The sequence below is a fragment of the Lactuca serriola genome, chromosome 7 (genome assembly GCF_051521515.1).
Source record: "Lactuca serriola cultivar US96UC23 chromosome 7, Lser_US96UC23_V15, whole genome shotgun sequence".
Classification (NCBI taxonomy): domain Eukaryota; kingdom Viridiplantae; phylum Streptophyta; class Magnoliopsida; order Asterales; family Asteraceae; genus Lactuca; species Lactuca serriola.
In genome coordinates, this window is record NC_136414.1 from 23,925,115 (window position 1) to 23,997,203 (window position 72,089).

Below are 72,089 nucleotides of genomic sequence, written 5' to 3' on the forward strand. Positions count from 1 at the left end.
TATACCTCAACTCTACGTTACGGGGTTCACTCGAGAAGTCGGGGTATTTTTTATCAAAATCTTGCCAATGTTCCCCATCAACAGGATGAATCATCACACCATCTTCTGAACGTCTGGTACTATGCCAAATCATATTTTTGGCAGTGTGCCTCGAACAATATAAACGTCGTAGTCTAGGGGTCACAGGAAAGTACCGTAACACCTTATGAGGTACTTTCTTACCCTTGGTGTTTTTATCGATCCATCGACTCTCTTTACAAACGGGACAAACTTGCAATGAATCATGTTCTTTCCAAAAGAGACAACAATCGTTTTTACACACATGTATCGACTCATACCCCAGGCCAATAGACTTTAGTTTCTTTTTGGCTAGATAATGTGAAAGGGGAACCTTGTTGCCTTTGGGAAATGCTAATTGCAAGAGCTCAAGGAGTTGATCAAATGAACTATCAGTCCATTTGTTGTTCACCTTGATATGCATTAACTTTGCTAGAAACTCAAGGGAAGAAAAGATGCAACCAGTATACAATTGAGTTTCCATTTCTTCCAACAACTGTGCAAAATCATCATCCACACCGCTACCCCTTATATTCGAGGTTCCTTCATCGAGGTTGGTATCATTTTCTCTCGACTCCCACATCACATCGTCGATTAAATCGGCCATTTCGTTACTTGGCAAGACGACGGGAGGAATAAAAGATTCACCATGATAGATCCAAATTTTGTACGCCTTACTGAAACCATTTATAAATATATGGCGTTCAACTACAGTCGGGTACTTGAAGTAACGGTTATCACATTTTCCACACGCACATCTGATTTTACCATTACTATCAAGGTGCAACTTCGACTTCTCAATAAAAGCTTTGAGTCCTGCTTGGAACTCAGGATGGTTTCGATATGGATTAGTAGTCCAGCTTTTATCAATAGACATGATGTTGCTGAAACATAATTTTGGGTTTAGAGTTTAGTATACAGAATTAGCATTGTTTTTTTTCAATCCACATTTGTTTTACATCTAAAATAATACAAAAATTAAGTAATATAAAAAATGAAAAAAATAAATTAAAAATTTTTATTTATGCATTTTTTTAATTAATTTTAATTAAAATTACTTGTAAGTTAGCTTGGGTAAAAACTAGAAGCTTTCTAGTTTTTGTATATAAGTTTTTAAACAATTTTATAGTTTTTTTTTTGTGTTTTTTTTTTCAATTTATAAAAATAATGTATTTTTATTTTTTATTTTTCAATTATAGCATCCTACTTATAAGAAAACCACATACTTTTACATACGTATTATGTTGTTGTGTTGTTTTTTTTACCGTCGAGATTAAAATGTATATAAGTTTTTAAAGAATTTTATAAATTTTTTTGTGTTTTTTTTTTTCAATTATAAGTTAACTATATAACTTATTGGTTAATTAATTTGGAGTTAGCTTGGGTAAAAACTAGAAGCTTTCTAGTTTTTGTATATAAGTTTTTAAACAATTTTATAGTTTTTTTTTTGTGTTTTTTTTTCAATTTATAAAAATAATGTATTTTTATTTTTTTTTCAATTATAGCATCCTACTTATAAGAAAACCACATACTTTTACATACGTATTATGTTGTTGTGTTGTTTTTTTACCGTCGAGATTAAAATGTATATAAGTTTTTAAAGAATTTTATAATTTTTTTTTGTGTTTTTTTTTCCAATTATAAGCTAACTATATAACTTATTGGTTAATTAATTTGGTGTTACCTTGGGTAAAAACTAGAAGCTTTCTAGTTTTTGTATATAAGTTTTTAAACAATTTTATAGTTTTTTTTTTGTGTTTTTTTTTTCAATTTATAAAAATAATGTATTTTTTTTTTCAATTATAGCATCCTACTTATAAGAAAACCACATACTTTTACATACGTATTATGTTGTTGTGTTGTTTTTTTTACCGTCGAGATTAAAATGTATATAAGTTTTTAAAGAATTTTATAATTTTTTTTTGTGTTTTTTTTCCAATTATAAGTTAACTATATAACTTATTGGTTAATTAATTTGGAGTTAGCTTGGGTAAAAACTAGAAGCTTTCTAGTTTTTGTATATAAGTTTTTAAACAATTTTATAGTTTTTTTTGTGTTCTTTTTTCAAATTATAAAAATAATGTATTTTTTTTTATTTCAATTATAGCATCCTACTTATACCAAAACCACATAGTTTTACATAATACATAAGAAGGTGAAATTCACATACTTTTACATACATATACCACATATACACCAAATACAAATACACACAAAATAACATCCTATTTAAACAAAATACACACAAAATAACATCCTACCAAATACAAAAGTTTCACAATCATATATCACATTTACAACAAACATACATACATTCACATACACACAATAACATTCTACTTATAACAAATACATATAATTTCTACTAATATACCACATATACATCAAACACACATACATTGGAATATATATACCAAATTCACATATATTCAAACAAATACAAAATATACAAACCAATTTTCACATATGACAATTATCACATAATTTCACATATAAATACAACTTGAAGCTATACAACTAATTGCAATTAAATAACCACAAACAAAAAATTGAATAACTTGCTTCTAATCCAAAACAATACCACTAAAAACAAGAATATGAACAATTTATTATCATTCAATCATTACATAAAGCTACAAATCGAAATTCATACAAAATAAAAATGAAATTATCAAAAAAAACTTACCTTTCTTCAAGAAATGGAGGTACCTAGAAATTGATCCCAAAGCTTTAACCACTTGCTTGGAACAATGCTTCTAATCCAAAACAACACCACCAAAAATAAAGAATATGAGCAATTTATTATCATTCAATCACTACATAAAGCTACAAATCGAAATTCATACAACATAAAAATGAAATCATCAAAATAAAACTTACCTTTCTTCAAGAAATGGAGGTAGAAATTGATCCCAAAGCTTTAACCACACCTAGAGACACTTGCTTGGAACAATGAGGGGAGAAATTTGCTTGAAAGAAGTAGATTGAAGAAGAAATCGGCGATATGGTGAAAGAAATTGGAAGCAAACAGAAAGGAATATGAAGAAGGGAGGTTATCTGCGTGTGTTTTTTTTTTATCTGTGATGACCAATAGCGGCGACACCTTTAGTAGCGACGCTTGGGGCAATACCGGCGACAATCAGTAATAGCGGCGACAAACGGGAGGGAAGGGTACCGCGTCATTTTTAGCAGACTATTAGCGGCGACTTTTTTTAACCTTTAGCGGCGACATCTGTGTCGCCGGTATTAGGTTAGACCAGATAAGGCACCCCACCCGTTGGATTGGATATATCATCGAACGGTTGAGATGCAATAGAGGGGGAAAGTGCGGATTCGGGTGACAACCCTTTAGCGGCGACACTATTAGCGGCGACAAGGGGCTTTACCGGCGACTCTAGCTAGAGTCGCCGGTAAAGCCCCTTGTCGCCGCTAATAGTGTCGCCGCTAAAGGGTATATTTCTTGTAGTGTAAAAACAGCAACATGTTTATAAAGTTAACATTATATTTGAATGAACATCAAACATAATGAACATTACATGTCATTAGCAATCATGATTTAGATCTAAACAAAGTAGCAAAAACAGTTACAATTAATGAGAAAAAATATAATAAAACAATTAAAAATCATATATTTCTAACTTTTAATCTTCCAAATTTACATATTCAAGTTATATATATATATATATATATATATATATATATATATATATATATATAGAGAGAGAGAGAGAGAGAGGGAGAGAGAGAGAGAGAGAGAGAGTCAAGATCAAATAAGAAAAAAATTTTTGGTAGGAAGGTAAGAAATTTTTTATATACATATTTTCTTAGGAAAAAAATGAAATGAATCATTAGATGATTCAAAAGTAAGATGATTCATAAGAAAAAAAATCCAGAAAAAACATTTTTATGATTCATTTTTATGTAAATCAAGAAAAAAAAATTCACTTTTATGACAATTTTAGTGAATATCAACAAAATCATCGTAAAAGTGAATCATCGAAATGTTTTTTCGGGAATTTTTTTTATGAATCATGTTATTATTGATTTATCTAATGATTCATTTATTTTGTTCGCCAAAAAAAATAAGCCGAAAAAAAATTTCTTACCTTCCTACCAAAAAATATTTCTTACCGGATATATATATATATATATATATATATATATATATATATATATATATATATATATATATATATATATATATAATCATAATTTTGGATACCGGATATCCGAAATATCCGAAAAATATATAAAATGAATATCCGTATCCGAAACCGAAAATTCGGATAATTTTGGATTCAGATATCGGATTTTTCGTATCAGGTTTTCGGATACGGGTTTTTTTGAGCACCCCTACCCCAAATATATTGTCTTCCCCCTCCTCGAACGACAATGTCTATTTCTCTTTAATACATAGTCGTAAAAAAAATAAAGTAAAAAACTCACCATCAACACCATATCAAAACACGAAAATGATTTAATTAAAATATTAAGCTAATGATGTTGTGTTTTGTTTTAGTAATATAAAAACACTATAAAACAATAAACACAAAAAAAAAATAAACATTTATTTATTTAATATAATTAATCATACAAAGACGACAAACAAATGTTAATATGATGTTAATTTCATTTCGAATTTTGAAAACGAAACAACAAATCATGACAGCGTGTTTTCTACACTTGATACAAACATGAATTTGAAATTTAATTTCGTTTCAAACTTATTTCGTCGTATATATATATATATATATATATATATATATATATATATATGTATATATATATATATATATATATATATATATATATATATATATATATATATATATATATTTTAGGTTGTGCCATAAATTACCACTTTCATAGTTTCATTTTATGTAACAAAAAACCAATCCCAGATCTCGTACCTTGAAGGCTTGAAATGTAAAGTTGTCGTCAAGTTAGAATTTTTAAAAATCAAAGTTTGTCTTAAATTAATTTGATATTAACTAAAATAACATGACGTTTACGACCCATCGACCATCATACCACCATAAATGTTTGACGCGTATAGTGCCTTTCTCGAATGTTAAAAAAATAAAAGAAGGATAAGAATTAAGAAGATTTCAAAAGAAGAAACAAATACTAAATGTTAAATAATACTTTGTACAAAGAATGAGAAAGGAGGTCAAGAGCGTAAACATCTCTTTTCTATCCTAATAATTTTATAAAGAATGATTTCATAATTTAATTATTTACCAGTTTAAACGACAATGGCTTTGGCCTTAAACCAAGTAAATAAAATATACAAAGAAAATTCAAAACTACATTTGTGTTAAATTTATTTTAAAAACAAAGAATATAATAACATACAACAAGAATATAAATATATAAAAGAATCCATAATAAACAAGTTAATAATATAGCTAAATGAAATTGAATATTTAAAATAAATTAAAGAGCAAATTACACTAATCCCTATGGTTTGAGATAATTTGCATATTTGGTCCATTGTAATTTACACTAAATTAAATTCAATCACAGATTTAGCTAGTAAGTTATTACCCTTGTTTTGTCCTTATCTACCTACTTCTAATTAACAATGGATATTCTCACTGAGACTTGAACCTATGATTTCTCATATAAGAGGGTCACTATTTCCCGCTAGACTATTGGTCTAGCTTTGAAACAGACGAACTATAGTATTTATTTCAATAAATAATTTTTTTATATATATTGTAATTGTAATCAATAAATAAACGTAATTTTTTCTTTTGCAAAACATGTATTGAACTCTATACATTACTTTTAACAAGGATGTGGCGGCAAGGAAGAGCATAAGGGGGGTGTTGTGGACTTGTGGTGACAAGAAAAAAGTTGAGCTAGAAGAAATATGCACGACACCCATGTTTCTCACCAATTAAGATCCAAACCAGGCACAAATTTTGACTAAATAATTCAAACAAAAATATATTTATAATATCTTAAAATTCAAAAGTTGACCAAGTACACGGTTGACATAAACAACTCATTTCTCAATCAAGATTTGATTGAAAATCACTATTATACATCAATGTTTGAAATTGTGAATGTGTCATCCACCATTTTCTTATATTAATTCAGTCCAACTACAAGAATCCAAGCTCATCAATTCGTTTCTCATTTTCGCAACACCATGCCAATGGCAACTGAAGAATCAATTTTGTTTCTCATCATTATAATCGTGAATTTATTCACCCTTTCAGTATCTCAAGATTTCTTGTTCTCTAGATGTGATAACCTAAATTTCACTACAAACAGTAGGTACCAAAGAAATCTTAACGAAGCATTATCGTCCCTAACCTCTGATACCAGCATCAGGTATGGGTTCTACAATGGATCAGTTGGTCAAATCCCGGATCAAGTCAACGCGATTGCACTGTGTAGAGGCGACGTTCAGCCAGAAGATTGTCGAACTTGCATAAACGACGCCATTACAAGATTAAGAGAAACTTGCCAAAATCAAAAGGGTGGAATTGGGTGGTATGATAATTGTATGTTAAGGTATTCTAATTCGACCATTTTGGGAAATAGAGACACCAGCTTTGCAGGTTACATGTGGAACAATAACAACGCTTCGAATGTCGACGAGTTTAATCAAGCTCTCCGCCAGTTGTTGGATCAACTAAGAACCGAAGCTTCAAATGGTGGGTCTCTTCGTAAATATGCTTCCAACAACATTACTGGCCCTAGATTTTCAACGATCTATGGGCTTATGCAGTGTACACCGGATTTATCTGAAGATCAGTGTTATGATTGTTTGGATACTGCAATTCGACAAATTCCTAATTGTTGTGATAGCAAACGTGGAGGAAGAGTTCTATATCCTAGTTGCAATATTAGGTATGAAGATTCTAGATTCCTTAATGATACGGTGGTTTTTGCACCACCACCTTCGCCGCCATCAACACCGCCAGCTTCTCCGCCACCACCACCACCAACTTCAGGTATATATATCTAAACCTCCGACCACCATCCTATATAATACTATGCTATAAGAATTAATCTGATTAGTTCTTTTACAATAAAATTCAGGTAAGAGTAGTAACACGATTATTATAGTCATTGTTGTTGTTGCAACCCTTGGTGGAGTGATATCATTGGTGGTTTTCGTTTGCATCTTCATGAGAAGAAAAAGGAAGCTGCAAGGACGCCCTCCACAAAATTCAGGTGGGTGTTGATTGTTTCTTTTCTTTCTTGTTTATTCATATTAGAGTATTTCCATTCACAATTAATCCAACCCAATTATTAATTAAAAAAATTAATTTCTTTTTCTACTATATAACCCAATAAAATCCAAATTTTTACTCATATTAACAACTAAATCATTTTTTATTAAGTAAATATAATTTATAGTTCTTTTTTATTCAAATAAAATTTATTAAATCAAGATTGATATGGTTTTATTGGTTTTTAAAATTAAATTTTATAAAAAAATCATATATTTACTTATTTATTAAATATTGGGAAAAACAATTAATAAAAAAATAGGCGGAATGGTGTTTGATATAAAGACATGTTCGGTGCATGGTTGGATTGCTTTTATTTTTATTTTATTTTTTTAATTTTATTAATATACATTCCTAATACCAAAAAAAACCTTTATTAGTGTGAATAGTCTTAGCTAGAGCATTAATTAGGGTTTTAAACTACATAATAATTTTGACGATAATTATAGTTTATGAGGAAGGAGATATCGATGAAATTAGTACAGCCGAATCATTGCAATATAGCTTTGGTATCATTAGAGTAGCAACAAATGACTTCTCGGAGAATAATAAGCTTGGACAAGGTGGATTTGGTTCGGTTTATAAGGTTAGTAACAAACTACAACAAAATCATCACTTTGTAATGTAATATTTAACACAAAATCCATTTTAAGGACTATATCTTAAATTGTTTTCTTCTAAATTTTTCAGGGTAAGTTACAAAATGGACAAGAAATAGCAGTGAAGAGGTTATCAAAGGACTCTGGGCAAGGCGAACAAGAATTCAAGAATGAAGTCTTGTTGCTTGCAAGGCTACAACATCGAAATCTGGTTCGGCTCCTAGGATTTAGCCTAGAAGGGCCCGAACGACTTTTGATGTATGAGTTTGTGCAGAATGCAAGCCTAGACCAATTTATATTTGGTAAGTTAGAGTTCTATTCTTGAAATTCTATTATCCATATGATAAGGATTAGAAAATGTGTCCTTTCAATATTAATTAATAAGCTTATGTTTGACTAATAAATTAGATCCAACAAAGCGAGCGACTCTGAACTGGGAAAGACGATACAAAATAATAGGGGGTATTGCGAAGGGACTTCTGTATTTACATGAAGATTCACGACTAAAGATAATTCACAGAGATATGAAAGCTAGTAATGTTTTGTTGGATGCACAAATGATCCCCAAAATTGCAGATTTTGGTATGGCAAGGTTGTTCACACAAGAAGAAACGCAAGGCAACACTAGTCGAATTGTTGGAACCTAGTAAGTCGTCACCCGAAAAATTAATTTTTACACTAATAATTGATATATGACAAGCAAACACTTAAATGGGTCTGGTGAAATGTATACTAATTAATGTTAAACTTCCTTTAATGTGTGAATTAACAATTATTCTTATTGTATTAGTGGATACATGGCACCAGAGTATGCAATGCATGGACAATTTTCAGTTAAGTCAGATGTATTCAGTTTTGGTGTGTTGTTACTTGAAATTGTAACTGGTCACAAGAACCATAACTTCCAAAACGGAATGGTGACAGTGGATCTTCTTAGTCATGTATGTGTTAAATATAGTTTGCTGATAACTCTTTCTTTATTCAAACATATAATTTCTAGTTTAACTATACTAATTTTCTTGTTGCAATTTGTTTAATATTTCTAGGCATGGAAAAGTTGGAGAGATGGAACAGCTTCAAGTTTGATTGATCCGACATTAAGAGATGGTTCTGATTCTATACGTGACATGATTAGATGCATCCACATTGGCTTATTATGTGTCCAAGAAGACATTGCTGAGAGACCAACAATGGCTTCTGTCGTTCTCATGCTTAGTAGCTTCTCTTTAACGCTTGCAGTTCCTTTAGAGCCCGCGTTTTTCATGCGTACAAGTACGAATCCAGAAAAACCTCTATTCAAAGGGCATACTTCAAGTACTACAACTAATTCTAGACATTTGGAAAGCAAATCCAGGTCTTCACAACGATCTATAGCAACTGATATTTCTATAGAGGACTTATATTCCCGATAGATAAATATTTATTTCATGTGTTGTGAAATTATTGTGGTGGATTTTACTTCGGTTCCACAATAATTTTTTGTTATTCAATATTGATTTATTCTTGTGTTTTGTTTTCAAATATCAAGTACTAATTGTGAACACGTCTAAAGTTTTTGCTTGGTATATACGATACTCATAGTTAATTTATGTTTTTAATTGTAGTCGCATCTATTTACACTACAAGAAACTATGTATTTACGAAAGTATGTTGTTGCTAAAGTCTATGCGATCACAATTTCCAGTATGGTACCTATTGTGATGCAAATTTGTGAAATTTTAGACAAGATAATTAAACAATCGATAATTAATATCATAATACTGTCAAAATATCAAACAAACGATTATACAAAAGATAGAAGGAGAGTATTCTGTTATCATACAAATTATAAAACAAAGCATAAACATAAAATGAAGGTCGCCGATTCTTGATCGGTAATAAGTGTACAGAAGAATTTTTGTCCCCAAAGGAATGCATTGAGAATACTATAAAAATCAATGTAGTCCCCTAATATTTAATGCAGATTCTCGTTCGTTCCAACAACAATGGAAGAATCGATAAAAACAAAACGAATAATCAGAAACATGAAGAATGAAGAGGCGTAGAAGGAGAGATGATATCATAGATAATTCTCAGTTTTTTGGTGTGTGAAATACGGCTCCAAGAAAGCGATATTCATAATCACATAAACTCTCAGATACATCTGAAAAATGTTGAAAGCGACTATAGCAACCCTATCACTACATGCCGAATGCCACACGCTTAGACTAGGTAAAAAAAGCCCTAATTGTGGTACCTTGTTCCCTAAACAACATATGTTTTTGTAAACTTCTAGAAGCATTTGAGTTAATCCACGAAGTCAACGCTGGGTCTAGATCAGTCCAACCCAAACTTTGCTAAAAGTAAAAGTTTTCAGCTCCCAACGACTGATGCAAAATGCTTGAAGGCTAGGCATATCCATCACCCCCACTAATAATATAATACAATAAAAATCATGAGGTTTACTAATATACAAGGTTGTAAAAGACGTTAGGCGATGGTCGGACGGTTGATTGAGGTTAGCGGACTAATCGGTGTTGGCGATGATTAATTGGCAAAGAACGACTCTCTTAGTTGAGATGTCATGGATTCAAGTCTCATTTGTGCATAGTTAGTAAATTAGAGTAGATTAATTTATCGTTTCAAAAACAAAAAAATAAAAAAAATATATATATATGAGTTATCCATTGAAAAGACAAATACATAATAAAGCATGAAAATAAAATGATAATATATATTTTACAACGTAATTAAAATAAAAAAAGTTATGTTGCCAGCCCTAATTTCCCGGAATCTTTATACAAAACAAAAGTACGTTTGGGACTTGACTCTTTCAATGCTTCGATCTTTAATCTTTTATAGTATGAAGTATGAACAAGTAAACATGTCAACTTGCATACATGATACATGCCATCGAGCCATTCCATGATTTCTTTTGTCTTCAAATAACTTGTCTCAATCAAGAAGAAGTCAACATTCAATCTTGAAATATAATATAATACCTAAATACACAGTATGTGTTATTAAAAAGTAAAAACATAGAGCAACCAGCCAACCACAACCGTCATAATTTGACCTTTCAATATCCTTTAATATGTTTGTGAGGACCAATTTGAAAAAGTATTAACCTGGTATTGGTGTAGGGTTTAATTGAAAGTTAACATAATTTATAGTATAAAATATTATCTATCTTCTAGAAATTATTACAAAAGCCACAAGTTCAAAAGACCAATATAAAAATCATCTAAGCGATCGATATCTTTACATGTTTTACAAATTCAAAACTACCTAAATAATAAACAAAAATATAAAACGGACAACATTATTATAGAAGTTTTATTGGCTTTTATAATTAAGAAGTGATTTTTACTTATATATAATAATTTATCCATAAATTGTTATCATCCTTTTATAATTACAAAAATAATACATAAATGTCATCATCAATGAATCCACGCCCACCACGAATGATATGCAGATTTTTCTTATTATTGGCCTGAGTTTTGAATTGAAGTAAAGTTGACACTTGAAAGCATGCAAAGAATCATCCCCAAATCGATTTTCTTTCTGTGTTTCAATTTGTTAACACTAATTTCCCCATCTCAATCTCGATTCCTGTTTCATCGCTGTGATGACAACAATGGCAATTACACATCAAACAGTTCATACCAAACAAATCTCAATTCCGTCCTCTCATCACTCGTCCCCGCCGCCGCTACCACCACCTACGGTTTCTTCAACCGAACCGCCGGTCAACCACCAGACACAGTCAACGCAATCGCCTTGTGCAGAGGCGATGCTGACCTGGATACGTGTCGCAGTTGCATAAATAATGCAAATGTGAGTGCGAGAGATCTTTGCCCTAACCGGAAAGGAGCAACGGTTTGGTACGACGATTGTATGTTGAGGTATTCCGGTGACACGATTTTGAGAAATCTGGATAGTACTAATGGCGGATTTATTTGGACTCTTGACAATATTCCGAATTCGAATGAGTTGTATCAGGCGATTAGACCGTTGATGGATAGGCTTAAATCCGAAGCTGCCGGAGGAGATTCAGTTCGGAAATTCTCCTCCGGTAGTACCTTCGGGCCGGGATTTATCACCATCTATGGGCTTATGCAGTGTACGCCTGATTTATCAGAGGATCAATGCTACAGTTGCTTAGAAACCGCGACTAACACGATTCCTAATTGTTGTAATGCCAGTTTAGATGTTCAAATTCTTTATCCTAGTTGCAACCTTCGGTACGCGAATTCACGTTTCTTTAACGCCACCGTGGTTTTTCCACCACCGCCAGTAGAAGCTCAGCCGCGGTCACCGCCGCCATCGTCACCACCACCACCACCACCTCCAAGTATGTTGGCATTTGCTCATTTACTCGATTAAAAACGTAGACACAAAATTTACTTACATATCTCATAATTTTATATTAAACTTTTTTTTTATAGATTTATGATTCCTTTTGCAACCAAAAAGCGGTGGACTCGTTGCACCGATTCCAGTATTCCATTCATTACTTTTTCGGATTTTTATCATTAATTGATCTTGTTGTTAATTTTCCGACGAGATTTTTCAGGCAAGAGTAGTAAGACGACTGTTATTGTTATTGCCGTCGTTGCAACCGTTAGTTCTGTGATATTGGTCTTCGTTTTCGTTTGCATCTTTATACGAAGAAAAAGGAAGCCGGAAGTACAGCTATCGGAGAATTCAGGTGGGATTTTTTTTTTCTCTCAATTTCTGATTAATAATAGATTAGGGTTTCCAATAAATTTATATTTATGACAATAATTCTAGTGCATGAGCATGGAGGTATCGACGAAATTACCACAGCCAAATCATTGAGATATAGCTTTGGTGTGGTTAGAGCAGCAACAAATAACTTCTCAGATAACAAGAAGCTTGGACATGGTGGATTTGGAGTGGTTTACAAGGTAAACAACATGTACCCTATACGAAAATTATTTGGGATATATACTCACTAAAATACTAAAATGGGGTTAATCACTAAAATAACAAAATGGTTTTTGAGTACTATACAAAATGGCATTGTTTTAACTAACATATATCACATAATGATAATCCATTTTGCAAAAATCTATTTTCAAGTTTTAAGGATCATTATAAAATCTTTGGGACTAAAATTCTCAGGGTAAGTTACCAAATGGAAAAGAAATAGCAGTGAAGAGGTTATCTAGTGATTCGGGCCAAGGCGAAGAAGAATTCATGAACGAGGTTTTGTTACTTGCAAAGCTCCAACACCGAAATCTCGTTCAGCTTCTAGGGTTTAGCCTACAAGGTTCTGAACGACTTTTAATGTATGAATTCGTACAAAATGCAAGTCTAGACAAATTCATATTTGGTATAACTCAATTCTTCAAATTATAGCTAATTATAATATGTTTGTGTAAATTTATTTATTAATTAATAATATGATCACATCAACTTTAGATTCAACGAAGCGTGTGACTCTTGATTGGGAGAAACGATACAAAATAATAGGAGGTATTGCAAGGGGACTCTTGTATTTACATGAAGATTCACGATTGAAGATAATTCACAGAGATATGAAAGCTAGTAATGTTTTGTTGGATGCACAAATGATTCCCAAAATTGCGGATTTTGGTATGGCGAGGTTGTTCACACCTGAAGAAACACAAGCCAACACATGTCGAGTTGTTGGAACCTAGTAAGTCTTAATATTGTTAAAATCAAATTACATTTAATTAATTAAAATATTGATTAATTGTTATATATTGACATTAATATTTAGCGGATACATGGCGCCTGAATATGCATTGCATGGTCAATTTTCGGTTAAATCAGATGTTTTTAGCTTTGGTGTATTGTTACTCGAGATTATAACGGGTCACAAGAACCATAGTTTCCAAAACGGAGTGGTGAGAGAAGATCTTCTTAGCTATGTAAGAGTTGATAAATTATTATTTCAACATATATTAATTACACCATTTTTAGTACTAATTAAATAGAATATTTTGTATATTTTTAGACATGGAAAAGTTGGAGAGATGGAAATGCTTCTAATTTGATTGATCCAACATTGAGAGATGTATCTGATTCTATACGTGACATGATTAGATGCATTCATATCGGGCTATTATGCGTTCAAGAAAATGCTTGTGATAGGCCAACAATGGGTTCTGTTGTTCTCATGCTTAGTAGCTCTTCTCTATCTCTTGCGGTTCCTTCAGAGCCTGCCTTTTTCGTGAATACCATCGCTAATCTCCAAAATTAAGCCGCTAGTTAGCTAAAAGATTGATTCTAACCCTTTGAAAAGTAAACTTATGTTGTGATATATAATTATTTCTTGTGTTATGATTTGTGACACTATATTCTTTTGGACTAAACATATGTTGTGTTATTAATTAGATATTCATTTATTCTTGTCTTGTGTTTTTGTATGTCTTTTTTTTGTATAATTATTTTGCATTTTTAATTAACTTGTGTATTTTTATGTTTTCAATTCATGCATAAGAAAAAAAAGATGATGAACAAATTCAAACAGAGTCTATATCATATATAACGATGGTGGTACACTTATTTTATGGTCATAAATTTTGGTGAGTAGTTATGACTCCGTTTGGTTCTATTTAGAGACCAAGGGGAAAAGGTCATCATGTATGGCATGATGGTACATAATATAAATATATAATAATAATTAATATTATATTCAAAGGTTGACCAAAGATAAAATGTAACTCATCGTGTATGGCGTTGACAGTGGAGGCCGGTAGGAAGAGTAAGGAAGGATTATCAAGTCTTTGATAAGATAATTGATAATTCTCATTGATCACAAAATCGGCTGTCTACATTGGGCCGGGATTAATTAGGGCTGTCAAGCTATTGGGCTAATTAAGATAAGTGCTATAAAAATTAATGATTTTCATTATCATATACCTAGGCTATGTTATATTTGACCAACTCACAAATTACAAGCTACCAGGTATTTGATAAACTAGTTGAGAAACTAGCTGGAAGATATAAAATAACATAAAAAATATTTAAGATAATGAATTTTCGACAATAAGTTAAGTGTATATTTGAAATATTTTAAAAAAACTTATAAAAAACTAGTCTAAATAGCTTTATAAAAAAAACTAACTTATAACTACTTTTTGACCTTCCAACATGACAACGTAAAGAAGCTCAAAAATTAATCTACTTGTGACGCGCTAAACACAATCTAAACATATTGAGATCAACCGTCATTTTGCTCGTCAGCATGTTATTGGCAAAACTGGCAAAACTGTAAACATTTCTTTCAATCTATACGGTGATTATCCCTTCTTTTTTATCGGCGAACAGTAGGAAAGAATCATTCACACATGTTGTTGTTTATCAACAAAAATCCATTCGTTGTATTACAAATATTGATGCAGGAAAAGTTTCTTTCGAAAAAAATATATTGATGCAGGAAAAGTAATAGAAGCCTGATGTTTATCAAGAGAATATATTCCTGCCAACTTGCAGCAAAAATTATTGTGTTTATAGGTAGATTATTGATGCCAGCTTGCAGCAAGACCCGATAACATGGAGCTGAAAACGAAAAAAATAAAACAAATAATAATAAATAAATAATAATAAGTTCAAGCGTGTGATGTACTTTTGGAAAAATTCTCAAGTTCTTGTCTTTTAAAAGGTAGAATAATAGTTTATTTATTCACCTCATGTTTTTTTCTCAACACCATGCATCTATCACATTGGAAAACTTACTATACAATTTTTCTTTTTATTAAATAATGGTATGAATAATATAGTTTAAATAATTAAATGGTTGGGTTACCTAAAGTCTTATACCAACCATGGATTAATCAAATAGTCAAAAACACATGCACAATGTGGCCAAGTCAAATGGGAAAACCCCATTTGTTTAGTAAGTGACATCATGAGCCGAAAATTTGCATCAAAGCTAATCCAAGATCATCTTAATAATATATTGATTTGGGTCCTTGAATACCCCGCTATTCAAGGAGAAAGAATGAGTTATCTTGTCTATAAATACTATTTTTTAGCTCTATCAATCTATGTAGGATTAAAATAATAACTTTTCAAAAAAAAAAAGCATTTATACAAATTACCCAAATTTTACAAATTAGCTTTGTGAATATAATCAAACCAGCCATAAGACCTCTTGTGCTTGAATAGAGCTTAACATAACACTTAATTATCCAAGGCCTTGTTTGTTAACAAAATGGAATATATTATATATTTATATTGAATTTGACATTCATTGAACAATGATACCAATCTTGATGAGACAAATGCCTTGTATGGCAGCTTTGAAGAGTTTTGAGTGTTTTTAAGAACTTTTTTTTTTAGTTTAAGAAAAACTAGAATAAAAGAAAATTGTTTTGGAGTCCGCTCTTACATTATAACAAAAACCTTCTAATTCAAAATTTACTTCAAATAACTTTTTATGTAATTTTAAAGAACTTTTAGATTTTAGCGTTTAAGAAAAACTCAAATAAAGAATAAACTTTGTTTTACTCAAATAAAGAATAAACTTTGTTTTGAAGTACCGGCTTAAAACTTATATTTTATAACAAAAACCTTCTAATAAAAAAACTACTTCAAATAACTTTTATGTAATTCTACATTTGTCAAAAAGTTACATGTCAAACACTCTACAACAATACTAGTTGTCAGTTATTTTTGTCAAACATATCCAAATTGTTTTTAACCAACACTAAAAGGTAGAGTAACTTTAGAAAACTTCATCTTTATCATATACTATCCGGTCCACTCTAGTCTAGACGCATGTAACAAACACAATCTAAATGACCCATAAAATAATATGTTTCGATATATAGAAGACCACATTCATGTTCACCACAACATATACAGAAAAACAAAAATTAAAAATCCTTTAAATCTCTTAACATCCATAATGTACCTCCTTTCCTCCATATCTATAACGGGTTAGTTCCAACCAGAACTTGAACCCGAAAAAAACATCCATAAAAAACATTAAGGTAAAACGGGTAAATGGAGGAACCTTTATATATATACACACACACACACACACAATCACAAATCAGCAAGTCCTTAGGTTATCGGGGACTCATTTTGCCAGCTGATGATTCATCTTGAGAGCTAACCGTAGGAATTGACTTGTCAACATCACCCAAGATGCCTGCAAAGAGTCCTTTCGAGAGAAAATATGGTGGTTTTTTAGGTTCGGGTAAAGTAATTGAGTTGTTATTCAACACATTGAGAATAGAAGCCATGGAAGGCCTTGCATCCGCATCTTCTTGTACGCATAATAAACCAATATTTATGCACCTAATCACTTCCTCCTTTGAATACGATTCACCAAGTCTCGGATCCGTTATCTTTAATGGCTTTCCACCCGTCCATTGTTTCCATGCCTACAAAAAATTATATTTTAATTAAACTGTGACTGTGACTGTGACTGTAACTGCAGATTAAAATAAGTAGTGAAGTGTAAGAATATTCTTACAGAAAGTAGAAGATCCTCATCTTCATCTTGTTGATAGAAGTCAGAGTTTCTTCGTCCACTCACAATCTCAAGAACTATCACACCGAAGCTGAACACGTCAGATTTCACTGAGAAATGTCCGTGCATAGCGTATTCTGGCGACATGTATCCCCTATAATTAATTATACATGTAACATATGTCAAAATCATTTACTGAACATGTTGTACTGTGTTTGGTGTGCAGTAAGACAAGACTAATGTCAGTGGAACAAAAATTGTTAAACTTTTTGTCCCATCCAAAAATGCATCCCATTCAAACAGGTGGGACAAAAAAATTGTTAACTTTTTGTCTCATCCAAAAAGACGGTCCATCAAAAAAGATAGGACCAAACAAAAACTGTTAACTTTTTGTTCCACCGAAAAGGTGTTTTGTCCCATCTAAAAATGTAGGACAAAATTTGTTAACTTTTTGTCCTATCTAGTTGCATAGACAAAATTAATATTCTATTATTGACAAATTTTAGACTTGAATATGAGAATGGGATGATGGAAACTTACAAGGTTCCAGCAATTTTCTTTGTGTTTCCAAGAGTTTGATCAACACCAAAAGTTCTAGCCAATCCAAAATCCGCGATTTTTGCGTTCATATCTTGATCAAGTAAGATATTACTAGCTTTAAGATCTCTATGGATGATTCTTAATCTTGAATCTTCATGTAAATAAAGCATTCCTCTAGTGATCCCTCCTATGATTTTCCATCGTGTCGCCCAATCCAAATTTCCATGTTTGATAGGGTCTACATTGTAAATAATAAACTTTTTAGACGTCATAATAAAAAAAAAATGATAAATGGCATTAAAAATTATGAGGGGTGTATTTGGGAATTGTGACTAACCGAATAAAAAGTAATCTAGACTTTTGTTTGGGACATATTCGTACATGAGGATCTTCTCTTTTGCATCATGGCAAAACCCTAAAAGCCTCACAAGATTTCGATGTTGAAGCTTTGCCACTAAAACAGCTTCGTTTACAAATTCTTCTACACCTTGTCCTGATGTTTCTGATAGTCTCTTCACTGCTACTTCTTGCCCATTTTCAAGAACACCCTGATAATGTAAGTGATAATCAGCTCATATCAAGATATTAGGTTTTACAATACTAGTAGAAAAGAATTACTCATACCTTGTACACCAAACCAAACCCGCCTTTACCAATTTTGTTTTTTGGAGAAAAGTAGTTTGTTGCAACTTCAATTGTCTCCAGATCATATTGCAAAGATTGTTCTGTTACAATCCCCATTCCAACTAAAAAACCATAAAAAGCCATCAAAATCACACAATTATGATTGTATCAATTTTGGATAAAAAGTATGTCATCAATTATCAATATAGTGTCATTTGTATGGAGACAAAACTTACCAGTGTCATGAGTTGAAGCTTGTCTATGTCCCACAAGTAAAGAAGAGAAGCTGTTAGTTTCTTTATTTGACATTCCGTCCTTCTTCTGTCTTTTTATACAAAAGAACCAGACGCCAATTCCAATTAGCCCCACAGAAATACAAGCAACTGGAACAATGATATAAATCATTCTTGTATTGTTGTTCTTCTTGTCCTTTTTGTCTGCATAAGGAGTATTTGTTAAGATTTGAACTCGTTTTAGCGCCCAGATTATTGATTGATCTCGAAAAAGAAGTTGTCACGTAGGAAAAAGAGTACGAAAACACAGGGTGTCAACTATTAACAATTCAATTATTGAAATAACTAATTTGAGAGTAATTGGTAGAATACGAGATTATGAACTAGATTTTTGAGATTAACGCTCACAGATTTGATGAAGAGTTGAATTTCAATCGGGTAGATTGTGCAATCAATACCTGAAGGAGAAGGAGAAGGCATTGATGTGGCTTCGTCGTAGAATTTTTCATCCGCGTACCTCAGAAAACAATTGGGAAAAAACACTCTTGCTGTCACTCTGCCGCTACAACAATCACGAATCCCAGTGATTGTACTGTTCAGACATTTGTTGCACTGCTCCGTTGATAAATCGGGAGTACATTGCATCATCCCGTAGATCTTTAACGAATCACTCCCATAAGTTACTTTTCCTACCGCCAATTTCACTAAGGAGTTACCTCCGGCAGCTTCCGCCTGTAACCTGGTTGTCAAATTCCTAAACGCCTTGTCAAACTCACCGACGTCGGAAACCGTCACCGTGGTCGATATGTTGTCGGAAGTCCAACTGTCGAGCACTCCGAGAATTTTCCGATTCGAGTAACGCACCATACAATCCGAGTACCACGCCGCAGCTTCCTTTTGGTTGGGACACTGCCGTTGAAGCAACGGGATCGAGTTTCTCACACAGGTCCTGCAAAGCTCCTGTCCAATATAGCCGCGGCACAATGCGACGGCATTAATCTGTGCATCCGTGTTGCCGCCGGCGGTCGAAGTTACGAATTCGTGGTCGTTTGTGACGTTTCCGGGAAGTGAATTGAGTGCGACCTCGATGGTTTTTAGGTCTGTTGCGCTTGTGAAATTGCCATTGTTTCTGCACCTGTAGACTCCGAAATCTGCGCACTGAACTATCCCGAAAAGATCACCATTGATGATTATTTGAAGAAGAAACAGTGATGATATTACGGATTTCATATCCATTTTTCGACAGCAGCTTCTGAAAATTTTGTGTTGTTATAAATCAAAAATAATTATGTCGCAACAGAATACGCGTTGACCGCATTCTTTCACTTTCCTTCTAGAGATCTGTAATTGCAATTGCACCTCATGTTAAAAAGAAATAAACAAACATATAAATAAATAAATAACAGAGTATAATTCAAGTTTAGTCCCTCCAATTAAAAATAGAATACTTTTTGTCCAAAAATTATCTTAACATAAAATATGTAATTTATAATGATTTGGTTGTATCTTCACCATCTCACAGTCTTAAACTGATCAGGGGGGAGTTAAAAATCAGACATTTGAAATTTTAGATATCTGAATTTTGAATATTTAAAATTTTCAGATAAATATATATTGATATCTGAATTCATATCCAAAATTTTGAATGTCTGAAATTTCAGATAAAGATTTGAATATTAAGGTGTTTTTTGATTTTTTGAAATATAAATTTATGAAGTCTGCGAACCATCTCTACAACCCTCTGCAACAGAAGAGGTGGATCAAACGGTTGTAGACTGTAATAAGAAGCGTGTCTGTTTTTTAACATTTGCATATATTAAAAATAAAATAAAATAAACTGAATTTATATACCGAAAATAATTTTTTTATACCAAAAATTTAATAATGTATGACATTTTAGCAAAATTTTATTATATTTCAGCAAAACACAACGATACTTCAGCAAAATATAATGGTATTTCAGTAAAAATTATCATTATTCAATAAAAAAACGAAAAACTAATTTAGCAAGAATAAACAAAAAAACAAAAAAAAAAGAATATGAAACAATAATTCAGCAAGATTTCAGTAATATATAATCAATATTCATTAAGATTTCAACAATAAAAAAAATAAGAGGTTGGAAGAGTCGATACAAGTGTTTCCCCAAACAGAACATGTACAAAGATTTTTACTCTGAAAATCTCTAAAAAAACAAACAGTTGCGAGATGAAAAGTATTGCAACAATAAAATGTCTGAATAGAGTTTTTTTTTCACAAAAAACAATTAGCACCTAAATCTATATCAGAAAATACTAAACTGTAAAAAAATTATTTTATTTTTAGACATTATACATAACAAAGCAAGATTGTTTTCTTTTCACTTTACTAATTAACTAATTATATGAAATATACTAAGTTAAGGTAAAAATGTTTTGAGGTAACAAGTATTTAAAATAAAATTATTTAAAAATTAAATGAAAAGACATAAGGAAAGTCATTAATTAAACTACATTCAAACCCCTGTCTCTTCCATTTTATTATGTTTTGAAATGAAATATGTTAAAAAAAACATGTAAAAATATATTTTAAGACAACAGATATCCAAAATATCCAAAAACTTGGAAAAAGACTATTTGAATCTAAATCTAAAAAATCAGATATTCGAATTTTGGATAATTTTGTGTCTGATTTATATTTTCAAATACTGATAGTTTTGAACACCTACAGATAGTGTGTGTGTATAAAAAGACTATTTGAATCTAAATCTAAAAAATCAGATATTCGAATTTTGGATAATTTTGTGTCTGATTTATATTTTCAAATACTGATAGTTTTGAACACCTACAGATAGTGTGTGTATATATATATATATATATATATATATATATATATATATATATATATATATATATATTCGTTTGTTACTTTTCTATAGTTCTAATATTTGTTATTATGATAAATAAAAAATGGAATTGATTATATATATATATATATATATATATATATATATTCCATGAGTATAATTTATCTTTTTGTAACATTATGTTTTGAGGCACTTTCATTTTTGCCCCCTTATAATGAGATTTATTGCATTTTGGTCCTTATAATGTAAGACTTGTGGATAGGAGGGGTTGTTATTAACACTTTTGGATTGTTGGGGCGGAGCTACGTATGCTTTATGTATGTCGGGCGTACGCGGTGAAGTCCTAAAATCCTAATCATTAGGGTTTGGACCCTATTTATTCATCATTAACTCCTAACCTTGGCTCCTTCCATTAACCTCCATCCTTTCAAACGTCCTTGCAATCCTAATCCGCCTTGTGAAGCATTTCTAAGCTTGTGTGTGTATGTTTTTTGCCTTTGAAGAAGAAGGAATGAAGTAGAGACCATCTTGGAGTAGTGAAGCAATTAAGATCTAGAAAACACACCATTAGTTGGCATCACTTGGAGGTATAAAGTTCTGAACTAGGTGAAGTTTCATTTAGATCTTGTTTTGGGCTTGATTTTAGGTTCTTTTTGTCCCAAATGTGGTGTTTCTTGAGCATAGCATGTTCTTGACCCAATAAGTCGTCCTTTCAGACCTTTGGAGGGGTCTTAAGTCATAAAAATGTAATATTGGGGGTTAGTTTCACTCCATGCATTCCTTAGAAGGTCTTGATGCATTAAGATGTTAAGTTAAGCACTTAACAGTCTAGTATCCATATCTTGAATAGGAGTCAGTGTGCATGGTCAATTCCATCTTTCCGCGCTTTCTTGGAACTAATTCATAGGCACTTGAAATTCGTTATAGAACTAACACTATATAAACAAATATAACAAGTGTGCAATTTGCAACATCAACCAATGGAAAAACGTAGTCACGGACTGTGCTATAATGCACCCCAAAAATGGACATGCAAAGTTATAAAGTTAGAAACGTTATGACTCTAGCAGTATTTTGGCCTTGGATCTGAAAGATGGACGTGAGAAATTAAGGCATTAAGCTCTTAATGGAAATTTGAGAGGTCTGGGTGTACGCACGTCGTACCTGGAGTACGTAGTGCGTACGAGGTCAACCATCCCGACTACGGTCAAGGCTTGAGTATGCCCAACGTACCTTCGGAGTACGCCCCGCGTACGCGTTCTGTGTCGACTCAGTTGAGTTGACTCGGCTGGGTTGAATCAGTTGACTTATTAGCTTTGACCATGGTTAAATTAGGAAATTGTGATTATTTTATTAACAGGAAATGTTTGGACATTTAGGAATTGGGTGGAGCCGGTATTCGGGATCAGAGTATTGATTAGTTGCTTCGTCAGGTTGTGAGGTGAGTCTTCCTCACTGTACTTACAAGTCGAAGGCACCAAGGCCGACCCAGTGGATTGTATATCATGTTACATGATAGTATGTTGTTATATTGTAGAGATCTGTTAGATCGATATCCTGGTATATAGGATGTTAGCATGCGGTAATGATCTATGAATCTTCCTGTTTTTCTGATGTCTAGTTATATGTTTATTTGTTATATGTATGTCGACATGTTATGGTTGGTTGGGTTGAGGCGGTCTTGCTTTGTGTTGAAGGCCAAGATACCCACGACGGTCCGGATAGACTGTAGGCCCCACGAGACGGTACAGTCAAGCTAAAGGCCCGATGAGCAGTCTGGATAGGTTGTAGCCCTTGCGAGGCGGTCTAATCATGCTGAAGGCTCAAGAGTGGTCCAGATAGGATGTAGGCCCTGCGAGGCAGTCCCGTCATGCTGAAGGCTCGGTTATGCATGTTATTGTTTGATATGTTGTATGTGGTGGTACTGTTGGATTAGGTGTCTAAGCCCATAACTATAATTGGTATGTACTTGAATTGATAGCAGCACAGTCCTTTTGGGTTGCCCTCAAACCTAGCAACCGGACAAGGAAATTATGAAAGGAGAGATATTAATTTATTATAAGATTAATAAATTAATATAAATGAATTTATTAATATGTTAAAAGATTAATATATTAATAAGAAATCATTTTGTTTAATTAATTGTTAGCCAGAAATTAATCAGAATTAATTTTGGGGTTAAAAGAATTAATTATAAAGTGTAGGGACTAGTTTGCAATTATCTAATAGTTGAGTGGAAGGCTCCAGAACCTCCTTGGAAGGAGGTGGACGAAATCTATAGGGGAAACCCTAAGGATTTCGTCCAAGGGGGCTTGGATAAGGCCTTTGGCTTTGCTTAGGCCCTAAGCAAGGAGGATTAGGGTTTTTCCTAAACCCTAGATCCCTCAACTATATAAGGAGCCTCCTGGTTCACATTTTGGTCACTCTTTCTTTGGAAGAAACCCTTAGGACCGAAAATTGCATACTCCCTCTCTCTCCTTCTACTTTCCTTCTTGCTAGTTTGGGTGTGATTCCATTAGAGGCATTACACTTGTGGTGCTAAGCTTCCAAGAAGATCAAGATCAAGATCAAGGGAATTATCAATTGTTTACTATAACAATTGAAAGGTATGTAATTACTAAACCCTAGTTTGTTAATTTTGATATTAGCCTCTCTCCTCTAGGGTTCTTGTTTTGCAATTCAAAGTTGTATGTTCAATAGATAAAACATAGATCCAAAGTAGGTTGCATGTGAACTTAGGAATTGTTTTTCTAGTTTATTTGTTTTACCTAAAACCCATCAGTGGTATCAGAGCCATTGTTGTTTTAAATTGAATTGCTATAATAGTTGAATTGCAAATTAGGCTTTATAGCCATTAAACCCTAAAGGCCAAAATTTTCGATTTTAGGGTTTTGGTGCAAAGGGTTTTCGAAAACCCTAGCCTCCATGAGCCCTAGTTGAAATTAGGGTTAGGGTTTCCAAAACCCTAGCCTCCTCCCCTTGTAATTTCGAAATATGCTCCCCCTTTTAAGGTTTCTTTGTTTTGGATAATAGTTGCCTTATTGGATAATTGAGATAAATAAGGAAATTATCCTATCCCCATATTTTCGAAATCTAGAAGGGATATGGATTAAGATTAAATTAAGTGTTTGATTTAATTAGATAATCCTTACTAGATTTAATTAATTAATTAAAAGTTAATTAATAGACAAATATTAAATCTAGTTATTTGGTTGAGAAAATTAAGGAAATTATCCTATCCCCATATTTTTGAAATCTAGAAGGGATATGGATTAGGATTAAGTTAATTGTTTAATTTAATTAGATAATCCTTAAAAGATTTAATAAATTAATTAAAAGTTAATTAATAGATAAATATTAAATCTAATTAATTGGTTTACTTAAATTTAAAATTTAATAGTTTAAATTTCGAAAAATTTATATAAACCCTTGGAGTTTTAAAATGTTTTAAAACACACCTTATATGTATATTATAATTAAAAGTTAAATATTATATATGTATAAGAATATGGTCAGTCAAATTGCTAGTATGCCTCATTCACGAAGCTAATCTATAAGGGGGGTATAAGGAAACTGCCTATAAAATGGTAGTTGAATGGGTGTCCACTCTCACCCACCGCTTCCTTGATTAGTGGAGGGTCGTTAGCAGAACGGATTTGATAGGACAACTACATCTCATTAAAAGTATAATGTTATTAAAGAAAGTACTAGAACACTATTTTTCAAAATCCCAACTCTAGTTACTTTAGGAAAAATGTGAAAAGTATGCTAATCCATGAAATTGCACATTATGCTTTATTGGTCGTTAGTGGAGCGTGTGTGGTTAACCGGCACACTAAAAGGCACTAATAAAGAGTAGTAATGGGTATCTTATAATTGTCATTTTGATGGAGCGTGTGTGGTTTACCGGCACATCAATGGTTAATGATAAAGACAATGAGGTTACCGAGCACATTTGCATGGTTATTCACATCTTGTTTGTGATCCTCGCCATCCCAGTCACAAATAGAAGAGCATAATCCGAGATTAAAACATGCCATTGAATAGTTTTAATGTATCTCAAAAGATCTAGGAGTTTCCAATACATTTAAAACTTAACCTTCTTTTTCGTTTTTCGTGGTGGAAATTGGTAAATCATCATTTACCTACCTTCAAATATTCTATAAATTGGATTACGGCATCCCTCTTCCAATTTGTGGAATGTTGTGTTGGATCCTAGCCTCGATGTTTCTTTTGGGTGTTACATCAAGGATTCTTATCAACTAACTTGAATTTTCTCCCGGTTTTGTAGATGTCTGAATCTAACCATGGTCTTCCCGAATCTAAAGGAAAAAATATTCCTGCTCAAAGTCTGTTCCACTATGAAGGTGAAAGATCAATCCCTACCATGTGGACTAACTTGATTCCACTTCCTCCACCTCCTCCCGTTGTTCTCCCAAACCTACAAGTTCGAAGGCTTGAAAAGTTCAAGCTCACTCAAGCCCTTTTGGCAAGTAAACACGAAGATGGGAAACCTGTGTGTGCACACGTCTTATAGATGAAGTCACACATTGATAGGTTAAGCATGTTTGGTGTTGAGATTTCAAGTGAGTTGGCTGTTGACTGGGTTCTTCAGTCACTTCCTGAATCATATAGTGAGTTCGTTAGAGAGTACTATATGATGGATCACGACATGACCCTCATTGATCTCACCTATTTGCTTATAGTTGTTGAATCAGCAATGATTTGGCGTGCTGATCAAGCAAATTTGTCTGGTGAATCAAACTCCCAAACTTCAAGGGACATTGAAAATGATGACATTGGAGATCCAGAAAAGGTAAACTCTGAGATTGTTCCTTGTGTCATTCCAAAAGAGTCCATTTGCTTTTATTGCCAAGAGAAGGGGCATTGGAGACGAAGCTGCCCTATCTACCTGAGAGATCTAAGAAATGGGAGAGTCTAGTGTTATGACTCCTCCTTGGGTATAAAATCCATTATCTAACTCCATCAAGTTCCTATTCATTGATTCTTAATACATAATGTGATAAGATTACATTTGAATGTTTTGCAGGATGAGAGAAAAGAGAGGAAGCTTGATGGAAAAGCAAGATGAGTCTGATCACGAAGAAATGGATCACCGTCGCATGGATTCGAAGATCAGATTTTGAGCTTAGAAAGTTATGATAGATTTGTTAGGAATAAATACATAGTTTTTCAGTTGATTTTGCATTGTAAGGACAAGTTTTCCGCTGCTTTTATGAAAAAAATAAAATTTTTGGTTTGAATAATTTTATATATCCTTGCAATGAAGTCATTATGAAAAATTGATGTATTGTTATCAATAATGGATTTGATTCTTAATTATGTCATTTGTGGAAATGTCGAGAATTTGCCAAATGAGGAAAGATTCTCATCGCCCAAGCTTTAATTGGACAGAAACTTGGAGTCATGCAACTTGATTGCGTGATGAATGAGAAACTTCATATTTGGAAATTAGACTAATTCTTTGACAAAGTGTCAAGAGAAGGACTAGGAGATCAAGTACACTAGGTTGTACATTGATCAAGTCTACCACGAGAGTGATAAAGATATTCGTCATGATTTACTAAAGTTTAGTGAATATGGTTATGCTTATAAGATTAAATATAATTTTGAGTTGATTGAAAGAGTTTCAATCAATGGCAGAACGAATAAGAAGAATCAAGTAGGCAGAAAGATAAAAGTTTCTCTATTCTAAGAAGAATGGAGAGTAACTTTTATTGTGTTTTATGATAAGTCTTAATGATTAGGAACCATATCTCAATTGATCCTCTAAGTAAGTCTTAGTACATTTGCATGTCTAAGAAGAGGAATCGAGAATTGTGGAAATGGTTAAAATCAAGAAGTCAATCATACTTCGTTCCAACATCAAGTCTTAGAGTTATACTCCAAGATTGTGAATTGAGTGACAAATCTCAAGAAGGTTTATAACACTCATCAAATGTGGAATTTGGAAAAGTTTTCTTATTCTTGCACATTTAAAATTTGTAAGTTGTGATGTCTTGGATAAGACAAAGACCAACTAGGACAAATTTTGTGAAGTGTTTTGTCTTGATAAGAACCACACTAACTCTTGAATATTTGTTTTGTCGAGGAAAGTTTCCTGACAAGAGAATCATATATGTCAAGAGGTCAGTGGGAGTTTTAATGATCTTGAAAAAGGTTTCAAGAACTAATCAAGAATAAACCTTATCGATCATCACTAGCACACGACTTGAGGTTTATAGCCTATCGTGGATGACATACTCCTTTTCTATGCCATTCCAATTGAATTAATTATGCAAGTGAGTTCTATGAGTTCTCATGTGAATGCATAAAGACATAGCACCTTGATCAATGGAAAGTACATTGATAAGTAAGGATGAGTTGATAAACCACTTGGAAGACATGGTGGGCACTCGTGTTACCATGAGGCAAGAAATCGAGATTGAGAAAGTTCAGTCCATATGAGTTTGGATTTGTCACAAACTTTGGTTTTGACAAATTCACATGGATAGGAACTTATACATCACAAAATCTAAGTATCATAAGATTACCTCCTTCATGAAAATGACTGTGAGGAAATGCTTTCACTAAGAGAGATTTTAAGAAGATAGCAATTGTGGAAATTGTATTCTCAAATTCGATTATGGTTATGGCATCCCTTTCCATAGTTCGAATTATGAGATTTGACAATTAGTCTGAACATTTGGGACTTAGTGACATAAGTTCTGAATTTGTCTAGACACACATATGAGCTTTCTAAGGCAAAGGTGTATGATTTTAAGAAGCTTTGATAAAGGCTTATCAAAGCATTAGGTATTAGAAATATGAACTTAAGGAATTCAATAAGCATTGTTCTCTGGAAGTTTAATTGTTTTCTGAATACATGTCAAAGCTAGTGGGAGCATAAGTGTTATGTTGGTAAGAAAATAATCATCATGTTAGTGGGAGCATGATTATTATGGTAAAGTATTGCGAGTTAGCAATATTAATTATAGAAAACAAAGATTCACTTTGCAAAGTTGTAATGTTTGAAAAGTTGTTTTGCTATAATTAAGGGAGAGAATATTATACTTCATTTCAAAATTCTAAAGCTTAGATCGAGAAATGTTAATAAAGTTAGTCAAGGATATATAGTGCATTCTCAAATTCAATTATGATCACGACATCCCTCTTCATAGATCGAATTTTGGGAACAGGACACAAAATATTATGGCAGAAGGATGATAAAGTATCACTTCTTTATGTGAGACATTATGCATCATGTCCAATACGCTTCGGGTATAGGATCGATTGCATATGCTGTAATATTTTACCATTCTAAAATTTTCCAAATGCCTAGGGCATTAAGAGGGAAAAAGGAACTAGAATCGGTTTTGACTAAAATAATTAAACAACTATCAAAGGAAAATCTGAGGTTCACTGAGGATTTGTCGTTTGTGAGTAGTTAGAAGTATAGTACTGAATGGGCTATATTGACATTATTATGAATAGATAAGATTCTATTAAGAATAAGCTGTCATATGGCAAATATGGAAATGTCTCCATATTGGGAGTTGGATGTTGAGAGTCTGTGTCTAGATTAGAAACTTTTATGCAAGAAGGATATTCAAAGGAATGTACTTTGAATGTGAGACTTCACGTCTATGGAATTATCTTGTAACAATTTCCGATAGAGTACTTTGTAATTTCATTGGCCAAAGTCTTGGTGACTTTTGTGCTATGACTTTGCGAAAGGATCGTTGCATAAAATGTTAGAATCTAACATATTCTAGTAGTTGCAAGAACCTTGTGTTCTAACACTAATAATAGGGATTGGGAATTGTGAAATGAGCATCATTGGAAAGGTTTTTCAATTGATTTATTTCACAAAGTATGGACCATAGGAAACCAAAGTGTGCATGCTTGGAGCATGGGACAATTGTGGTTATAATTCAAGTAATAAGTTGATTTTCTGAAACTGTAAGCAATGAATAATGAGTAATCAATATGGTGTTTAAATAAAAGTGTTTTTATTTACGCTCAAAAGCTTTGGGGCCATATAGGATTAATATTATTATTGCATTTCACTTTGCATGTTTTGACTTCCCGAATAATAAGATTATTCAAACTCCACAGTCGCTCGTACTTTTGGAAGTAAGTAGTGAATCTAGACTGTCATGAACTGGGTTGTAGATTGTCTAAGGATAGACATGGCAATAGATTTGCTGCAACGTTCATGAGTACTCAGAAATTGAGATTTGAGTATTGGATAAACCCACGCTCAGAGTATTACTTCATGGAATTCATCACGAGTAATACTGAGACGATAATATCTATGATCTTGAAATAGAGATATATGAGTTGTAATTTGCAAGTCGGCTATACATTGGTGATATGAAAACGCATCAGTAACTTGGTGTTATAAAACATATTGTCATGTATGGTTTGATGAGTAAAAGATACAAGCATATGAGTCAATGTTTATTCGTTCCTTTTGCCCTAACGGGAAAATCGATATCTGTGGGCCCCTCGATGATTTGGTGTTGACTTATGCGCTGGGCCCAGCCAGGACTGAATTGATGTGTTCGATTAGAAGTCCTATATCATCACAAATCAGAAATCGGGAAACATAGATTCTGGACAAAGAGATTGATTGTATTCCATGTCTTATGTCTGGGGATATCTTGCAGACCGAAGGATTATATGATCACTTATCTTAGGACTCGTAACTGACTGGGTCAGAGTTCGACAGCAGCTTTTTGGAAGCTACAACTTGCTGGTCAAATTTAGAAGGCATACTAGCAATTATAGTTACAGACTTATCCAAGTGGGAGACTGTTGGATTAGGTGTCTAAGCCCATAACTATAATTGGTATGTACTTGAATTGATAGCAGCACAGTCCTTTTGGGTTGCCCTCAAACCTAGCAACCGGACAAGGAAATTATGAAAGGAGAGATATTAATTTATTATAAGATTAATAAATTAATATAAATGAATTTATTAATATTTTAAAAGATTAATATATTAATAAGAAATCATTTTTTTTAATTAATTGTTAGCCAGAAATTAATCAGAATTAATTTTGGGGTTAAAAGAATTAATTATAAAGTGTAGGGACTAATTTGCAATTATCTAATAGTTGAGTGGAAGGCTCCAGAACCTCCTTGGAAGGAGGTGGACGAAATCTATAGGGGAAACCCTAAGGATTTCGTCCAAGGGGGCTTGGATAAGGCCTTTGGCTTTGCTTAGGCCCTAAGCAAGGAGCATTAGGGTTTTTCCTAAACCCTAGATCCCTCAACTATATAAGGAGCCTCCTGGTTCACATTTTGGTCACTCTTTCTTTGGAAGAAACCCTTAGGGACGAAAATTGCATACTCCCTCTCTCTCCTTCTACTTTCCTTCTTGCTAGTTTGGGTGTGATTCCATTAGAGGCATTACACTTGTGGTGCTAAGCTTCCAAGAAGATCAAGATCAAGATCAAGGGAATTATCAATTGTTTACTATAACAATTGAAAGGTATGTAATTACTAAACCCTAGTTTGTTAATTTTGATATTAGCCTCTCTCCTCTAGGGTTCTTGTTTTGCAATTCAAAGTTGTATGTTCAATAGATAAAACATAGATCCAAAGTAGGTTGCATGTGAACTTAGGAATTGTTTTTCTAGTTTATTTGTTTTACCTAAAACCCATCAGGTACTTTGGGGGAACTCACTAAACTTTGGCTTACAATTTTTAGTTGTTGTTTCTGGTACTTCTGATGATCGCGGGAAGGTGAAGGTGTGACCGTACACATCCTCTGTTTATGGCTTTATGATTTTGGGATACTATGATATGGATAAAATATTTGGAAACAATGATTTTGTAAACATTTTATGACTATGGGTTATTTTTAAAAGTTTAAATTTGTTGTGATTTTGGGATGTTACAAGTTGGTATCAGAGCCTTGGTTTAAGTAAATTGTAGGAACACCCATGTGAATCCAATCTCAAACTAAGGAAATGAAAAGGTTTTAAAAATGATTTTCAATTTTTTTTCAAAATAATCAAGAGAGGATGTGATGTGTACGATTAGCCGAAGCCAGTAAGTAGACCCCCAATTACCACACTGTTATTTGATATTACGATATGTTAGAACATCATGCTAGTGATAGGCTAGGGATCTTCAGGAATCGCATGATAGAATTGCCTGATTTTATGATGCCTGATAGCCTAGGGTTTTCCTTATATGACATTGACATCATTACTATAGTTTCTTAGTGTATGCATCAAATTTGTACATAACTAAGATTTTATAGCCTGAGAATGTTTGATTTAGCCTTATTTTCTATTCCTTGTTTGGTTGTTGGAGTATGGTAGAATCAAGTATTCTACTGTTATTAAGATCTAGTGTTATGGATGATTAGCATACGCTAGTGCTGCAGGGTTGTTTGAAGTTTCATAGATGAGTTATGTGGGGTCAGCTGACCAATCGATGAATGTCTAGCCTTTCTCTAGGAAGTGAGAATAGGTTGTATGTGTATTTCCATGAGTGTTCTTAGGGTGGTTGTGATGATCCTCTGAGACAAATATAGGTAGGTTCAGAAGGCAGTATAAGCCCGTATTACTGGAAGCACAGATCCATACGCGTAGCAGGGAGGTCACAACCCCTAGGGTTTTGTTGGGAGTTGGTTCCAACGATTTGATATGCGTTCATCTGATATATCCCTGGTTTATTTTTAGTATGGTGGTTACGAGGCGATTTGAGTCGGGATTCGGACCAGGAGTCGTGACAGGTGGCTAGGATGGGTCGGGATTGACTGAGGATCAGGTTAGAGAGATCATTCGGGAAGAGGTTGTTTCTATTGTCCAGGAACAGATACCAGAGCTGTTTGTGTCTATCAAGACCACTATGATGGAGTTCTTTGACGACCGATATGCTAAACTTTCAGAGACTGTTGCTACTGCAGCCACCGCAACCATTGTTGTCGCGAGGATATGCGTTGGGAGATCCTTCCAGTATCGGGACTTCGATAATATGAAGCCCCGATATTTGAAGAAGTTTAGGATCCTATCATATCCATGAGGTGGTTGTCTAACGTTGAGGGATGTTTCTTTACGTGTTCTTGCCCAGCTAACCAGAAGGTCAAGTGCACTCTAAACCTTCTTTGGTCCAGAGCGAAGGATTAGTGGATGTTGGTTACTAGTTCATATACCCTAGAGCAGCAAGCTACAGTTTCATGGGAATAGTTCTCTAATGTGTTCCGCTTGAGATATGTTCCATTTGGTAGAGTGGGAGAGGCTAGCCCAAGAGTACTTGAATTTGAGGTAGGGGACTGAGTCGTTAACGGAGATCACCAAGATGTTTACAAAGAGAGTTATGTTTTGTCTTGAGTTTGCTGCTTCTAAGCAAGCTCAGATGACTCGGTACTTGAGCATGCTTAAGACGGACAGCCGCCAGTTTGTATCTACTCAGCGCTATGAACCAGTCCTTGATTTGCAGGAGGGCGCGAGGCAGCGTGAGATTGAGATGGAGCTCCAGACGAGGGAGTAGAGGCAGACTCCGGTGCAGTCGCAGCCTGCGTCGAAGTGGTTCAAGGTGATGTGTATTTAATGTGTTTATGTTTTTATCAAAGTTTTAATTTATAAAAGCTATTTCCTTCACTAGACTATTAAACACACTAGGCAGTGTACCTAATCATGCAATAGTATAGCAATGGTAAGAATGAGTGTCGAACGCAAGAAATGGTGTTTAAACTACTTTATTATACTATTAACTAATTACTAAATAATTAAGAAAAGAGGTTTTGTTTTCCTAGTTTTGCAAGACTAGATACTTAAATTATCAAACTAGCTATGAATTCACTTAATTAAGCTGTCACTAAACTAAAGCAAGTAAACAAGTATGAATTAACCAAGGGTAAGTAAGATACTTTCGTTTAGCTTCGGATTTAGTTGCTATTATGGTTGATTTATGGAAGTGCAATGGATTTAGTTTCTCTTGTTACCGATTCCTAAAATGACCAAATTAGTATTCACCAATTTAATCCTTTAGCAAACTAGCTTATTTATTAGGTGATCAGGCGGACAAACTTACAGGTTCACTAGTGTTCAGTTCGAATTGATTAGACTTATAATTAATTGACCAATTTGGTTTATTGATTCAATTTAATACGTGATTTGTTGTCATATATTAGCTCATATACTCTTTTACCCACTTTTCTACTTAACCCTAGGTTTTGTTCAAAACTCTTGTCCTACAATTTTACAAATCACAAGATCATAAGATTCAAATTTAACTAAGAGAGATGGTCATACTAACTTAATCAAATTCAACAATAAGTAGAGAAAAATAGTTATAAAAGTACTTGAGGTTCTTTAATAAGCTAAATCAACAAATAACAAAATCTCTAAATCCAAACCATAAAATCAACCCTAATTAGTTAACTCATCCTAAGCTAAACAAAAGTCATGAGTATTTATCTCATGATTTCAGCAAACAAAGTCACAAAAACGAAATTCATAGTAAAAGACATAGCTAAACCTAATGAAAAATCGAAGTGTAAGTTCAATTGCCTTAATGCTCCTTTTTCCAAGGTTGTGAACGAAATCCTTACTCCAAACCTAAATTCCAGTGTTTTGCCTCCAAAAGTATCAAATTCTCCAGAGCCAAAAATCCCAATTCGGTAGTTTGAGTGATCTATTTATACTTTTCCCGAAATCAAAGCACCACGTCGTGGTAGATCCACCATGCCGTGGTCATCGTGTTTATCCCGTATACTCCAAGTCTTCTAAGCTGATCGGGATTCTTCAAGTTGCCACACCGTGGTAAGACCACCACGACGTGTTGGGCATATTTTTCTTCATTTTAGGGCTTTGATCCAAACTTTCAAGTTCCAGCTTCCTTAATCCAACTTCTAGCTTCCTTTTTGCTCTAAGCATGTCTTTTGGTCCCTACAACATAATTCATAACAAATTAAGTATCTTTTGTTCTAATAAGGGGATAAAATTAATTAAAATATTAAGATATGTTATCAAATTATATGTATAGATATGCACTTATCACAAGGTCGCTGATGTTGGATCTGGAGATCAGAGGGGCCACACTTGTTGTAAGTGTGGCAAGGTGCATGAGGGTTCTTGTCGACTTGTTTCTGGATGCCAAAAATGTGGTAAGGAAGGCCACTCTGCGAGGGATTTTCACCAGCCGACACTGTGATCAGGTTGGCCATATCAAGGTCAACTGTCCATTGCTCATTCCCAAGCTGGCGCAAACCTTGACACCAACCACTTTGAGGATCATCGATGGGTGCCAGGGGAGGGAGGAGCCCCCGAGGGCTCGAGGCCGTACTTTTCAGCTCACCACCGAGAAGGCCAGAGCAACGTCAAACGTTGTAACATGTACGTTTCTATTTATTGTTATGTTAATTATTTTTATGGTATGTTTATGTTTATGCTTCTAATTGGTACATTCTTAGTGAACTCTTTGCCGACTCTTATGTTATTTAACTCGGGCGCGATTCAGTCATTTGTGTCTCGATCTTTTAGTAGGGATTTTGGTATGCCCCTTAGTGAGTTAGAGTGTTCACTGCGGGTTTCTATCGCCAATGAACATGGGGTTTTTGTATCCAAAGTGTATCGAGGTTGTGTATTGGAGATTTTTTGGGTGGTATATCTGATTGATTTGATCCCTATGCCCATGGGGGGGGGGGGGGGGGGGGAGGGGGTGATAATGGGGATGGATTGGCTGAGCAAGTTCGATGCTATGATTGATTGTGAGGGTCAGCGAGTGGTAGTTCGAACTCCAATTTGAGTTAATTAAGTGAAAAGAAGGGTGAAGTACTCCAATTTGCCCAACTTTCCAAACCATTACTCCTGTATTTGTTCTAATCCAACGATTGATATATAATAGAATCAACAGTTTTGGTTGGATTGACACTAAATCTTGGGACCCATGATTTCCTGGTCAAAGGTATATAATAGAATCTGCAGTCATGGGTCTCGAGATTTGATGTCAATCCAACCAAAACTGCAGACTCTATTATATACCAATCGTTCGAAAAATAACTGTTAGGAGTTTGAAGACCAGTAAATCATGGGTCCTGAGATTTGGTGTCAATCCGACCAAAACTGCAGATTCTATTGTATACCAATCGTTCGAATAGAACAAATACAAGGGTAATGGTTTGGAAAGTTGGGCATTGGAGCGCTTCACCGTTCTTTTCGCTTAATTAACTCAAAAGTCATGATCGTTTAGTAACCGTTTTATTTATTTTCTTTTGTTTCTATTTTGTACTTTCCATTCATAGTGGCTTGCTATTGTCTGGCCCCTTAATTATTTTTAATATTATTCGCCGTTTAAAAAAAACGACAATGTTTCAAGAGAAAAAAATTCTAAGCAAACCAATAGGATTTAATTTGCAGAAGAAAAAATAATTCTATATAATATTTAATATATGATAAAATAAAGAAAGAAATAGAATAATTTATTTTATCATTAATAAAGAACCACCATTTGTTTTATCGGCACTATTTCTCATTGTCGCGAAACGGTGACCTCCACATTGACACCTGTACATAATGTTCACCATAGCTTTCCACGACTACAAAAAGTCAAAAAACCAAAAGCAAAGTTGCTTAAAGGTTGGACCTATGTCTAATGGTGGGTATCATATTCAAACCTTGAAATGCTTTTTTCATCTTTTATAATTAAAAAGAAAGTGAATAATCTTTTATAATCTTTGTGCATACTACATACTCCCAAAAATCTTTGTATTGATAATGTATATCTAAATTATGAAATATGGTGCCACTAGTAAGTATGTTCTCTTTCGTTTAAGTTTTAACCATTATTATTTTCGGTTATCACTAAGAAGATACCAATAGAATAATTATATGAAAACTAATTCATACATAACAGTTTTTTTTATATGTAACGTAATTTTTTTTTTTCATATTATACAACCACTCTAAAACATTAATTATTATTTGTGGGAAAAAAAACCGTTCTTTATTATTATTATTACTAGTTTATAACCCGTGAGAACCACGGTTATAAAATTAATTAAAAATTTATATTAAAAATCAAAATTATTAATCAATTATTTTAAATAAATTATTATTAAAGAAATATTTTTTTAGTTATATAAAGGGAATTATAATCATTGATTTAAATAAATATGTGAAGTTATATCACCTTATAATCTATATTAATTTTATTTTATTTTTTAATCTAATGTTATTAATTTAATATAATTAAAGTGAGAAAATAAAATTTTGAAATTTAAAATGAGGAATCAATTATTAATTTAATGTAATTAGAGTTGAAATTTCAAATTTAAAATTTGAAATGAATAATTAATAGGTTGATAAGTGGCATGATAGGTGATATATAACATTAATGAAGACTCCTAATTGTATGACACTTGTCAATATGAGATTAAACTTATTCTTTTACTAGGCGAATGTCCGCGCGTTGCGCAATGGGATAATCATGTAGTTTAATATGGTTACATATGGTTTAATGTATTGTGAATAAGCCATACATAAAACTTGTATGCGATTAAACAACATGTATATTTTTTGATTTACAGATTTTTTTTATCATAATAAATAATGAAAATTTTTTACTATTAGTTTAAAATTTTAAATGTAAGTTTTATGTACACATTAGTATCTAATGTAATTAGTTGATGATTGATTAGATATGGATTCTCATATATGGTCGTCTATTTATGTTGAACCTTATAAAAATACATATTTAAGGACTTTTGTTAGTTTTACTGTTGAATAGAAAATGGTGCCGTATTTTAAGTAAATATAAAAAATATCATTCTCAATCTATTTTAAGATAGTGACATATTTTAAGTTAATATAAAAAATCACATTCTAGAACTAATGAAAAGAAAAAACGGAGCCAAAATTTTTAACTATAACAAAGTTGATTCCAATTAAAAAGTGTTCAATCGAAGATAATATCATTCAATAAACATCATAAGATATTACGTTATATTCAAATTACAAACATCATTTTTGTAAGAGTCATTCAAAATATATGAGATTATAGTGCCTAATACAACAATGTAATAACCAAATGACCCTAACATATTTTAAATTAAATATAATTATAATATATTATCTATGCAACTAAATTTCTGTACAACATATGAGATTCGTCTACTATATGGTATTCTTCTAATATATTATATTATAGTATTAACATTATATTTGGAAAACCACTTTGAGTTATATTGTAGTTTATAACATTAAATTTGTGATGAGCTGTATTTGACACACATTTGTGTATTTATATCTATATTATATATTTAAAACAAATCTGATATAAACATCCAACCTAAATATTCATCTTCAAGTTTACTTTCTTCGCCAGGTAAACAAACTTTTGTTATAAAGCCAAAAATGGAATAAAAGACACTTAATTTTATGATCATGATATATTGTATTTTGATTGGGGCTTGTACAAAACATGCATGAGCATATATTATTAATTTATCTCTTGTTTTGGGTAATTCGAATAAGATAGCTTCAAATCCAACGTATCAAACGGATTACCCATTTACTAAAGTCTAAAACCCAAAAACTCAAACATGTTCTAATACCATACAAATGCATGAGGTTTTAACAAATTATTATTTCATATGAATTACCATTGATTATGTGTGATTAATTATTAAGAAGATGAAAAGGTTTGGGGGTTTCAAATACATGATGTTTTAGCAAATTATTGTGGGGGGTTTCAAATGCATGACAATCAAGGAAAAATACAAGGTTTATAAGTATGTAAAATTAAAATAGAGATTATTATTATTATTATTGTTATTATTATTATTATTATACAACCACTCTAAAACATTAATTATTATTTGTGGGAAAAAAACCGTTATTTACAAATCAACTCCTTAATTCAAAAGTGAAAAAAAGAACGAGTTTATTGTCGACATAAGTAATGGGATAAATCAAAATATGGTTTTATGACGGTGGAACGTGACATAAGCTAAAAAATAAATAGAGTAAATTAGGTCCTTGTGGTTTGCCGGTTATAATATTTTTGGTCCAATTTTTAGGAAGTTAACACCATTTGGTCCTATGGAGGGTTTTGGTAAGATCACTCGTCCTCCCCTCTAATAGCCCTAATGGATGGGCTATTAAACATGTTAAAAAGATGAAAATGCCTTCTACGATTGTTTCCACCACCACCAACCCCACCCACCTGTCATCATCAGCCCCACCACCACTAATCACCATCAACACCACCACTATCACCAACATCACCAATCACCACCATCTCAAATCACCACCATCATCACCCTCACAACCACCATGCCACTGCCGCACCATCATTGTTGTTGTTGTCACATTCACAACCACATGACAAAACCACCATCCCACTACCACAACACCACAACCATCACCCACCTGCTAGCCCCATCATCATTCACCACCGGGACCAAAATTGTATTTTACTCTATAAGGTAATGTTATGTTATAATTGTATGTGAAATTTTCTTTTAGAACATAATTCTAAATTATGTCAAAATATTATGTCCATGGAGTAAATGGAGTAATAGAGTAATATTACAAGAGGAAGAAAAAAGGTCAACAGAAATGGAGGTCCTTTCTTGAGCAGTAAGAAGAGATTGTTTAATTGAACTCATCTATCAATGCGGGTATTACTAAACCTGATGTTGAAATCACAAATAATAATAATAATAATAATAATAATAATAATAATAATAATAACAATAATAATAATAACAACAATAATAATAAAATAATAAAATAATAAAATAAATCATGTCTTGGAATCAGTTCAATTGGGTGGTGGTGGTGGTTGTGATAGTCCGATGAAGAACAAGTACTGAGTTAGAAGAGGGGGGGGTATGATATTGTAGTGATTAAAACAACATGTGATAAAATTTTGAGTCAATCCTCTTGTAGACATTGGTCAAAAGGGTTTGTTCACTAAAGAAATAGAGGAAGTGCTTCTAAATAGTGAAATCCATATTGTTGTTCATTCCATGAAAGATGTTCCTACTACCTGATAAAACAATCTTACCTTGTAATCTTCCATGTGAAGATGTTCATGATGCATTCATTTCCCTGAATGCAAGTTCATTAGCAGATCTTCCATCTAGAAGTGTTGTTGGAACTGCATCTCTTCGAAGGAAGTCTCAACTACTTCACACGTGGTGAATGGGTTACCCTTCGAGATGTTCTTCATATTCCTACTATCTCAAAAGGTTTGGTTTCGGCTGACAAGTTTGACAAAGGTGGGTTCAAGATGGAGATTGAGAAAGGTAGGATTGTGATCACTAAGGGAAGAAGATATGTTGGAAGGGCGAACAACTATTCAGGAATGTGTCATATTTCCCTTAGTGATGAGGATAGTGCAAGTAGGTTAAGTGTTGAGAGTGGTGGTTCTAATGTTGAAAATGTGTCTTGTGTGGGTATGAATGATGTAATTGATGGAATGATTGCTAATGTGAATGAAGTAAACTTTTCTGGTTACTTTGTTTATTCAATTTCTTTATGACATAAATGTTTAGCACACACTAATGTTAAAAACAATGAAAAAAATGCAAACTAAAGGAATGTTAAAATGACTCAAAAGATTTTGAAAAATGTGAAACTTGTGTGAAATAAAAGTTTACAAAGAAACCATTTCCATTGGTTAAGAGAAATACATCATTACTTTTGTTGATTCATTTTGATATATGTGAATTAAATGGAATACTTACTCGAGGAGGAAAAAGGTATTTCATCACATTTTGTGATGACTCCAACCGATATCCATATGTTTATTTGCTGAGATCAAAAGATGAAGCTTTTGATGCATTTGAAAGGTATAAGGTTGAAGTCGAAAATCAACTTGAAAGACACATCAAAACTCTTCACTCGGACAGAGGCGGGGAATATTTCAACCAAGAGCTTGACACATTTTGTGAAGAAAATGAATCAAACATGAGAGAAATTCACCATATACCCCCCAACAGAATGGTTTGGCTGAAAGAAAGAACCGAACCCTTTGTGAGATGGTCAATTGTATGTTGAACCAATCGGGTCAACCAAACAATCTGCAGGGGGAAGCACTATTGACTGCTTTTTAGCTTCATAGTAGGATCACTAGTCGTGTGATGCCTAAAAGCACTTATGAGTTATTGAAAGGTAGAAACCCTAACCTAGACTATTTGAAGGTGTGGGGGTGTGTTGCTTATTATCGGACTCCTGATCCTAAGCAAGTGATGGGATTTCAAAATTTTAGCAGTAGTGTGTTGGGTTGACAGTTATCGGATCAGTGTTTTGTTCAACACTAGAAGGTTTCGATCAGAGCATTGGTTCCCACGAGGGTGGTAAGGAGTGATTTCGAGGACAAAATCTAATTTAAGTGGGGAAGAGTTGTAACACCCTGTTCCGAATGGTTTCCTAATATGGGGTGCCGAGTCGAAGACCGGGTATCATCGGATTTAGGGCCTTTGAGGAAAAGAGATTTAGACCCATTTGGGTGCGGGTAATGTAATTTGGATGATCCAGGAGTTCGGTTTGTGTTTTGGAGCCAAGGGGTATTTCGGTAAAGTGTCAGTTCGGGCTTTTATGGAAATTAGATTTTTTTTCGGAAAGTTTTATGACAAGTATCAATTGATAGAAGTGTAGAGCTTATCATTACCTCTTCACGGATATAAACATCGTAGGAAGTCGACTTATAACGAAGAAGTTATGGCCTTCAGAAGATAGTAGGGTTTAAGGCTAACCCTAGTATGCATGGCGTACTAGGGAAAATGATCGCGATGACTTGGAGGAGTACGCTAAGCGTAATGGGAGTACACTGGGCGTACTCCAGATTCATGAAAACCCTGATTTAAGGGCTTGGACCCTATTTAAGCTCTTTCATCACCAAACCCTAATACCTTCAACCTTCATCCCTTTTTAACCCTAAATTCGAACCCTAAGTGCATTTTGGTGGTCTTGAGCTTGAAAAGTGTTTTGTGGTGAAGAGGAAGAAGAGAAAAATTCGGAGGAGTGGCTTAAGCTTGTAGATCCAAGAGTATCTTCCCATTTACAAGCTTTCTAAGGTAAAAAGCTTATATCTTGATGATTATTTTGGTTGGATCTACTTTATGGTGTTTCTTTGGCATTTTGAGTCCCTTGAAGTAAAGGTGATCTTTTGATCTACTCCAGAAGTAGTGGATGTTAGATCTAAGCTCCAATAAGGTCCTCTGTTCATAAAAATGGAAACTTTATGGAAGATTTTGGTCCATGCAAGCATTAAGACCCTTATTAAGTTCCTTTTAAAGTGTTGATTCCCATTAAGGCATGTATGTGAGTAAATTTGGCAACTTTATTGGTTAAGACCTTGTATAGGGACCATATCTATGCAATTTTGTAGAACTCGCTAGTCGGTACTTGCTCGGCCGACTACCGAGTAGCGAGTACTCGGGGAGTACTCGGATTTGGTAATTCATGTATAAATATTTTTAGGGAAATTATATATATATATATATATATATATATATATATATATATATATGAAAATCATAAGTTGATTGAATTATATAACAAAATTAGATACATGTGAATACACAAAAACTAAAATACACATAATGCTCTCAACTCGTGAATACATACTGAAAATTTAAGATATATATATATATATATATATATATATATATATATATATATATATATATAATTACATGTGTGTTAAATAATAAATGATTAATTGTATTATACATATTAATCTTGAAATTCTTGATTTTCTTCTCTTTTTATAACAATTTTGACCCTTTGACCGAGTTTGACCAAGTTGGTCCGAGTTTGACTGATTTGGTTTGAGTATCGGCCTAGTTTGACCGATTTGGTATGAGTTTTATTGATTTTGACTGATTTACGAGTTATTTCACCAAGTTGGCTTAACTTGCCTCGGTAAGAGGCCGATTCCGAGTACTCTGCCAAGTTGGGCGAGTTTTACAACATTGGATCTATGTTTTGGACATCTTGGTTTAACCAATTAAGAGCTAAATGTGGGTTTTGGACTTCTGACGAGTATGTTGGACGTACGTGGAGGTATGCTCACCTTAGTGTTGGGTTATGCATTAGGCGGTTGTACGTTGTGCATCAAGGCCGAGTATGCGGGGCGTACATCTCGAGTATGCAGGGCGTACTCTCCAGTTCAACCATTTTGGGCCTTTTGAGTTTTGGTCTTGTTGGGCCTTTGGGCTTATGATTTGGCGATGGTTAGGCCGTGGGCTTTCTTTGTTTTGGCCCCATTAGGATTTTAGGCCCAAGCAGGAAGTTTGGGCTATAATGGGCTTTAGGTTGCCATTTTGGGCTTTTTACGCAATTGGGCTGGGACTTGGTTTTGGACCAAGTAAGAAAAGGGTAAAATGGTATTTTACTCTTTAGAAAGTTGGTTTATGGAGTGGGGCTCAGATTTTGGGTTTCAGGAAAAGTATTGATTTAGTTTTGTATTTATTAATACGAGGTTATCCGGTTTAGCGACCCGAGCAGTCATTTGATTATCAGCGGATTGAGGTGAGTCTCTTCACTATACCCATGGATCGAAGGCACCAATGCCGACCCACTAGATTCGGTTATGTTAGATGTCTCTATGACTCTTATATGGTATGTTGGGCTAGGCTCGTTGTATGATAGGCTAGGCCCATTTGTATGTTGGGCTATGCCCATGGAACGGGCAGGGTTGGACCCATTGAACATTATGTATGTGCTAACTGTCTTTGTAACTTTTGCATTGGTATGATCGGGCTAGGCCTAATGGTTTGGTAGGGATAGGCCCATTATGGTGGGCTGTGCTTAATATGCTTGTTGGGCCAAATGTGAGGGCTAGGCCCTATGGTATGTATGGTATGTGGTATTTTGGGGAACTAACAAAGCTTTGTGCTTACGGTTTTATGGTTATGGTTTCCGGTACTTCCAGTTCGAAAGGGAAGGGTCCGGCTTGATCGCAACGCATCCACCCATGTTTCCGCATTATGATGATTTTTGGGATTGTACGCTGTAACTATTTTATTATAAAGTAATTTTGAATATTAAGATAAAAAGATATTGAATGTTGACTTAAAGATAATTAATGTTTTGGTTGAATTAAAAATGAAAGTTTTACCTCTTAATTTTGGTTCGTTACACACATATATATGAAGTATCTAATTAATTAAATTCTTTACGTGCCTACGTGCAAAGACGTTATGTGTTATATGAAATGTTATATGATTTATACCGTATACATATTTTTATGAATATAATACATTGGGTAATGAAGGGTAATAAAAGATGCCATAATATGATGAAAAAAATAAGATGACTTAGTATGATGAAATATAAGATGTCCTAGTATGATGATAGATGTAGGAATGGTATTAACATACCAATGATGTAGAAATAGTATTAGCATGCCAATGATGTAGGAATGATACTTGTGTACCAATGATGTAGTCACTTAGCAGAGTACAAATGACGACCACCAGACTATTCATGACCATCCCGTGAAACGCAGACAGTGATTGACTTCGTGCCTATTTGATGTACACTAAAGATAGTGATGGACTTCATGCCTATTTGATGTACTCTAACGTACTAACATATATTACAGAGAAATCCCTGTAACAATACTGTCAACAACGATGATTAAGATGATCCTTAGGACATATCCTTAGGAATGAAAATAGAAAGAAAACCTACTGAAACGTATTATGAAGAAATCCCTATAACAATATTGTCACCAACAATGACTATGATGATCCTTAGGATAGATCCTTAAAGAAGAATAAATAAGAAAACGAGGATGGGTGATTGAGTTAATTGTTTAATATATATATATATATATATATATATTATTGGTTGAAAACCCTATGCACTCACCATGTTTCCCAACCTGATCCATTCAACTTCCATGTATTACAGGAAGCAGTACAATGATATTGGTTTTCGGACCTCATAAGAGATTCGAGGAAAATATAGGCTAGAGAGTAAAAGATGATGTAAGGCCGATGTTTATGCTTATGTTTTGTATCAGTTATAACATCTCAGACTTTTAAAATATAAAATCATCTGAAATGTCTCGATTTTGATATTATATCATGTCAAGGATATTTTGGGAACAAATCCACAATAACAAATGTTTTAAATAAGCATAAATAAAAAGTTTTATAGTGACTGTAAAAATGGGGATGTCACAATTTAATTATGACCTTGGACACTTATTCCAACAAATTCTCCCTTAGAAATTGTATGAAAGACCAAGATCTGACCCGTAACACTTGTATGTAAAAGATCATGATTTGGCCCCTATCAACAACGTCAACTTATAGTTGTTCTATTGTAATATTTTGTATATTAGGTAGTTATTATAGATAAATATAGAATAGATCAGATCCCGTATCTTTATTATAAGATCGTTTCTTAGTATAGATTAGATTTAATCCCGTCAATCAAGTGATATACATGTATAGATTAGTATATATATATATATATATATATATATATATATATGTATATATATATATATATATACAACATTAGGGTAAACCCTAATGTTGTGCTAATTGTCGTGGCCTAGTAGTTTTGTTCGTGGCTTTGTGTCGATTTTCTTTGTGACAAACCCGTCTTCTTTGTGAAGACAGAACCTCTTTTCTTGGTGAAAGGAACATTTGAAGAACTCTTGTGTCATTTACTTTCTGTTGATTATTCTATTCATACTTGAAGTGTATCCGATCAAATACAAACCTTCAAATGGCAAGGAATGACCATGATTTGGCCCATGGCAAGATGTGACTATAAAACTATGATTTGGCCATAAAATTCACTTGGGGTTGGAATAGACCCGTTATTTCATATATGATTGTTATGTGTGTTAAATGCATGTTGATAGGAGAGTTGAGAGGTCCACGTTAGAGTCTATAACTTTGTGAGGATACATTGTATATATGACATAATATGTGGTATATTGAGGAACTCACTAAGCTTTATGCTTATAGCTGTGGATAAAAAATGTTTTGCATGTTGTTTGTGAGAAGTGCTCGGTGTGCTTTTACACACACATCGAAGATAATGATTTCCGTTGTCATGTAATTCAACTCTGATAACACTATGGTTTCAAACAAATGAATGTCACTTATTGTTTTAAAGTTAAAGGTTTTAATCAGTTAACCTCTTTCCAAAATGAAAATCTATTTATAATTTTCGAGACGTTACAAATGATGGTTGCATGCCCATAGGCCCACCCAGGTGCGAGTCGTAAGTCTTCAGGCCTAGGGAGGAATGTTGGAAAGTGCGGGTTATAACGTGATCCTATCATTCCATTGGCTAGATGGTGTTGCGATGTACTATCATGACGCCAACATATATACGACTTTATTGGTTGGACCCAAAAGTTATGTGGTTGAGACTCTTAGGTAGTGGTTTGTTAGCCTTTCTGGTATAGTTTGAGTGTTTGAGCATTATGAAATGACTATTGAAGGCTCAATGACCGATAGGTTTTAGATCATGCATTTACTAGAATGTTGATTTGTTAGAAAGTCATGGTTATATATCTGAAGTTCTTTGTTGTGTCTTTGCAGTCACGGATACATGTTTGTTTTGAGAGTTGGTTATTAGGAGTTGGGTTAACAATGATGGAGTATTGGTCCTGGATAATCTTAAATGTTGGGTTTACATTAATTCCCTTTGTTGGTCTATCATATGGTTTCATGTCTCGGCCGGATTGGGAGATCAAAGGTGATGTGAGGTTTGAAAATATAAATAAAAGAATAAAAGAAGGTTTGAAACTCACTTTTCTAGGCGTTCATCTCTAGGCCAACCATGAAGCTTAAGCTAAATTCTCTTATATACTAATGTGATTAACCTCTAGCTATTTATGATCAAGATTATGCAAGTAGCTAAGTATAATCACTATTTATTTTCTGGATTTCTATTAATCAAAGCTAAAGAATTGAGATGTTTTTTTTGTTCAAACAGCCTCTTCCGATCATTATAGAAAGTAATATACATAGAAAAAATCTCCCATAAATGCAAATCAGATGAAAATATGAAATTGAATGAACAGTTTGAACATTGAAATATTGAATTAACCATATCAATTGCTAATGTATTATCAAATTAAATAAACAATTGATTAGAAAGAGTATCTGGTTCTTCGGTGGTTCGCCAGGGAAGAAAGGCTTCGTTGGTGTCATTGACTGGGGACCGGAGGTGGAGGCATAGTATCTCAAGAGAGTGAGCGATCAATTTTGTAGCTGATGTTGTCATTCGTCTAGTGATAAGTAACCAATTATGAGCTTTGATAGGTAAACAAGAAAAGTGAATGCGATCTATAGGGGCAAAATAGGAACATTCGACCTTAAATTTTGACTTTTGGGTCAATTTGGGTCATCAAATGAGTTTTACATTTTTAATCAGATTTTATATGTTTTCAGTTTTCGCATTTACGATTTATCAGTTACATACATCTTCTAGCAGCTTTTTAATTGTGCATACATTTTATTGAAAGAAATTAAAAAAAATATATGAATTTTAATTGGATTTTACCACGTCTATAATTTTGTATTCTATAACTTTTGTATTTGTTCTAGAAAACCAATTAAGGGTGTGAAACAAGGTGACCCCTTGTCCCCCTTTCTCTTTATAACATCTCTTTATAAAAGGGACGACTCAACCTTATATTTTTTTAAACTAAGGCTTAGGGCCCCCAATTCCAAAGGGACTCACATTCTTCAAACTTATATCCAATATTAATATATCTCAAATCTCAATTAGTCGATTACTAATTGTCCAAAAAGCCACATTACAAAGTGAGCAATCTTGATTCCTGAAGACGAAATGCATGCGACACATCAATGTGATCTTGAAAAATAAAGCGCCACATTTATCTTCTACTCTTCTATCTCGGCTCTCAATTGTTCAAATCATCAACGCCAAACAGTATGTGTTTCAATTCGTTTCCAGTTTTCCATTATCCAAAGGCCCCCACATTTTTGGTTCACTTAGAGCCCCCCAACTAGTTGAGCCACCCCGCTTTATTATTGTTATAAAGTCTTTAAATGCGGTCATGAGTAAAGCTTTTGATGTTGGTATTTTTCATGGGATTCAAACTCCCAACAATGGGCCTCGAAATCATATCTATTTTATGCCGATGATGTCATATTCATGGGTGATTGGAGTCGTGCAAACTTCCACAGCTTAGCAAGCATCCTAGGATGTTTCAACCTTGCTTTAGGGTTAAAAGTTAATTTTTCAAAAAGCAAAGTTTTTAGAGTGGGAATTGGTGAGGTCGAAATCGCTTCTATGGCTAACATTTTGCATTGCAATCGTCCTCTTTCTCGTTCACTTATTTGGGTCTTCCCGTTGGTGCAAATATGTGTCTCATAAAGAATTGGAAATCGGTTCTCGATAAATTCCAAGCAAGATTATCTTAATGGAAAGCTAAAACATTATCCTATGGTGGAAGAATTACTCTCATTAGATCTGTGCTTTGTAGTCTTCCGTTGTATTACTTTTTTCTCTACAAAGCTCCTTTAGCGTTTATTGATGCCTTGGAAAGAATCAGGCGCAAATTTCTTTGGGGGTGGCAATAATTCAAATTCGAAAATTTGTTGGATTGCATGGGATAAAGTGATTTCTCCCAAGTCTCTTGGTGGATTAGGAATTATGAGCCTGAGAATTTCGAATCTTGTTTTGATTTTGAAATGGCTTTGGAGATTAAAAACCGAACCTTCGGCATTGTGGACAAAAACTATTCTTTCCATTCATCAAAGCAATAGATACTGGAAGTTCTTCCCTATCGAGTTGTTGGTGGCAGGGGCATGGAAAATATTACAAGTTTGATTTCTGATTTCACAAATTTTGGTGTCAACATTGTTGGTTTTTTCAAACTTTCGGTGGGATGTGGTAACCGTACAAATTTTTGGCATGATTGTTGGCAAATTTGCAGGGAGAGAAATGATCGATGCTTTAACAATAGGTTCTCATCTACTGATCGGATGATTGCAGAGATAAAGGAGAACTATTATATTTGGATTTCTTCTACGAGTAATCAAGCTGCAGTGGATTGGAATGCCCGAGTGCATTCTCCCATTCCATCTGGGTGATTCTTTTGTTTCGTCTCTTGTAATGTTATTTTCATGCACTTGTTTCTAGCTTCTTGATAGATTTTTTTTTCTAATAAAAATCTTTTTCCGTTCAAAAACAAAATGAAACTAGAAGATGAATATTTAAAGAAAAATGTGAATTCCAAATAAACAAGTAGAGTCAAACACATTCAGAAACAACATTAAGTCAATAATTGGAAAAATAAAAAATAAAAAATGCTCTAATTTTACACAAGAATAGGGTAAATATTATAATAAGAGACCTACACTCAAACTCTGAATAGGTGTTATATTTATGCAAAGGCACTAAGCATCATTGCTACTTTTCCATGGCTTGAGCACACCAACAACTACTAGAACAATTATAATGAGTAAAATCAAACTAGCAAGGATTTAAACCGATAAAAAATTCTCGTCAATTTCTTTTTATCTCTGTTGTAAAAAACCCGACTAGGTCCCGATTAATCCCTAGGCGCTACTCGACCGATTAGAGGGTGCCTAGCGATTAATCCTTGCATACATAATGAGTGAAATATTATAAAACGATGAAATTTTAACATTTTGAAGAAGTTTTATTTCAATGGAAACTATTTGAGGCATGATTAGTGTTGTATTAATCATAGTAATATATTTTGTTATCATTTAGTGGTATTTACGAACTTTGATATGATATTAGTTGAGGCATGATTAGTGTTGTATTAATCACAGTAACCTATTTTGTTATCATTTAGTGGTATTTACGAACTTCGATATGATATTAGTCATATTTAATTTTTTTAAAATTCAATAAATTAGCAATTAATGGTCTCCGATTAATCCCCCGATAATCTCCGCCTAGCCGATTTATCCCTTGACCCTAGTCCACCGACTAGCTAATGTCAACGTTTTTTACAACCTTGCTTTTTATTAACAAAATACCGAAAATACCCATTTGATCTTTTGGTATTATAAAGGTAACGAATCCAATCAATTCAGTTGCAATTGATTCGATAACCACAGTACGCATTGAAACTACAAATGCTATCACATAAAAAAGACACATTCTTGTAAGAAGCCATAAAAGGACCAACGTAGTGGTACCCTTGGAACTTATTATTGCACCAGACCCAAAAGACTTCTAACCAAATCCGAACCCCCACATGTCTAGCATAAAATCGAATATCCAGACTAACCAGAGATCTGTTGCATATGACAAAATTCAAAAAAAGACTGAAATAACCTTTTTCCAAATTATTACACCACGACTTCAAAGTTCAAATTCCTTTCTAAACATTTCCTCTTATAAAAAAAAGACCAAGTTGCCCTTTATTTGAAATTTTGAAACTGTTGATCTTCCTTCTGAACTTAGTAACACCTTTATACCAAAGAATGAAAGAAACATAATCCAGGATTCTTCAATCTACTATGTCTCATCAGATTATTGAACCACTTCTCCTCCTTCTGATAACCTTAGAACCACATAAGCAGACCCAAAGAAAGTCCATATCCAATCTTTATCATACTTCAAGTTACAACTTTTAGTATTAACCAAAAAAAAGACCAATATATGTAAAAAAGAATTCTCCAAGTCCAAAACAAATTCACGAGAACATCACAGTGTAAACAAATTCTTGATTCAAACGAGTCATGATGAAATTGACAATATTTGCGAATTCAGGCACCTGAATGGTGAAGCGTATAAAATATGTGGAAGATGGTGGTTTTTCTATGCTGGGTTTAGCCGGAGAGCTAGGGTGTCGATTTGAAGTAGCCGTACTTGATTTAAAATAGCTGTATTTGAATCTAACGATGAGTCGTATTAAACAACCTCAACACTTATTTGATTAAGATTTAAGTTGTATTAGATTTCAATTTCACTTTTTCTAGTACGGGATACGTACTAACCGTTTTAGATTAGTCTTTTCTAGTATTCGGTGTTCAGACACATACAACGTTATTGACGTACATGTCATTTTCTTGGACATTAGGTTCTTTGATTTGTCATCCCGGGGAATTGACTTTTAATTTTAAGCTATCCAAGTCACCCACTTGATGAGAATAGACGGTTATATATTAAACTTGGAATATATCAACTTCAAAAATTAAAGTATACTTCCATTCTGAGTGTGGTCCTAACGGTTTATTGTGTAGTTTTCAACAAGTTTGGTTTAAAAATTTTGATGTCTGGAAGTACTTGCCTTGGGTTTAAGGTGAATGAAAAGGTTTATGCTTTTCTTGTTGGTTTGGATTTAACTCTTTATTACATCGTTGATTCAATTTTTTTGATGATCGACCAATATTAAACATATATAGTCTTTGCTAAAGTCATATATGACGAAAGAAAGTCACCAAATTGCTAGTCGAGCAATTAAATTAGGGTTTGCTCGAAGATAATGTGACAATTCATAAACTTTATGAAGTTTTGGGTGGCAATGGCTTCCATTGGGACGAATACTTCCATTTTTTATATTCCTCTAGGGAGAAAGTAAAATAACAACTGGGTGAATACATTCTTCCGGCCATTATTCCGCCACAACAAGGATGATACGACAGAATTATACTTTGTAAACATTTAGTGCATAGCTCCTTGGATAAATCAGAAGTACACTGCATAGCCCCATATATAGTTGAATTATTAGGCGGAAAAGTTATCGTCCCAAATGCATCTTTTTTATTGGTACCTCCGGCTGCTTCCCCCTGTAACCTCGTCATCAAATCAATCACACCTTTGTCAAACTGAACCTTATTAAAAATAGTTCCTAAACCTGGTGAAAGGATCCAAATCCAATCATCTTTGACTCCAATTATTTTTCGATCTGAGTAACGTATCATACAATCTGAACCCCACATCACACCTTCCTTTTGATTTGGGCATTTGGCTTGAAGTGAAGTAGTCAACCTCGTTATACAGTCATTACAGTTTCCACCCCATTTGATAGCAACACCAGAGCAAAGGGCGACAGCATAGGCTGCTTCCTTCACGCCATTGGATGAACTGAAAGATCCGCCACTATATTTTTTCACCTTGCCGACGGCATCCAATGCGGCTTTGAGGTTTCTGCTATAATCAGAACTTGGTGTGTAGTTGCCTGTGTTTCTGCATCTGAAGACAGGCTCTTCAGGGAATTGAGCTGTGGTGAGATTTACAGCGTTGATAATTGCTTGTAGAAGAAACGCTATTGAAATTATGGATTTCATTTTTCGTTTGTTGATGAAGATAGTAAATTAATGTGTGGTGGAGGTTATTGTTCTTATACCCCAAATTACCAAAATCAATCGTTGTCAAACGTTAGGCATCTTCAAGTAGATTACATATAATTAATATATTTCTTTGGTTCTTGTAAATGGTTAGGTACCTCAAAATAAAGTTTAACTTGTATACGGATTTAATTCTTTAACCAAAGGTGATGGGAGTAGGAGGTTTTTTTTATTTATTCTTTTTTAAAAAAAAAAAAAAATCTTAAAATAGCTTGATTTTATTATTGTCCTACTCCTAGATATCTCAAAACTATTGAAAAATACGTCTTATAGCAAATTACATCGCTAATTGATATTTTTGTCCCTGATTTCCTTTTTCTCTCGTTAATCCATTTTCCCTCTCTTTTATGATATCCCCATAATTCTCTACAACGAAATATTTCTTCTCTTTACTTTCTCCCTCAACAATCTCTTATGTTTCCTCCCAACTCTAACAAACTACTGAAGCTATACAGGATGAAGAAGAAAGCGGGGATCAAGGAGAATGTGTAGTTCTTCATACAAAAAATATTTTGTAGTTCTATTTTAAACAAACAAGATGCAATTTGGATCGAATTCAAATATCAATGTCTTCTACTGATCAGTTGAAAACATATGAGAGAGAGAGAGAGAGAGAGAGAGAGAGAGAGAGAGAGAGAGAGAGAGAGAGAGAGAGAGAGAGAGAGAGAGAGTTTGGCAATGTGACATTCATAGATTTAAAGACTTTGAAAACAAAGTAGACGAAGCAAAAGGAACATGAATGAAGCTCGCAAATCAGTTGTGTAATGAAAATGAAGTTAAATTGATTTCATGGTATTTATAAGAGATAATGAATCATTTCATTGTTAACTGAATCATTATTTTAATTTGAATCCATTAGTTGTATTACGTCGAACCACTTTTTGTATTACTTTGCAGGTGTTACAATGAACATCGCAATCATAGAATCAGCTTACGGTAAAAAGAGAAGAAGAAATCGGAAGAACAAGAATGAACCATCAAAAACTGTTGCATTTGGGATTTGAAAGGATATATGTAAATAGTTTCACACTTAAATGAATCATTAGTTTACTAATTAGGTATTTGATGATAAAATTTTCATGAAATACAATGGAATGAAAACGTGTTGCTAAAATAGTGAATAAAAATATCGCTAAATTCGTTGCAACTTTGTCAAAGATTACTCGTTTTGTTTTTAAATTCATTCAAATCACACCATACTAATATCAAAATAGTCAAAATAGTATCATAATAAAATGTTATCAGAGTACAAATTCCCAAAATCTCTAAATACAGAAACATGATGTGGTGCGATCAGGTCGGACCCTTACCCTTCGAATTGGAAGTACCTTAAACATGAACTGAAAACTGTAAGCACAAAGTTTAACGAGTTCACCCAAAATACCATATACTAAACAAACATACTGCCAAGCATATATGGGTGCTTGCCTACTCCTTCGGTCTATTTCAATCGGATACTATCAAGCATACATGGGTGCTTGTAATCCCCTTCGGTCTATTTCAATAAGATACTGTCAAACATATATGGGTGCTTGCAGTCCCCTTCGGTCTATTTCAATTGGATTCCGCGTCTATTTAACCCCTACTACTACCACACAATGTCATAACAAGGATCACAGAGTCATCTCCTACATCGTATTTACCTCTCATCTCTTTACATCACATTTTCTTATGTATTTGTTCCTAAGGACTTTTCCTAAGGATCATCGCCTACATCGCATAGACAATACTGATTCGGGGGTTACTCCATCAATACGTGTCTAATAAGGGTTAGAGTATCATCGCATGAATACGTAGTTACAACATCGCCTAAACTCGTAATTCATCACCTACAGGTTATGAGCCTGATGGTGTTTCCACATGATTGTCAAGAATAGTCTATGGTTGTCATCTATACTATGGTAGATGACTACATCGCTACATCCCCAATCAAGGTTATGGTATCTCCCCTCATCTCACTTCACCTATTTATCATCACCTATCTATCATCACCTAATTATTATCACCTTTCTATCATCATCTATCTCTCATCACTCATCACTACCCAATATATATTTATAAGTATAAAAATACGTATTCAGTTTAAATCACGTAAAGATGTATAAATCGTTCATCTAGAATAGATATTAGGAACACAGATAATATGTACACATAACACGTAAGTTATATTAAATACTTCATATTTATGCGTAAGATTAAAGTAACTATGCACTCACCTTACTAGCGTGATTTGATAGAATCTAACTAGAAACGGTCAGCTGTTCGTGATCGTTGGGCTTGGGATAAGAAACGCCTTCCGCAAACTAGAAAGAGAAAGGAAATTTGGTGTAAGGAATGAAAGGGTCGGATTTGCTATTTATAGGATGTCTAGGGCATTCTCACGTCATGAGAAATCAATGATCACGTTGTGAGGCCTGGCTGCATCATCTCGTAGCTTTGCCATCTCCGTTTCTAGCTTCAGAAGGTGTTCGTTTGACTTCTCATGTCATGAGAATACATGCTCACGTTGCGAACCCTAAACTCATCACTCTGTAGACTTGCCATCTGCATTCTACCCTTGAAAAGTGTCCGTTTGACACCTCACGTCGTGAGAATACATGCTCACGTCGTGAGCCCTGACAGATTAGGGTTTCTGCCACGTGTCATGCTCTTAGATAGCTACATCTTCGAAATATCATAACTTTTGAATACGAGCTCCGTTTTTGACGTTCTTTATATCGACGCGTAGGTGGATACATACTCTACAAATTTCGTTTAGGTCACTAAGGAAAAAAAATACTTTATCGTAAACTTGCTTTTCACGATTCCCGGTGTCGTGCCGGTTTTGTCACGAAACTTCGACAGGTCATAACTTCTTCATTATAATTCAGATTTCAACGTTCTTTATATGTACGGAACCCTTGTGACATATACTATAACTTGGTTAAGATTATTTATTATAAACAATCTTCCATCAAAAATTCACTTTGATGCTTATTGTCTCTAAATTGACTAGCCCGAATCTGCGGGTGTTACAATATGGGCCAAAGAGCTCCTAAAATGGCCTAAAGCCCAAAAATGCCTTGCTACAACATAAAGGTCTGAGGCCCAAATCTAGACAAGGCAAAGCGCCTAACAAAAATCAAGCCAAAATCACCTAAGCCTACTAGTTGCGTACGTGTGACATACTTGGCTTGTACAACCAACGTATACTGGTGATGATTCGGAGCCGGGACATTGGCCCAGTACGCACAACGTACACTGGAGTACGTATGGCGTACTGGTCAACCAACCCAAAAATGCTTCCATGACTTAATCCATTAAGCCTAACATCCAAAAATTAGATCCAAGTTCATAATAACGTCTAAAGCCATAAAGTTTAAGCCCTCTAACTCACTTAGGAGGTCACAAACACATGCATGGTTGAGTCTCAACCTCCAAGGTACGATTTTTATGACTCCAAACACTTCCAACAGTCTGAAAAAGATACCTCAAATGTCCTGGAGTAGCTCATACTCCAAGAAACCATGTTATGGGACCAAAAGATGCTACAATCTGTCCTAAACATAGATCTAAGCGTAGAATGATCAAGGCTCAGTCTTTATACCTTCAATAGGATAGAAACGGTGCACAAACTCTTGATCCACAAACTCATTCTTCTCCTTTTCTTTTCCCCAAACTTCCTTCTTTTTCTAAACCTCCAAAGAACACATAAACACCCAAGGTAAGCTTAGAAATGCACTCAAGAAGGATAGGGTTTGAGATTGGCACTAAAAGGGCAGTAGAGGCTGAAAGGGTAATGGACTTGGGGGACTTAAGGTCTTTAAATAGGGTATAAACTCTAAAATTTAAGGTTTGCCTGTTGCTTAAGTACACCTAGCGTACGCATGGGTACGCCCAACGTATGCCAGGATCACCCCAATGACACACATGCAAGGAGTATGATGTGCGTACCAAATGTACACCCAATATACTCAGACTTCATACCTGGCGATAGGGGCGCTACAATTCTTCTCCACTTGAATTAGACTTCTTCCTTGAAGTGTGCTACCAGAAATAACTCTGGGTAATGCTCCCTCATCTCGTCCTCCGGATCCTATGTAACATCCATAAGAATTTAAACTTTTTCAAACCAACCAAAAATCATAATTGTTTACATTGTAGTTTTCAAAACATGTTTAACATCAGAGTGTTCCCAAAATCACAAAACACAACTTGAGGAGGTGCACGATCAAGCCTTTTCCTTCCCACGATAATCTGAGGTACCTGAAACATAACCCAAGACTATAAGCCCAAAGCTTAGTGATTTCCCCCACAATACCCACAAACAAATAGCACAAATATAATAACAACATGGAAGGGGTCCATAACTAACATACTAGATTACCCCTGAGCCCACAACATAAGTATGGCTTGCCCTTAGCCCACAACTTATGTCTGGCTTGCTCCCTGACCTGATCAGTCCTCGGACTGAATACCACTAAGCCCTCAGTACGAGTCTGGCATGACTTTCCCGACCCTCAGCTCGTATCTGGAATGCTCATGAGCCCTTAATATGAGTCTGGCATGCCATCCCCGACCCTCAGCTCATATCTCGAATGCTCTAGGGTTTGTTGTCTACAACACTAAGCAGTAGAACCTCAACCCAACCCACACAATATGTCGACATATAACAGATAATATCATATATAGATAAACAGACACTATCACAAGTAGTACTACAGATCTACCAAATTATCATATCAAGACTAGCATGTATATCTATTCCATACTCAACATATCAATAATATCTAGTTATCAAACCAAATGGCCGACATTGGTGCCTTCAACCCGAAAGTATAGTAAGGAAAACTCACCTCACAAGCTGAATAGAACTAATAAGGCCCGACTCCGAATCTCAGCTCTCTACTCAAAGCCTACATCCACCAAGTGACTAATTCCATCAACATCCCAATAATACCAAAAATACCCTCAAAAGTCAAACTTGGTCAAACATGGTCAATCTTGGTTAAACATGGTTAAAATTGGTCAAATTCAAAATGAACCGGTCAAATTCCATAAACCCAGTTAGTCAACCCAGTCGAGTCAACCTAATCGAGTTAACTCAAGGCTTACCCATGTGAGTACGCAGGTTGTACTACAGAGGTACGTCGAGTGTATAAGGAACCTCGCATTGAACTTATGGGGTGGCTGACCGAGTACGTGGGGCGTACTCCTACCTACGCTGGGCGTAACTTCGCAGTCCTTAAATCTTCATTAAGTGCTTAATGGCTTAGCCACTTAAGCCTATATTTAAATCCACAATCCAAATGTACTCTAAAGTCAATAAGTCTCCAACTTTATGACTTTGCACGTCTATAAAGTCCTTAATTCAAGGTCTGAATCTATTAAGGCCTTCTACTAGAAACATGGAGCTAAAATAGCTAAAGGAACCTCATTTTATGGTTGGGGACCCTTCCTAGGGCCTGAAAGGTCAACCCAAATCGTTCAAAACCAAACATGCATAGAAATGGGACTTTTAGGATAAGAAGAAACACAAAAATCTACCAAAATGAGATCCAAGCAAATAAAGCATGAAGGTGAAGATTTTTTTTTTTTTTTTTTTTACCTTTTAGAGCTTCCCAAGAAGGTGATGATCCAAGATCCACAAGATTACTTTAACTTCTAAGATCCTTGATGCAACTCCTTTTTCCTTAAGCATACAAAGGACACACTTTAGCTCAAAATACACTCTTATGGGGTTAGGGTTTTCCAAAAACGACTCAAGGGCTTAGAGGTTGAATAGATGGCGATAAATGGTCCATAAAGATGCTTAAATACACTACAAACCCTAAAAATTAGGGTTTTCCTTTGGACATGAGTACCCCCAGTGTACATATATGTACGCCCAGCGTACCTACATGTACGATTAGTGCACCCACATGTACGCTTAGCGTACACCTCCTACCCTAAAATTACAATCTTGCCCTTAGGTCTCCCCAAGGCTACTTCCTTTCAATCCATGGACCAGAATGGCATAAATTAAAACCAAAGGAGGGATTTGAAAATACCTGAAAGCCAGGGTGTTACAACTCTCCCCCACTTGAACTAGACTTCATCCTCTAAGTATGCTGCAGAGAACAAATCTGGATAATTCTCCCGCATCTCAACCTCCGGCTCCCAAGTCCACTTGGAGCCCCCCCCCCCCCCCCCCCGATGCTGCCATCATACCTTTAACAAAGGTACTTCCTTGATACGAAAAATCTTTACTTTCCTCTCCAGAATAGCTACTGGTCTCTCAACATAGTTCAGACACCCATCAACCTGAATATCATCCAAGGAAACCAATGTATCCTCATCCAATACGCACTTTTGTAGTTGCGAAACATGGAAATTTCCATGAATCTGATTGAGCTCCTCAGGAAGATCCAATCTATAAGCGACCTTGCCAACCCTGGTAATAATCTAGAATAGCCCAATATATCAGGGACCCAATTTCCCCCTCCTCCTAAAGCAAGCCACACCTTTCCAAGGTGAGACCTTCCGTAACACCATGTCGCTGACCTGAAACTCCAACTCGGATCTGCGCCAGTCAGCATAGCTCTTCTGCCGACTCTGAGTAGTCTGCAATCTCTGCCTGATATGTTGAATCATCGCTGTAGTCTAAAGGACCACCTTGGTCTATCCCATAACCTTGTGACTAATCTCACTCCAGCAAACCGGTGTACGACATCTCCACCCATATAAGAGCTCAAAAGGAGGAGCACCAATGCTGAAGTGAAAACTGTTGTTGTAGGTGAACTCCTCAAGAGGTAGGTAGGTGTCTTAGCTCCCACCGAAATCAATAACACATGCCCGCAACATATTCTCAAGGTTCTGTCTTGTCTACTCACTCTGGCCGTTGGTCAGCGGATGATAAGATGTACTGAAGTGCAACCTCATGCCCAGTTCTTGATGGAGCTTCTGCCAAAATCGAGAGGTTAACCGAACATCACAGTCTGAAACAATGGAGACCGCAACCCTATGGCAAGCAATGATCTCGTGAATATACAAATCGACCAACTTCTCGGCCAAAGAACTCTCCCGAATTGCTAGGAAGTGGGCAGTCTTGGTCAATTGATCCACGATGACCCAAATAACACTGAAACCCTTTGCCGTCTTTGACAAATTAGTGATGAAATCCATTGAAATCTTCTCCCATTTCCTCATAGGAACCTCCAGAGGCTGCAACTTGCCATGCGGCCTCTGATGCTTGGCCTTGACCATCCTGCAGGTCAAGTACCTCTCCACATACTAGGCTTTCTCTTTGTTCATACATGAACACCAATAACACAATCTCAGAACACGATACATCTTGGTGGCCCTCTGATGGATAGAAAAACAAGACTTATGATCCTCCTCCAACACAATATTTCTGACCCCACCAGACATAGGAACCCATATCCGACCACAACAGGTCAACAATCCACGACTATCCAGAACAAATCTGGCGATATCTCCCTTGATCCTCTCTATCTTCTAGTTCTCTTCCTGAACACCCTTGACCCGAGCCTCCCTAATCAATCCTAAAAGCGAAGAATCCACTGATATCCTCATACACGATACCCCATATGAAGACCCAGACTAGTTGTAGCTCAAAGCATCTGCCACCACGTTTGCTTTACATAGATGGTAAAGTATCTCGTGTTCATAATCCTTAACTACGTCCAGCCACCTATGCTACCTCATGTTCAGGTTCGGCTGATCCATAATATGCCTCAAACTCTTGTGATCCGTGTAGATGGTACAGTGGACCCCATAAAGATAATGCCTCCAAATCTTAATGGCAAAAACCACTGTCCCCAACTCCAGATCATGCGTGGGATACCTCGTCTCGTGCGGCTTCAGTTGATGTGAAGCATAAGCGATCATCTGTCCTCTTTACATAAGGAACGCCCCAAAATTAGTGATGGATGCATTATAGAATACCACAAAATCCTAAATTCCATCTAGGAGGGTCAAGATCGGGGACTCACATAATCTATTCCGAAGGGTCTCAAATGTTGACTGCTGCTCAGGGCCCTACCGGAAAAGCCACCCCCTTGATCGCCAGACGAGTAAGGGGTACTGCAATCTTGGAGAAATCATGAATCAATCTTCGATAGTACCCTGCCAAACCTAAGAAACTCCTGATATCCGAGGGAGATTTCGGAACCTTCCACTACATCACAACCTCGATCTTGGACGGATCGACCAATATCCTGTCTTGGTTAACGAGGTGTCCAAGGAACTAAACCTATCATAACCAAAAAAACACTTCAAGAACTTAGAATAAAGTCGTTCTCGCCTCAAAACCCCCAGAAGCTCACGAAGACGCTCCTCATGCCGCTCTCTGGTTTTGGAATATATCAAGATATCATTAATAAATATAATAATCGAACGACCGAGCATCGACCTGCATACCGATTCGTCAAATCCATAAATACCACAGGTGTATTGTTGAGCGCAAATGGCATCACAACAAACTCATAATGCCCATAAAGAGTCCGGAACGCGGTCTTATCTACGCCTTTCTCTCTCACCCTGACCTGATAGTACCCGGACCTCAGATCTATCTTAGAGAACCAAGATACACCCTATAACTGATCAAAGCGATCACAATCTATGGAAGGGGATAACAAGTCTTCACCATTAGCTTGTTCAACTCTTAGTAATCAATACACATCCAGTGTGAACCATCCTTCTTCTTGATGAATAAAATCGATGCTCCCCACAGAGAACTACTTGGTCTGAAGAACTGCTTGCCTAGCAGCTCCTACAGCTGAGATGACTACTCCTGCATCTCAGGCAATGCCAAGCAATATGGTGCCTTGGAAATCAGGATTGCAACTAGCACGAGTTCAATCCGGAACTCGACTTGCCTCTTAGGAGGAACACCGGGTAACTCCTCCGTGAAAACATTAGAAAACTCCCTGACAACTGAGACCTTTAACATTAAAACCTGATCCCTAACACGCATATCCACAACATAATCCAAATAACTTGCACACCCATATTGAATATACTATCTAGCTCTGGCTACCGAACAAAACCCTGAAACCATCATGTTGCCCTCTCTAGAGATAACCAATTCTCCTCCACTTGGGGTTTGAACTACCATGTTTTGGCCCTCACAATCAATCATAACACCGAAACGGATGAGCCAATCCATAACTAAAATCATACAGACATCCCTTATGGGGATAAGGATCAAATCGATTGGATAAGGCATCCCGAAGATCTATAGAACGTAACCCTGATATACTGATGATGTATAAACCCCATGCTCATTGGCGATAGAAACTCGAATGGATACCCTAACTCCCCAACGGACATATCAAACTCTCTGCTGAATGATTAAGACACAAAAGACCGACTCGCACCCGAGTCAAACAACACTAGAGTAGGCAAAGAGTTCAGTAGAAACGTACCTAACAGAGGCATACAATTAAGCATAACATAAAACATAATAAACATAATGATGGATAGAAACATACCGGTCACAACATCTAGAGCTGCTCTGGCCTCCTTGTAGTAAGTTGGAAAGCGCGACCTCGAGCCCTTGGGGGCTCCGCCATGCCCAATTCCCATCAGTGATCCTAAAATTAGTGAGCGATGGAGCTTGCACCGGCCTAGTAGCAAGCGATTTGCAGTTGGCTTTCAGATGGCCAACCTAGTCGTAATGATAACAAATCTTGGAACCGAGTCTTGGGGCCTGCTGGCGGCAATGCCTCACCATATGGCCCTTCTGGCCACATTTGTGGCTCCCAGAAGATGATTGGCAAGCACTCTCATGCACCTTGCCGTACTTCCCACAAGTACGGTCCTTCCATGTCACACCCCAAAACCGAAACGGCGGAAACGTTCTGGGGCGGAGGACGTCATGTATAGTATCACAACAAAGCATAATAGTAAACAAGCAACAACATCATCCATTGCATTAATAATATAATTTAATACAAGTGTTTTGTATAGTTTATAAGACACCAAAAATATGAATCAAAATATGAGATGAGTCTTGAATGTGCTCCATCTTCTCAAAAGTTGGCATCAGTACTAGTCTACTGCTGACCTGAGAATACAAGTTATTTTGAAAGAGTTTATCAGCTTTAAAGTTGGTGAGTTCATAAGTATTTTAGTGTCATTGTGTGTATCAAAATGTTTGTAAGTGTTGGATGCATAAGTTTGTAAAAGTTTGTAGTAACTATTTGTATCTCCTAGAAAATCCTATATTTTCTACTAAAAGTAGCCTTCTACCAAGGCGTCAAATGTTCTGTATGTTTGTTTCTTGTAAAAGTGTGTATTTCTCCCAAATGTGACTGTCATTAACAAAATATAGTTTTTACATTACCGTTTATGTGAGGCGATCACAAAGTGAATGCAATGGGGAAATAATAATAGTACTGTAGTGTTGTATTATAGTAAATACTGCTGTACTAACTACCTTAAAACGGTTGTTAATTAAGGTATAATGTAATATGATTGTACCATACTATCGACTAAAAACACGACGATGAAAGACGTCGGAAGAAATGACATTTGACACCCGTAGACTTGCAAGTCCCACTGTAGCGAACACCAAGGTGTAGGATATTCAATCCATTATAGATCTATACGCAAATTCACGCTCTCCCTCCAGGAGACTCTGGATACAAAACGAGCCATGGCAGTGATGCCATGCCCCAAAATAATGGCTCACATTTATGTTATAGTATTCTTGTATATGTATTGTATGTACTAGTGTAATGTATGTTCTCTCTGTCTAGTATGTAGTGTGTTCTCTTTGTTTCTCATCATAGTATGTTCTCTTGTATAGTGTAGTGTATTGTTTCTCAATATAGTATGTTATCTTAGTTTCTCATAATAGTATGTTCTCTTAGTTTCTCATAATAGTGTTCTCTTAGTTTCTCATAATAGTATGTTTTGACTCATGTATGAACTGACTCTTTGTATGTTTCATTGTACTAGAAGTAATGAGTAGTGTCTTCCTAAACTATACCTATTATAGTTTACTAGTAGGGTTGTTTGTATAACTGAGTGTATGGAACTGAGATAAAAGCTTTTATGTCTATACATATATACATAATATATAACTAAGGATCAAACGACACTCGGAGAAACAACAGGGTACTCTAAGTCCACAACCAAACAAGGAACAAGAAATAGAGTGAATTATCAGTCCCAAGTCCTTCAAACCTTACTTATATAACTATATATGCATCAGACATGGTTTTTGACAAGTTATAAGTTTAAAAGAGCTAAAGGAAAGGTTTGTCATGTAAGAAAAGGTTTGTCATGTAAGAAAAGGTTTGTCATGTTAGAAAAGGTTTGATAAAGAGTTTAATATGTAAAAGAGTTTGATAAACATTTTGAAGTAGTTTGTTTTATAAAACAGCTAAAAGTATAGCAAATCCATTGTTTGATAGTTATTAATCACATGTGATTGATATAATAACTAGACAAAAATGCAAAAATGGTCCCTGTGGTATGCATTTTTTTTTGGGGTTTTAGTCCAAACCACGACTTTTTTGGATTGGTGGTCCTTTTGAGCTAGTTTCCTCGCGCTTTTGGTCCCTGTCCAAACTAAAAAGACTATTATACCCTTAATGAATTTAATTTTCATTTTTCTTTTACTTTTTAAAATTATTATTATTATTAAATATAAAATTGGGCCCACATGTCCACACACACACACTCTCTCTCTCTCTCTCTCGCTCTCTCTCTCTCTCTCTCTCTCTCTCTTGTTTCTCATCTGCTAACAAAAAAAAGAAGTAGCAACAAATAGTCGAAGCTGTTGTTTCCACCCTAACTAGGAGACCACCATGGCGGCCCTCCCTCTCTTCCTGTGAATAATGATCGATCCAATCGGGTTTTTGCATTCCATTCCTTCTTCCCTTATTTCAATCAAGTTCCTTTCGTTCCAAATCAATTGCAGACCGGAACTAGAGATGCCTTCTCCCTCTTTGCAATTGACCAACCTCTTCAATTCCTCACTCCGTCCTCTTCTTGATTGTTGTCAAGAAGCTACACCCGAGATGGAGCAGCATCCTGCAAAATCACGAGGCTATCAAACATTAAACCAAAAAACCCTTTTCCACTTCAGCATCTTCTTTCTTCTTCTGATCTAATCGGTCAGCAACACACGTTTGAGGAATAAGGACTTCGGTCCTCTTCCTTTGTCTGATCGAAAAGAGGGACCCGATTGGAAACAACAACAGATTCAGGGGGATGTTTGTGGGTGGTGATCGTCCGCAGAAAGGGGATGAGGAGGAGGGTTGGGAGTGGGTTTCTTCGGTCCTTGTCTGATCAGAGAAGAAAGAACTTGAATGAAAGCAGAAAATAAACATGAGGGCGGCAATGAAACTTTGTCCTGTGGTGGTTCATCTGTGGTGGTTACACATTCATGAGGAGAGGTGCCCGCAGAAGGCTATCCCGGAGCCTTCAGTCCCTTTTTGTTGTGATTGGCAGAAAAACGTAAAAGAGAATGGAGGTCTTCGATCCTCTGTTGATCCGAGAAGAAGGAAGCATCGGTGAAGGCGACATCTAGTGGCGAGGGAGGTGTTGGTGGTGGCGATGGCATCCCCTTGGCTCGCCAGTGGAGGTACTGATGGCGACAGTTGGTGGTGAGGGAGGTGTTGGTTGTGGCGATGGCAACCCCTTGGCTCACCGGTGGAGGTGTTATTCTTGATGGTCACCGGAAATGCATCCACCCCTGGTGGTGTTTTTACCATAAAAATGAAGAAGAAAAGGAAGAAATAAAACTGGGAGATAGATTGAGGAAGACGAGAGAGAGAGAGAGAGGGGGGGGGGGAGAGAGATAGAGAGAGATAGAGGTGGGCCAATAATTTTTATTAATAAAACTTTAAATTAAATAGAAAAAACCATAAAAAATGTATTAGAAGGGCATTTTAGTCTTTTCAGTTTTCTGGGGGACCAAAAGTGCAAGGAAAGTAGCGCAAAAGGACCATCAATCCAAAAAAGTCGTGGTTTGGACTAAAACCCCAAAAAATGCATACCACAGGGACCATTTTTGCAATTTTGTCTAATAACTATAATGTTTCAACTTGTATTCCCCTCGTAAAAGCATTTAAGATCACTTAAAAGATAGATTCAGGGGTATGAACTCACTTATAGTGAGTGATACTGGAGTATGGTTGAAGGATGATTGCAGAGTGTTAGTGTAACCTTGATCACACAAAGATCCTAATAACCATATAATGATACATATAGGCATCTAATTAGTATTTAAACAACTAATTATAAGGGGTAAAACCCTAATAGACTAGGAGACTCTAAGATTTATGGGATACAATCACATATGATTGCATAACTAGGGTATATCGTCACCCTATTGACTTTACGGTCCAAATGGCATGACTTAGGAAGTTCACAGTCCAAGTGGTTTACGGTCCAAGTGGTTCACGGTTTTAGGGTTTACGGTCTAAGGAGATACACTAGACCTTAAACACCTTTTGTTCAAGGAAAAGTGACAGTTTCAAGGCCTAAATCAAGTATCCTAACTAGATAACGACTATAGGAGGAAGATGCTTCCAATTTGGAAGCAAATGAAGGTGTTTTCGGCCCAAAACACTTAAGTGTTCCTGGTGTTCTTGAAGAAATGAAGAACACTTGAAGATCTATCCAAATGAAGAGATTTCATGGATGAAATCATGTACAATCACTAGATGTAGAAGGATATCAACAAATCAAAGGAAGAAACACTTACTATTTTGATGATCCAAGAGAAAAGTCGGATGGTACTTGAGAGAGAATGAGTTATTTGGCTTGAAATGGTAAAAGTGATTGAAAAATGACTAAGTGTCATATATATATATATATATATATATATATATATATATATATATATATATATCATGGAGTTTACGGTCACCTTGACCGTAAACTCCTTTTGAGGAGGTTTACGGTTGCTAGGTAGTTTAGAACTTATACTGACATTTCCAATCTCTTATTCCTTTGATGTACTAGGGTTAGAATAATCAAAACAGTTTCCAAACAGTGATAACTGGAAGCAAAATGAGTTTAACACTGATAGGTTTAATTGATTAAACAAGCTTGGAAATTTCAGATTGTCACATCATCCCACCGTTTGAGAGAATTTCGTCCCGAAATTAGAGTTTAAGCAATTAAGTTAATGCAAAAAACTAAGTAAAAAGATGGGGATCTTTAAGTTTCATCTAATCCGTGCTCTCCCAAGTGAATTCAGGTCCTCGCTTGGCGTTCCAGCGAACCTTCACTATCGGGATACGATTTTACTTTTTTTGTTTGACCTCTCGGTCCATGATCTCTACTAGTTTTTCCACGAAGTTGAGGCTGTTGATCTCGATCTCGTCGAGTGGGATTACAAGAGTCTCGTCGGATAGGCACGTTTTCAAGTTCGAGACGTGGAAAGTAGAATGTACGTTACTAAGTTTGCGTGGTAGGTTGAGTTTGTAAGCTACATGGCCGATTCTATTAAGAATCTCGAAAGGCCCTACGTATCTTGGATTAATCTTTCCACGCTTACCAAAACGTATCAAGCCCTTCCAGGGTGAGACTTTCAAAAGGACACGGTCTCCCACCTGGAATTCCAAAGGTTTCCTTCGTTTGTCTGTGTAGCTTTTCTGTCGGTCTCTAAAGGCTTTCAATTGTTCACAAATCTGAACAATCTTCTCTGTCATTTCCCGAATTATCTCCGGACCTGTGAGAGTGCTGTCAGGAACTCATCCTTTAGCTAACTGGGTGTCACCCACCTCAGCCCAGCACAGAGGGGATCTACACTTCCGGCCATAGAGGGCCTCGAACGGAGCAGCCTTTATGCTGTGTGATAACTATTGTTGTAGGAAAATTCAACAAGGGGTAAATGAGTATCCCATGTCTTTCCAAAGTCGATCACACAGGCTTGCAACATATCTTCAAAGGTTTGGATAGTTCTCTCACTTTGTCCGTCGGTCTGTGGATGGTAGGCTGTACTCATGTCCAGCCTCGTTCCAAGGGAACTTTATAGCGACTTCCAAAACCTCGAAGTGAATCTACTATCTCTATTAGAGATAATGGATATGGTAACACCATGTAGTCGTACGATCTCCCTAATATAGGTTCTCGTGAGCTTCTCCATCTTGTCAGTTTCCTTAATGGGCAGGAAGTGTGCGGACTAGGTAAATCTATCGATGATGACCTAAGTGGTATCAAGTCCACCCGTAGTCTTGGGAAACTTTGTTATGAAGTCCATTGTGATCCGCTCCCACTTCCATTCCGGTATCTCTGGTTGCTGTAGTAGACCTGATGGTTTCATGTATTCGACCTTAACCTTGGCACAAGTAAGGCATTTACTTACGAAGGTAGCAATCTCTGCTTTCATGTTAGGCCACCAGTATAATTTTTTAAGATCCAGATACATCTTATCCGAACCTGGGTGGACGGAATATCGAGTGTTGTGCACCTCGGTTATGACCAAGTCTCTGAAGCCACCGTGTTTCGGTGTCCAGATCCGGTCCATGAGATATAAGGCTCCGCCACCCTTGACTTCCAAGTTCTTATCCATCCCTCGCAGGGATTCACTCGCCATAATTTTAGGTTTCAAGGCTTCGAGCCGAGCCTCCTTAATTTGAGTGGACAGATGCGAATGGATAGTCATAGTCAATGATTTGACTCTTCGACCAGAATATTCTTTCCGACTTATGGGATCTGCTACTACGTTGGCTTTACCCAGATGATAACAAATTTTGCATTCGTAGTCATTGAGTAGCTCGACCCACCGTCATTGTCTCATATTGAGCTCTTTCTGGTTGAATATGTGTTGTAGGCTTTTGTGGTCTGTAAAGATGGTGCTTTTTGAACCATACAGGTAATGTCTCCAGATCTTCAGAGCAAACACAACAGCTCCTGACTCAAGATCATGTGTGGTGTAGTTGACCTCGTGCTTCTTCAGTTGTCTCGAGGCATAGGCGATGACTTTACCTCGTTACATGAGGACACAGTCGAGCCCTTGGTTGGATGCATAACAATAGACCACAAAATCTTCTATTCCTTCTGGGAGCGATAGTATCGGTGCAGTGCATAAGGCTCGTTTCAGCGTTTGGAACGCTTTCTCTTGCTTCTCTTCCCAGTCAAAGGCTACGCCCTTCTGGGTTAATGTTGTAAGGTGTTTCGTAATTTGTGAGAAGTTTTGTATGAATCTGCGATAGTAGCCAGCGATGCCTAGAAATTGACGAATTTCTGTAGGAATCTTCGGTGCTGACCAGTTCTCAATAGCCTTGATTTTGGATGGGTCCACGTGGATTCCCTCTTCGCTAAACAATGTATCCTAAGAATTCGACTCTTCATATCCAAATTCGCATTTAGAGAACTTCACGTAGAGATTTTCTGATCGTAGTGTTTCTAGATCAGCCATAGGTGTTTACTATGCTCCTCCTCACTAAGAGAGTAGATAAGTATGTCATTGTGACAACCTGACACTTTTACACTGAGCAATCGATCCATATATATCTATAATTCACTTGAATTTAGCATCTTTTAATAGTATATTGAATCCGCGCTAGTGTTTTAGGTTTAATATATCATGGATATGGACCTTAGGAAGGATTAGGAAGGGTGTTGCATAACAAAATCCAGCCAAACACACCAGGAGAGGTGTGTGCGGCCGCACACTAGTGTGTGCGGCCAAGCTAGCTGCACACCCAACAGCAAACCCCTCCGGCCTCAAACCCAACTCTATATAAAGTGGAGGACCCCCTTCCATTCACTTTTGGCTGCATCCTTTCTCTCTCTATACTTTCTCTCTCTAGAAAACCACCTAAGAACACCTAGAAGGCTCCCAAAACGTGAAGAACACCATCATTTAGCTTGTCATAGAGGTAAAACACTTGAATCTAAGCCTCAAACTCATAATGTTCTTCATGTTCTTCATCCTATGAAGGAGTGCGGCCGCACACCTTCATCAGGTGGCCGCACACACTCATAATACCCTCCAAAGTGAGAGTAAGGCCACACCATCGACACATGGGACTCAAGCAAGGAGTGTACGGCCGCACACCCCTGTGTACGGCCGCACACACACACACACACACTGTACGATCGCACACTCTAGTGTGCAGCCTCACTCACAAGTCTGGCCGCACACACACCCTAATACTCATATTTGGCCTTAAACTTGCATAGATCATTGGGTATAGAACATGGGACACTTAGTCTTAGCGATTCCAAGCCCTTAGGAGGGATTCCCATCATGTTTAGCCATGAAACACCCTAGTTCTAACTTATATATGTGTCACCATGTAATTAATAGGGGCTACGTACGTTCAGAGCATCCGTTGACACTCGACACTCATACGAATCGCATACTCGAACCCTATAATAAACTGTGAGTTCATACCCCTTAATGAACATTTTAAATGTTTCTACATGTTTTAGGGGGGGAGGGATACAAGTATAATGCCACAAGTTTTTATTATTAAATCATATGTGATTTACCAAATATCATCAAAAAGGGATTTTCTACATTTTTAGCTGCTTACCAATAAAACTGTTTTAGTTGACTATCAAATGCATTTTTAAGATTTGAATTGTTGTTAAACTATTTTCAAAACTATGTTTAAACTACTTTTTCTGTTAAAATATATCTACACTAATATATTTATATAAGTAAGACTTGAAGGACTTAGGACCGATAGCTTGCCTTATTTCCTGTTCTTGTTTGACGTGGTCTTAGGGTATTTGTTGTCCGTCCGACTGTCGTTGATTTCTTAGTTATATATCATATGTATTTGTGATAGATATGAAAGTCTTCATCTTACCCGCTACCTTTGCTATTCAAACACATGAAATCATACACTCTAGTTAACTATAATAGGTATAGTTAAGACTACTGCTCGTTACCTCTACTACTACTATACTCACTATAACTGCGATTATTACAAGTTAATACACGTATAAGAGAACACTCTATGAACTAGACAGAAAGACTACTATACTATAATACAAGAGAATACACTAATCCCGAGTATAACACACTATCCCTCTATAAGACACGCTACCGCGCTTACACCATGTGACCAGGGCTTTCCGGAAGGAAGGCAACACTACATGTATAGATCTATATGGGACAGACACTACTACATCCCGACTGTTAACTACAGTCCGAGCCGACTAGGCCCAGGGGTGGCACTACATCACTACACTACGCATGACCGGGAAGGTCATCGGGTTCTCTATTATCATCTAGTCTGGTTACATGAGCGTTACACCTATATTTAAATCAATACACTAAGACTAAAGTCTAAGCTAACATCCCGAAGTAAGTAATTATCTATTACTAATGGAAGTTTGCACCACTACTACTGTTTACAGGCATAACTTTACTTCACCTATGTTACTCACATGAGATTTATTACCGTACTTTTACAACTGAGGGTTTTCAATGATAATATTTATACACAACTCAATAGATTTAACATACAACGTACTTTTCTGGAAAATATAGGATTTTCTAGGGATTTCTACTACTTATAAGCATAAATTTCAGTTTTTATACTATACGTTTGTAAACACTTTTATACAACAACGACACTAACTTCTTATGAACTCACCAGCTTTATGCTGATACTCGTTTTCAAAATAACTTGTATCTTCAGGTCAAAGATAGACAGGTACAGGTGCAGTTTTTGGAGAAGATGGAGCACATTCAGGACCCATCTTTTATTTTGTTATACTTTTGGTGTCTATTAAACTTTACAGAACACGTATGTAATTAAATTTACTATATAAATGCAAATGGTTATTGTCGCTTGTTTTTACTATTATGCAATTGTTATGATACTGTTCATGACGTCCTCCACCCAGAACGTGTTCCGCCGTTATCGGTTTTGGGGTGTGACAGATTGGTATCAGAGCCATTGTTCATAGTGAATCAAGTATATCAACCTATAAAAGATATACGAACTATAAACACTTCGGGACTAAAACACTCTGACCAAGAATATATACTTATAAATACCAAAATATTTAATTAAGTGTGTATATATATATATATATATATATATATATATATATATATATATATACGTTCACCACTACAAAAGGGTTAGTATCATACTAGAACAGAACAAAAGTATTAAGATTGTTGAACAACACAATTAAGCTTAGAGACACATAGTCACATCTGGCTGGATGTAGCCTGATCAACTACATTTTTCCAGGAGTGACTAGCATGTGCCTAAGAGTGATTGTGGTGTTGCAACAAGTCTAAAAACTTACCAACACTACCACTAGAACGTTAGAACAAGAATACTATAGGAGTATTCTGCACTCTACTAACTACGTATGTGATAACTAAAGGGTCGTTACTGGTAGGACAATGGTTGCTAAGTGGATACACCACGGTTACATGTAACTAGGGAGTTATAGACTCAGAATCTGTGGCCTTTTCTTTATTTCCTGTTCTTGTTTGATTGGGGATCTGAAGTTAGGGTTGCTTATTCGAAGGACTATCTTGCTTCGGTTACATGTAATTGGTATGCACTACGCAAGTATTGGGTCGACCAATAACGATCCATCTTATAAGTATCCTAGATGAGTACATCTATTAACCTTTCTTTCCCCATTCTCGCGTAGATAGCATGGCTGGCTTCCACCATCCCAACGATCCGTATTATCCAAACCAGGGCAATGGAGGATGGCTCGATGAGGAGCCAGAAGACGATCACCCGATCCCTTTGGATGATCATCATGCAGAAGGATTTTCGGATAGCTCCAGGTCTGAGCCAGAAGTTAACAACCTACCCCCTGTAGCTCCAAACCCCAACCCCCGTCCGACATTTCAAGGTCCCACTCTCATGTGGGCAATAACCTTGAACCGATGGAGCGAGGAGCAGGGTCAGCCTTTACCTTACAATGGAGACCGAAGCTTCTACGACATAAGCGAGGGAGGATCAGCGGACCGAGTTCTGCCATCATGGTCCGAAGGATTGCTAGGAACATCGAGCAAGGTCAAGCAGCCATTGGCCGAGTTGTAGAAGTGGATGCCAACTCAAATCTCAACACTGTTCGCATCCGCCAACTTGAAGAAGCCATGGATAGGACAAGGAGGACCAACGAGGCTCTGCAACAACAGCTAGCTGCATCCCGAGCTGAAGTTAGGGAACTCAGAGCACGTCAGAGAACTCATGAACGACATCTTCAGGAAGTTATGCGCCAACTAGCAG

The 72,089-nt window shown here is 35.4% G+C and overlaps 4 protein-coding genes and 1 long non-coding RNA gene across 5 annotated transcripts; 2 read left to right on the forward strand and 3 right to left on the reverse strand.

Annotated features, from left to right (window-relative positions):
- Positions 1 to 894: 894 nt before the first annotated feature.
- LOC145061319 (uncharacterized) lies at positions 895 to 3,014 on the reverse strand. Its single transcript, XR_013687166.1, has 3 exons — positions 2,938 to 3,014; positions 2,744 to 2,813; positions 895 to 941 (listed from the first exon to the last, which is right to left on the reverse strand). It is a non-coding gene; the product is annotated as an uncharacterized LOC145061319 (long non-coding RNA).
- A 3,115-nt stretch (positions 3,015 to 6,129) lies between these two features.
- On the forward strand, positions 6,130 to 9,500 carry LOC145063311 (cysteine-rich receptor-like protein kinase 15). Its single transcript, XM_079010901.1, has 7 exons — positions 6,130 to 7,025; positions 7,114 to 7,248; positions 7,757 to 7,893; positions 7,998 to 8,208; positions 8,315 to 8,552; positions 8,697 to 8,847; positions 8,953 to 9,500. The coding sequence occupies exons 1-7, from the start codon at positions 6,215 to 6,217 to the stop codon at positions 9,316 to 9,318; spliced, it is 2,049 nt and encodes a 682-aa protein (XP_078867027.1). The 5' UTR covers positions 6,130 to 6,214; the 3' UTR covers positions 9,319 to 9,500.
- Positions 9,501 to 11,334: 1,834 nt separating this feature from the next.
- LOC145063313 (cysteine-rich receptor-like protein kinase 26) lies at positions 11,335 to 14,294 on the forward strand. The gene is made up of 7 exons (XM_079010903.1): positions 11,335 to 12,242; positions 12,465 to 12,599; positions 12,683 to 12,819; positions 13,037 to 13,247; positions 13,337 to 13,574; positions 13,659 to 13,809; positions 13,896 to 14,294. Exons 1-7 carry the CDS (start codon positions 11,420 to 11,422, stop codon positions 14,139 to 14,141), a joined length of 1,941 nt encoding a protein of 646 aa, XP_078867029.1. The 5' UTR covers positions 11,335 to 11,419; the 3' UTR covers positions 14,142 to 14,294.
- A 2,390-nt stretch (positions 14,295 to 16,684) lies between these two features.
- LOC145063312 (cysteine-rich receptor-like protein kinase 19) lies at positions 16,685 to 20,073 on the reverse strand. The gene is made up of 7 exons (XM_079010902.1): positions 19,219 to 20,073; positions 18,764 to 18,964; positions 18,528 to 18,649; positions 18,241 to 18,451; positions 17,904 to 18,141; positions 17,367 to 17,517; positions 16,685 to 17,274 (listed from the first exon to the last, which is right to left on the reverse strand). Exons 1-7 carry the CDS (start codon positions 19,994 to 19,996, stop codon positions 16,957 to 16,959), a joined length of 2,019 nt encoding a protein of 672 aa, XP_078867028.1. The 5' UTR covers positions 19,997 to 20,073; the 3' UTR covers positions 16,685 to 16,956.
- A 30,022-nt stretch (positions 20,074 to 50,095) lies between these two features.
- On the reverse strand, positions 50,096 to 51,855 carry LOC145063796 (antimicrobial ginkbilobin-2-like protein). The gene is made up of 2 exons (XM_079011378.1): positions 51,167 to 51,855; positions 50,096 to 50,192 (listed from the first exon to the last, which is right to left on the reverse strand). Exons 1-2 carry the CDS (start codon positions 51,853 to 51,855, stop codon positions 50,096 to 50,098), a joined length of 786 nt encoding a protein of 261 aa, XP_078867504.1.
- Between the last annotated feature and the right edge of the window lie 20,234 nt (positions 51,856 to 72,089).

Bases quoted from the DNA above. Each gene is read 5' to 3' on its own strand.
- LOC145063796 (XM_079011378.1), bottom strand. From the start codon at position 51,855: ATGAAATCCATAATTTCAATAGCGTTTCTTCTACAAGCAATTATCAAC. The intron at 50,193-51,166 runs GTATTCACCCAG...TAATACTAAAAG, and splicing joins GGAATAATGGCCGGAAGAAT to TTGTAACTTGAAGTATGATA.
- LOC145063311 (XM_079010901.1), top strand. From the start codon at position 6,215: ATGCCAATGGCAACTGAAGAATCAATTTTGTTTCTCATCATTATAATC. The intron at 8,209-8,314 runs GTAAGTTAGAGT...CTAATAAATTAG, and splicing joins CCTAGACCAATTTATATTTG to ATCCAACAAAGCGAGCGACT. The intron at 8,848-8,952 runs GTATGTGTTAAA...TAATATTTCTAG, and splicing joins CAGTGGATCTTCTTAGTCAT to GCATGGAAAAGTTGGAGAGA.
- LOC145063313 (XM_079010903.1), top strand. From the start codon at position 11,420: ATGCAAAGAATCATCCCCAAATCGATTTTCTTTCTGTGTTTCAATTTG. The intron at 12,820-13,036 runs GTAAACAACATG...TAAAATTCTCAG, and splicing joins GATTTGGAGTGGTTTACAAG to GGTAAGTTACCAAATGGAAA. The intron at 13,248-13,336 runs GTATAACTCAAT...CATCAACTTTAG, and splicing joins TCTAGACAAATTCATATTTG to ATTCAACGAAGCGTGTGACT.
- LOC145063312 (XM_079010902.1), bottom strand. From the start codon at position 19,996: ATGGATATGAAATCCGTAATATCATCACTGTTTCTTCTTCAAATAATC. The intron at 18,965-19,218 runs GTATTGATTGCA...CTCCTTATGCAG, and splicing joins GCCTTCTCCTTCTCCTTCAG to ACAAAAAGGACAAGAAGAAC. The intron at 18,452-18,527 runs GTATGAGTAATT...TTACATTATCAG, and splicing joins GGTTTGGTTTGGTGTACAAG to GGTGTTCTTGAAAATGGGCA.